Source organism: Apium graveolens, chromosome 3 (assembly GCF_009905375.1).
Source record: "Apium graveolens cultivar Ventura chromosome 3, ASM990537v1, whole genome shotgun sequence".
Classification (NCBI taxonomy): Eukaryota; Viridiplantae; Streptophyta; class Magnoliopsida; order Apiales; family Apiaceae; genus Apium; species Apium graveolens.
In genome coordinates, this window is record NC_133649.1 from 279,956,176 (window position 1) to 280,019,953 (window position 63,778).

At 34.1% G+C, this 63,778-nt stretch overlaps 4 protein-coding genes across 5 annotated transcripts in view; 2 read left to right on the forward strand and 2 right to left on the reverse strand.

Moving 5' to 3' along the window:
• LOC141713436 (5'-3' exoribonuclease 3) overlaps nt 1–3,979 on the forward strand; it is an 11,763-nt gene extending 7,784 nt beyond the window's left edge. Inside the window, exons 17-23 of one of the 2 annotated variants that reach the window (XM_074516863.1) lie at nt 1–12; nt 133–207; nt 327–484; nt 2,348–2,452; nt 2,550–2,625; nt 2,950–3,029; nt 3,152–3,979. The exon at nt 1–12 is cut by the window's left edge and continues 29 nt beyond it. In XM_074516863.1, the coding sequence (XP_074372964.1) occupies nt 1–12; nt 133–207; nt 327–484; nt 2,348–2,452; nt 2,550–2,625; nt 2,950–3,029; nt 3,152–3,719 (1,074 nt within the window). In that variant the 3' untranslated portion in view covers nt 3,720–3,979. Of the gene's footprint in view, nt 13–132; nt 208–326; nt 485–2,347; nt 2,453–2,549; nt 2,626–2,949; nt 3,030–3,121 lie in introns of both variants that reach the window. The other variant, XM_074516862.1, reaches the window with a different exon arrangement.
• A 269-nt stretch (nt 3,980–4,248) lies between these two features.
• Nucleotides 4,249–8,394, reverse strand: LOC141713437 (endoglucanase 10-like). The gene is made up of 6 exons (XM_074516864.1): nt 7,940–8,394; nt 7,321–7,604; nt 6,144–6,581; nt 5,490–5,631; nt 4,859–5,025; nt 4,249–4,755 (listed from the first exon to the last, which is right to left on the reverse strand). The coding sequence occupies exons 1-6, from the start codon at nt 8,148–8,150 to the stop codon at nt 4,423–4,425; spliced, it is 1,575 nt and encodes a 524-aa protein (XP_074372965.1). The 5' UTR covers nt 8,151–8,394; the 3' UTR covers nt 4,249–4,422.
• Nucleotides 8,395–40,372: 31,978 nt separating this feature from the next.
• Nucleotides 40,373–43,477, forward strand: LOC141713438 (putative HVA22-like protein g). The gene is made up of 7 exons (XM_074516865.1): nt 40,373–40,528; nt 41,228–41,267; nt 41,346–41,444; nt 41,551–41,607; nt 41,696–41,759; nt 41,866–42,072; nt 42,839–43,477. Exons 2-7 carry the CDS (start codon nt 41,236–41,238, stop codon nt 43,235–43,237), a joined length of 858 nt encoding a protein of 285 aa, XP_074372966.1. The 5' UTR covers nt 40,373–40,528; nt 41,228–41,235; the 3' UTR covers nt 43,238–43,477.
• Nucleotides 43,478–44,410: 933 nt separating this feature from the next.
• LOC141715074 (transcription factor E2FC-like) lies at nt 44,411–52,268 on the reverse strand. Its single transcript, XM_074518559.1, has 14 exons — nt 52,202–52,268; nt 50,048–50,346; nt 48,142–48,310; nt 48,001–48,054; nt 47,774–47,859; nt 46,543–46,631; nt 46,415–46,466; nt 45,761–45,813; nt 45,636–45,686; nt 45,503–45,551; nt 45,358–45,423; nt 45,207–45,280; nt 44,964–45,117; nt 44,411–44,881 (listed from the first exon to the last, which is right to left on the reverse strand). The coding sequence occupies exons 1-14, from the start codon at nt 52,266–52,268 to the stop codon at nt 44,807–44,809; spliced, it is 1,338 nt and encodes a 445-aa protein (XP_074374660.1). The 3' UTR covers nt 44,411–44,806.
• Nucleotides 52,269–63,778: the final 11,510 nt, after the last annotated feature.

A 63,778-nucleotide genomic window follows, 5' to 3' on the forward strand; every position in this document is an offset into this window, starting at 1 on the left:
TTTGCTTGGCAGGTATGATAACTGATATTATGTTTGCAGTGTTGATATGGACTAAATACCGTGGTTGCTTTTTTCCATGATTTTAAATGAGAGTTTTTTTGACATAGTTTTCTTCCGGATTTACTTTTTTAGGGTATCGCCAAATTGCCTTTCATTGATGAGGCCCGTCTTCTTGCAGAGGTTGCAAAAGTTGAAGATACATTAACGGTATGGAACCATTATGTTTCTTTAAACATTTCCAGTTATCAGACTGTTGTATATTTATAATCATCGTCATCATCACCACCACTTTTTGAACTAAATAAAATGTTATGTTGTTTGGGCAGGACGAAGAAGTTCGGAGAAACAGTAGAATGTATGACATGCTTTTTGTGGCACTATCTCATCCTATATCTCCTTACATATATTCTCTCGATGATCGTTGTAAGCAGTTGGATGAAAAAGAACGAACGCAAATAAAGGAGCAACTTGATCCAGGGGCCAGGTATACATATTGGTTTCTGTTACATTCTGTTATCCTTCCATTTGTGTGTACATACAAGTGAGATTCTCTAGTAATAAAAGGGTATTGTGTTTTCTGCAGAATAACTGTGTTAACTTCTTCTTATAAAGAGGTCTTTACAAAATCTTTTTTAATGTTTTCCTATAGTCCAAACTATTGAAGTAGACTAACATAGTAAATTGACATAATGGCATTAAGATCTTCTGTTCAACTAATGAGTAATGATTACCGAACAAGTGAACATTACTTGTATTCAGGCATGAAGGTCCATAAATTTGAACTTATATGTGGATTACTCCGTCTAAAGTTCAGTTTTTGTTAACTTTTTGATTCAGGGGTTTTCCAGTCTTAGTTACTCCATTAAAAGTTAGAGTAAATTGAAATGGAACTCTTGCCTTGGGCTTTATACACTTCTGTCATGAATAATATTGATTTTATTCTTGAGAATCATATAATTTATTGCTTAGTGATAAATCTTTGTTTGATTATTGCTTTTCAAATTTTGTCCTGCATCACTATTGTTCTGTAATTCTCCTTATAATTCCCTGCACCATGTGTACTAGAGATTAGTTCATGGGTCTGGTTGTGTTTCCAGTTAAAAAAAATTTGTGATGCGGACTATGGAATATAAATATTAATTTGTATTTATTATGTGTTATTGTTTATGAATAAGAGTAATTCTAATTTATTGTGATATTATATAGTCAAATAGGTTAATAAGAACGTTCTAGATTATCTTAGTAGAGTAAGACAAGAATTTGTTTCCTATATTACTGGTTTCCATGTTATTAGAATTTTACTTGATAGTTAGGTTTTAGGTATTTTTTTCCTATACACAGATGTAATATATTATAATTAGAAGACATTGATTGATAATTGATTAGTTGAATTGAGATTGTTCTCTTTCTTTTTATTGGTTACGATCCTAACAACCTCTTCCTTGTTCTTTTTATTGATCTTACTCTGGTTCTGCAGTTGGATCACCTTAGGATTTGTGGGTTTTCTGTGGTTATCAATTATATTTATTATTTTAATTGATTCATTGTTTGTACTGCATCACTTTGTGCCCCCCCACTTTTCACAGTAGAAAGAAAAAAAGAGGCTGGAACATGGATGCTTTTATTTTTGACTTTAGAGTTAATTGCACTTTGCAACCCCCACATTTCATTTAAGATCAAAACAGTATACCTACTTTGCAAAATACAGTTTGCAACCCTTAACTTTCAATATCAACTACAACATGCATCCCTTGCGGTTATAAAATTGAAATTGAGATGTTAATATTAATAATTAAAATTTCACATTAATTAAAAATATTTATTTTAATACATTTTTTACATGAAAAAAATTATAGCTATTTTTTATTAGTAATACTCTAAATTAATCATAATGCTAAATACTTAAAATATTTTATTAAGCAAAATATATGTTTATATATATAATCATAAAGTTTCTAAATATATCTATATTTTAAAATTTTAAAAATTATTCTGAGTAATAAAATAATTGACATTAATATTGTTTTTATAATTTGAAATTCTAAATTTTAGTTTAATTTAAAAAATTAAAATTATTATTTAAATATTTTGCTGAATTTCAATTTTACCATCCACAATATAAATATTTTTAACAAAATGATTAAAGGGATGCATATTGTATTTGATGTCTAAAGTTAGGGGTTGCAAACTGTATTTTTGAAAGTAAGTATATAGTTTTGTTATTCAATGAAAGGTAGGGGTTGCAAAATGCAATTTACTCTTGACTTTATATGGGGAATGTTTTTGCTGCTAGAATAACTACATAGATCTATTTGGATTTCTCTGATTGATTCAGTGCTACTTGCAGCGGCGGGATGAATGGTTATATATCTCTTTGCTGTGGGGAACCGTGCCCCCCAATTTTCAGATCACCAGTTGAGGGGATGGAGGATATTATGGACAATCAAGTGATGTGCGTTTTTTAAACAAGAAAGAAATGTCTGGGTTAATAACTTGGTTTCAAACAATTTATGCTTATTCTAAATATACCTCTTCTGGTTTGCTTTCAGATGTGCTATTTATAGGCTTCCTGATGATCATAATCATATTGCACATCCTCCTGAAGGAGTTAATTTCCCAAAGAAGGTACATTTTTACATTGACTAGTCAAAGCATTTTCGTTTGTGAATAAAATTTCTTCGTTTGTAGTCATGCTTCATTTTGTATTATTATTTCTGAGATTATGTTCCGTAAGCCTTCGCCTTCTGTAATCCATTAAAGCTTGATGAATTTTAAAAATTCTAATAGCTGGAGTGTGCTTGTTTTTTTTTGGGGGGGGGGGGGTAGGGATTGAACTTTATTAAACAGGACATCTATCGCTTTCTCCCTTTACGTGTTCTAGTGTAAGGCATATCTATTTTGATGCCATTTTGTGCTTCATCTATTTTGTGGCATCATTTTATTATGCAGACCGTCACGATCGGGGATCTGACGCCGGATCCTGCTCTGTGGCATGAAGATTCTGGGAGGAAGCCCTGGGAAAACAGAAGGTACTAGGACTTCACTTGTAATCTAGTGGTTGGTGTACTTGTTCATATTTATTTACTCTGAGTAGCTTCGTGGTCTGTATATAACCTCTCAGAAATAACCACCAAGGAGCCGTCTCTGGCAGGCAGCTAGGTGATGCTGCACATCGGCTTGTAGAAAATAGCTTACAGATGAAGACAGACAGAAATGCTAATGGAAATCACTATGCCCGTCCTCCATATGCCACTTCACATGGCCCAGCATTTCCTTCCAACCAAACTAATGGACGCCATGGCCAGGGACATAGGTATAAGCAACCATATGCTTCATCATCTACACGCCATCCTCACAATCAGCATCATCCTCAGTTGGATAGTAACAGGGGTTATCCGCCACAAGGATATTACCCTCAAGGATCACATCAAACTGGATATGCATATCAACCACGTGGCCCTCTCCAAGCAATCCGAGGACCGACACCAAATTCAGCTGGTGCCCCTTTCTATCAGCAAGGTGGATACAATAATCGTGGAAGCTATCAATCGCGTGGTGGCGGCAATTATAATCACCACCAGAGTGGTGGCCCTCCTACAGGAAACCCAAGAGGAGGCAGAGATTATGTACGTCCCCAACCTCATGGCAATAAGTTCTCAGCATTAGACAAAGGAACAAGTGGAAGGCCTCCATCGTCTGGGCCTGGCAGTCATTATTAACATGGGTGGTTCTGAGCAAGAGCCGTCATAGTCAGATTGTTGTAAAATTAAACTTATTATTCTTGGGTATTTGTAAACAAATTATAGTAGTTTTGAATGAATTCATTTATTCAATGTGTTAAAAACAATTATTGTAAATTAGTGTTGTAATCTACAAAGCATGTAAACGTTCTCTACGATAATAGTGCGATTGATGGGCGGATTGCTGATGTGAATTGCTTCGGCCGACTTCTTAATAAAAATATAGTTTAAAAATTTTAGCTTGTTTTATATGCTTGTTTCCTTGATTTTGTAAAACTAGTTGCAATCATATTTAAAGCCATTCTCAGTGACAACTTTTTTTGGTTTTTTTTTAAAAAATACGTTGTAACCTTAACTGTAACATTTGCAAGCTCTTATTGAAATTCGATTAATCTTCTGTGACTGTGATCGTATTTTTGTAAATAAGTTAAAAAACATGTGTATATTTGATAAATTCCCTTTTTAATCCTCTTTCCCTCTCTATTTTAGCTACGTAGAGGCGCAATACTTCTTGAAAGTATATATATTATATTAAAGACTTAAATCACTCGAGCACAATCTCTAATAAATGAGGTTTAATTGACCAGTTTATGCTTACAGAATACTCGAACCGTATAAACACAGACTGCATAAAAAACTAATTAAATAAAGGAGTATGAAAAAATTATGAATGACCAAAGCTTTATGTGAAGGATTGGACCACTGAAGAAGTGGCAACTAAACCAGACAAAAGTGCAACCATAACTGCACTGTTGTATGTGCTTGGTTCCACTTGCATTGTATTGTTCCTTGAATCCACAAAGGTTTCATTCCGGAAAGGTCCACCGACCACTGCTCCAACTGCAACGTTCGGATTGGGTTCTGTTGAGTCGAGCCACTTCCAGCCCTTGGAGCAACTTGGCGATTCATCAGCTGGAATTGAGGCTCCTCTATGATGTACATACTGTGGGAACTTATCCCCGTATCCCACAAGATAGCTCATCTTCAGTGGATTGTCCCCCAAGACATAATCAGCCTTGCAAGAACAGTTTCAGAGTTATGCTATGTTTTGGTTTAGTAAAAAATATTTTTATTCCTATGCACAAGTGTCTATGCATCTGTTGATGAAACAAACATACCTGTGACATTGCAAACTTCCGAAGATCTAAAGGTGAAAAGGAACGTCCATCGCAAGATATTTTTGGAGTCCGTGATGAAAGCATGTAATCACTGAAAACTAGAGCTAAGAATGCTGAAGCCACGGGATGCTGCAAAGCGTTCCATTCAGAAATCCATAATAAGCCACCTGTATTCACATTCCAAAACTTTGATGAGCGATGAGTGAAAAGCACTACTGACGTACTAGTAAACAAAAGTATGAACTCTCCTAGCATCATCCATTGTCGCTCAGAAAGGATAATTGGATGATACAGTAAAGTATATGTACGAAGTAAACAAGAATAGATTTATATGCATTCTAAGGTCTAATTGTATCAGACCATACTCGGTATTCTTGACTTTGTACAGTGGAGATACCCCTCTTTACCATCCCAGGTTCCAGGACATCTTATTCCACTTGTATATATATATATATCCATTGCCCAGAACAATTAAAATTTCATACACTTAAAATTTCATACACAAATATTCTGCATCAGCATGCATGTATGCGAGAAAATGAGAACGGAAATTTAAATGCAGCAGCTGTATAAGTAGAAAGGAAAAACAGGACAAATGGAACATGGAAAACAATCTTATAAGGAATCTTACTATCTGTTTTGCTGGATGTAACGCTTGGAGACTTTGGCAGGACGTTACACATAATGGCCTTGGCAGTTTTTCTGTAATTGTGGAGGTTTGCAGAGTCAGGGGTGCCTTTTAAAGGGAAAAAGTTTACCCTGGATAATAAAACCTGCACAAATTCAGAGGTCAGTCACCCTTACCCACTAAAGAATAGAGTTATAGTTTGCAAGTGTGCATCATTTTCGTATTTAAAAGTAGTAGCCTAATATTTTAGAGTCAATAGGCAACCCTAACCATGCAATAGCAACCGGCCTACTTAATAATGTCGAAAGGGAATCAATAAAGATTGTTTATTTCCCTCCAAGCTACGCAAGCAGGAACGTAGAGATTTGTAATACTTACATTAAAAAAACGCATAACAAAATTAGAAGCAGTTATACTTGGAATGCATCGTTAACCATGTCCTGCTGTTTCCTTAACAATCATAACAATGCTATCTTTTTGCAAGGGCTTCTGCTGTTGGCAATATAGAATTTTTTAAAAGCTGTACCTCATCAATAAATTATTTGCAATGCTAAATATTAATGAAATCAAAATATATAGTGGAGGGACAACTAATAATTTTAAGGAGGTAGCTGAAAAACTAATGAAAGCATTCTGACTAATAAGATAGAAATATACATGAACTCCAGGTAGTTTGTCATCCCAACTGAACCAGGTTGGATTTCCCCACCTAGCGAAGGATTCTCCATTCTCACCAGTCACATATTCAACATAAGATTTATCCCCTGTTGCATGATAGAGCCAACCAGCTGCCCACAAAAGCTCATCTCCATAACCCGTCGAATTGTAGTATGTTTGGACTTGGGGAATGCTCATGCTGTATAAACCTCGATTTTTATCCGCAAAATTGAATAGTTGTTGAGCATGCTTAAGAAGTGAGCTTGAATATGTGGAGTCACTCGATCTAAACACTAAAGATGCAGATGCCAGTGCAGCTGCAGTTTCTGCTGCAACATCTGATCCTGGGGCAGAAGAGTTCACCTGTGCAACAGGCCTTTTCTCTGTCATGTCTTCAGGCCTGTCCCAACATTTATGGTCTGCATCTGGATCTCCCACCTTCCAAAAGGTTAAAAGAGTCCATTAAAATAGAGAGGCATATACAAATAGTGAAGTAGGTGTATCCAGTATAAAGCCTAATATATAAAGCCTATGATTCATATCCTCAAGTGGTTATTCACGATATAAACCAAGATTTTGTTATTTGATATGTAGACAAAATGACAAATACAATAAAACAAATCCTTAGCAATCTGTACAGATTTTTAAAAAAAATTGTTTCAAATTAGTTGTCCACTTCAACTTTCAATGTAACTTTTTAAATGATTTTCAAACACTACCCTCTAGTTTATATTTCAAAAATCAACTCTTTTTCACATTTCTATAATTCATATTTTCAAGATCAACCCTCTCCCACATTATTTTCAATTAATACAATTAAAATTGATACAAATACAAATTCTTTATCAACATCCACCTTTCTTAACATGCTAATTTTTTAAAAGTAGACATGTATTTTCAACGTCAGGAGTACCAACTAACATTCCCAACCGACTACCAGCATATGCATTTTTGTGGATACTGACATCTTAAAGAATCAAGTCCCCAAGCACCAACTACAGTCTTGATTATGTACAAACACGCTAAGGTGATAATCTGTATACAAGTATAATTCAGTATGTGCATACTTTAAGAACAAAGAACCTATTGGTGGCAAGAACATTTAGTTTGACGTGTCCACTGGAACGACTTTCTTGTATAAAAATTTAATTAGTATATGTAGAATGATAAGACTAACCTGCACATATAGCACATCATCTGAAGCATGAGCATTCATTAGGTAGTCAGTGATCCACTTGAGTGAATCTTTAGCAGATTCCAGCATATCCACGGCTTTCATCTGGTCCCCATACTCAAGAATACTCCATGACAGAACTGTTGCAGTATATGCCATAGGAAATCCAAACTTCATATGATCCCCAGCATCATACATTCCTTTCGAGAGATCCACTCCTGCTTCCTTCCCATCAGTAAGACCCGAGTCTCCCCTCCACTTAATTTGATTATCAACCAACTTCCCCGCTGCAAAAACCAAAACATCAATATTAGAAATTCAGAATCCTGTCCATACAAGTATCCTCCAGTAAGGAAGCAACATTGTTATCAACAAGGAACTACAGGATTAGTCTCCTAATAAACGATCACAATTCACACAGTTAACAGAACATTAAAATAGGTTCTGCATTTATTAGGATCTTGAATTGAGCCTAGTTTTGGGAATGCAAATGCTAAGCACATAAAAACTCGATACGAAAACGATACAGATCTTCTTAATTGCAATCTAGACAACAATGTAACTCACAACAATAACATACATTAACAACAAATGAACCAAAAGAGAGAAAGAATCAACATACACTTCTGCACATCGAAAAACTGCAAAGCAACTTTAAGGGCATCAGAATATTTAGAATTAATAGCTCCAGGAGAATCTGGAACAGAAGGAACAGAATCAGAATGATTGGTCTTCTTTCGAACAGTTAACCAAATAGCAACACCAATCACAGCCAACACTATGAGCACAATGAACCACCCCACTAACCCTCTTGATTTCTTGCGCTCACCCATTAAATCAACACTTTAAAGACCTGAAAATACCTCAGATCTTCAAGATTTGAAAAACCCAGTTGGAAAAATACAAACTTTATAGCAAACAACAAGTAGAATGAATTTGCATCTACCAATGGCAGGCAAAATAGTACAAAAGATGATGATAAAAGTGAAGGGGGCTACTTCAATAACTCATGAATGGAGGGCCAGTGGTAAAAATGCAAGTATAGAAGTGCATAACTAGTCCTGTTTTGTGTTCTGTGGCAGTAATTTTAGTGAAATTGAATAGAAGAGAAAATGAACAAAATAAAATGGAACGCACCGACAGAAGCTTAGATGTGGTGAGATTTGTGTTAAAAAACGAAAAAGACATTTGTCACTTTTTGGTTTATGTTGTAAATTGTAATGAGGTTTGTTTTGTCTTTTTTAAGTTTTTAACCAGCTGTCCGCTTCACTGGAATTCCGGACCGGTTTAAATCCGAAAATTCAAAAAGAGCTAGCATAACATTTCACATACACAGACTCTTTCTTGAATTTAAGCATTTGTTTAAAATTGAATATTGAATGTTGGGTGATGATAAGTTCATAAAATTCTCGATCTCAACCCGCTGAATTAATCGAGGTGAGTTTTTCTCTTTTTAGTTTTGGTGGTGATGAATCCTTGGCTTGACATGAGAGTAAATTTGTGGGTGTCGGTGATCCAGTTGAGGTTTTTTACAAAAATAGCCTTTGTCAATTGTTAAGTGAGTGTTGGAGGGGGTATTACTATTGTAGTCGTGTATTAGTTGGAAAAGAGAGATAATTGAGGGGGTAACGTAAGAAGGATGAGCTGGTTACTGCGTAACTAAGCCAACCATTTGTGAAGGGAAAGGGCGGGTTGTTAAGAACCAAGACTCAGTCCCACACTGAAAACGACAAATCATCTTATATTATACACTAATCTCCTGCTTTATTAGTAGTAACTATGAAGATCCTGTGTCCCCCAGTTTGTTGTTACGAGGTCTTGCTATTTTTGGAAATCGTAACATGTCATGTCGATACTAATAAGAATAAGAGTGCACCACAAATAAGTTCAAAAAAACTAGTATTTTGTTATATATTTTATAAAAAATTTAAACACTTTTATTTTTTTGGAACAATAAATTCATTCAAAAGAGCTATTTTTGTTATACATTTTATAAAATTTTCAAACACTATTATACTATTATTTTTATCCACATAAGATAAACACCATATCTTATAGGTAGATATATTTGTCGAGCCCACAAACACTCCAATATATTTACACTTAGTTATACAAAATTTTGATATCATTTATAATATATGAGCAAAGAACCGTATACAAATCTATCAATACTTTTTTATTTTTAATCAATTATGCCATAAAATATGAAGTGTTTGAAAAAGAAATGTGCTTGAAGTTTGACACATCAACAACCTATCAGTACTTTTTATTTTTAATCAAAAGAGGCAATTAAATAAGACATAACAATTTCATCGATATATTTCTTATGTAAAAGGAAATCAGATGTTCAAATGACACCATTTGATTTACCATCACTTAATATTTTGGTTATGTATATTGTTGTCTTCTTTAATAATGAACAAAGATTAATACTGTTATTATGATAGCATCCTGAATGCTGATCAGTGTTTCCAGTAAAAGCATTGGAAAGCATATTGATCCTTGTTAACAAGTTAGTGCCTGTCCAGCATGTACCGAGTGTGATCCTATGCTAAATGGTACACAATTTCTTATCATAGTGCTGTACCTGCAGGCTGCAGATGGAAATATTAGTTGCCGAACAGCAACCTAAACCCCGGACAAGATAGATCAAGGACAAGGTGGCCAACATCTCTTGATCAAATTTTCGATGACCCTGTCGTTGAGCAGATTCAGCTGGGGAACAGAAATAACAATTTTTCTAATGAGAAAATTTATAATCACATACATGATGAGTTAGACTAACTAACCTTGGCTTTAACAACTGATTGAAGAATCAATTTCTATACATAGGTTACTACAAATTGATAACTTCAATCAATCAAAATTATGTTGTTCAATATGATTCATGTTGGAGCAGGTTTGATCGAACGGGTTACATCTCTTTCAGTTTACTGGAGTTAATATCCTTTCAGATGGGCATTTGGCTTCATATTGTTCTGATCACCACAAACAGGTTACATGTGCCACCTAAGCCTGACGCAACCAGGATTAAAGATCGTCCCATTTAAAGAAACTATGCATTTACTTGCAGACTCGAGGGCTGATGGCAAATATGCTCAACCAAGCCACCACAAGGAGTTGCACAGGTCATATCCAACAGACTTAGTGTCATATTTTGGAAAACAAAATACTTGGTATAGTAACTTCACTGAGAACCTGGCTCCAGAGAATAACTTTGGCAGAAATACTGCCAAATGCCAAGAAGAAGCTAAAGAAAGCGTCAGTAAGAGGAAGATAAGGGAAACATGCATGCTGGTGTTCAGCTTTCTATCTTTCCGACTGCAAACATGGTAATATAAATCATGTACAGCTAATAATCATTGTAACTTTAATATTGTAACAATTATAGAAATAAATACCGAGTGATCCACTTACGGAATTGTCTATATATATAAGATTCATAGAATTCTGGAATGCTAATCCAACAGTGCTATGATCAGTACAGACTACAAAGTCAAAGATGCAAGTTGCAACATAGAGCAAATATACAAAAGGCCATGTGTTCACAGATAAATAAGTAGCTTGAGACATTGCATGTATGGGCTTAGTTTGTAGTATGGCCTTGGTATGTCTTTGCATTCTGTTAGTATCGTCGTGTTTCACTGGACTTGCTATAAATCCCGGTGATGTACCAAACTTTGCAGTTTGTTGATTCAGTATCAAACTTTGCAACTACAATATTTCATCTTCTTCTTTGTGATACACTTACATTTATACACACAATTTGCTAACTGTGTTACTAGTGCAATTACTTGAACGAAAAAACCAGTCTTTCGACAAAATGTTGAAATTTTTGTTGTGTAAAAGTAAAATTATACAAAAAAAACAGGGAAGAATGATAACTGTGATTTGATCAAGATCAATGGCTCCGTTTAAATTTTGCGCTTGACAGATTATATTTAGATGGTCTCTTGGATTTATTTTTCAAGCAAAATGACAATAAACAATTAAGCAGAGCTGCAGAGGGCATTTCTTTTCATGCATTTTCGAATAGTTAACCGCTAGTAGCTAGTCCGGCCCAATACATTTGAATTTCATGTTGGCATTAACTTGGGCCCGAGTATATCTTTCGCTTATGATTTACAACTTCTTCAAAAAGGAAACTAAAAATGAAAAGAAGCCACCCAAACTTGGAAAAGCAAAATGTATGTAGTATGTACGGCCTGTTTCTGCACGTGCTTAGGACTATTTGTCGCACTTGTAAGTAGAATGTACAATTTATAAGCCGATAAGTTGAATATTAGCTTTTTTTATAGAAATAGACTGATTTTTCAAAAATCGCCGATAAATTACTCAAAAATCGGTCAAAATTATTTTTCCGATTTGACCGATTTCCGATAAATCGCTGATAAATTATCCGATTTTTTAAAAATCGTCCGATAAATCACAAATCAGTACATCAACCGAATAATTCCGATTTCCGAAATCTGTAACAGTGAATGTTAGTAACAACGTACTTTTTCTCAACTTATTTTGATTTTTCAATTTTTTACTAATTTTAGTTTTCAAATATATGTTTTTAAATGTTAAGTTAATTTAAAAGTCATGAACTAAGATAATAATATTTAAAAATTATTTATTTTAGTTCATTAAGTTAAAAAAAATCTGACTTATAAGTAAAATTAACCCAACACTTACATAAATTATAAGTATTCATCTATTTATCACTTTTAAGTTATTTATTGATTTTAAGTTAAAAGATATTTATTTTAAAATTTACCAAATCATCATGTAGTCTTTTAAAATTAAGCGTTTAAAATATCTTGACCTCAGGTAGGTAAGTTGAGTGAGAACAGCCTTTAATCAAGTTTTCTAATTAAAGAATTATGATGATAAAGTTTTGTTAGTTATCACTTTATAGTATACAATGTTAATGTTAATGATAAATAATTTTTTAATACAATTTTCTTAATTCTTGAATTTTAAATTATAAAAATATTTAAAAACATAAAATTTTAATATTACATTTATTAAAAAAAATAAAAAAATGAAAATAAGTTAATAAAAAATAGGTCGTTACTAACATTCAGCTTATCAACTTATAAATTATAAATTTGACTTATAAATTGGATCGACAAACAATCTCTATAAATTATTACGAGTCTAAGTTATAAGTTGGCTTATAAATAAGTCATCAGCCAAACAGACCCTTAATGCGGTACAAAAAGATTATGCATCAAAGGGTGACCAACCGTTATTAAAAGGGGATTATGGATGGGTGATGATTACGGTCACCTTTGGAGGATCACAATGATTCAAGATTGGTTTATTAAGCATATTTTATACAGTAGTAATCAATTGTTATCGTTTGTAGCATAGTGTTCGGCATGCATTTTAAGATGAATAAAAAGTATAATTTTAAATCTTTTTTAAAAAAAAATATTTTTCTGAATAAAAATAGAATGTTTAAATTTTTATTCAGAATAATAAAATCTTTAAAAAAAGGTAAAAAACTATAATTTTTCTTGATCTTAAAATACGTGTCGGATACTCTCCCAGAAACGATAACAATTGGGAGGGAGTACGTGTCAGACACTCTCCCATAAACGATAACAAGTGGGAGGGAGTATTATACAAGGATGGAGAGAAACACGAAAAGTGTAGGTACATAACAAAAGAAAGATCACACACCCAATGGTAGTTGATACATGACAAATAAACCAACAACAACCAAGGGAGGGAGGTGATGATGATTCATGTATTGTAAGCACATGCACATGGTGATGGTGGACATTCGATCGGACCATCTTCCCCTTTGTTCATTTCAACGCTGCTATCATGCATTCCTGGACTCTTGCCTGCCTAGTAGTGCCCTACTCTAGTCTAGTCTTAAGACCTCTTGTCCCCTGATTTAACTGCCTACTCTCTCCTTTGTGTAACGCAGGCCTACAGAATTTTGACCCATCAAATTGATTACGAAAAATTCCTATCATTTGAGTGGGTTAAAAAAAAAGTAATCGAATTAAATGGGTTAGTACGGATTCTAAATTTTTCCGGTTAATCCAACAGCATTAAACGTATGAGTTGCGTTAATATTTTAAATATGATACGATTTTCCCTACAATTGTTGAAAGGGATATAACTCCCGTAATTTTTCATTACGATAATACTTACTATTTGACATAATAAAATATTATGATAGCCCGTAAATGAATCTCAGTCAAGTTAACTGGGAGTAATTTACATCAATGATACCGGATGTTATTAAAATTATATTGTTATTAAATTTAAATATAAATACTATAATCGTTAGTCATATATATATATATTAATTTATTAGAATTTTTAAAATGAGGGACGATATCTAATATTAAAATTTTTATTTTTTAAATTTACCCAGACTACACGTAGGATTGACGGGGCTAAAAATTATTCTAACACGTTCGACAATAACTATTTCTAGCTAAAGTGCTAGTTTATGTAGGATTAACCCTAAAACGTTTATAATTATTTAAAGATAAAATTCTTATATGGTATATCAAAATTTAAAATTTTACAAAATACTGCCTAGCTGCATCCTTTTGCATTGTCCTTGATTAGGTAAAAATTTAGTCTGATATCTTAATACTGTTACACATGCAAAACTTTTAACACCTACGATAAATTAATGTTACCCTGTTTAAATAACAAAAAGAAAATTTCTCTTTAATATAAGTAATTATTACATAACTGTTTTCGCAAAAATAAGGCTTTCTTTCAAAATTTTACAAAAATTTTAATATTTTTTTAAAAAAATACAAAATGTTATCTTCGGAAAAAGAATTGCAACCATATTACAATGCAAACCAACCAAAATCATTACATTCCAAGTTGTACCGTCCCGAATGGTAGCGGCTGCGGGTTATTTATGATAAAAAAAAGTTGCACCGCTTAAATATAATTAAAACAACTTCTATTATTTTTTTAAAATGAAAAAGAAAATTGCATTTGATTGATTTTTATTGCAATTTTATTTACAAATATTTTCACAATATAATAAAATTAAAAAAGATAAAAAGAAAACATTTTGACAATTTACCTAATAAAATTTAATAACACCAAATAAATAAATAAATAAAAATCGAAGAAGACAACCTACCAAAGAAAAATTGAAAAGCGTTCTTCAGACAAGAAAGTGCAGTACTCCTCGTTTCTCGTGTCACTGACTAGCCGTTACGTTGAAAAAATACCTTATGCATTTTTTTTGTTAAAGTTGAGTTTTTTCATGATTTATTGGTTAAAATTGTGTGGTAAAAAGTGAAAATTTTGTATTAATGGATAAAACTATAGTCCATGACCGACACGGAAAACGAGAATCAATCGAAATGATTAATCAAAATTTACATTTATAATAATTTAAAATTTTGTAATTTATCGTTAAGTTCATGTATCCAGATTTAACTGAATAAAAATAATATATTTTTATGTATTTGTGAATTATATGAAGCACATATACAATTGCTAAATGTAAATTTATAATTGAGTTCATATATTTGGTTAACAAAAAGAATAAAAAACTAAAAAAATTAAGATTTCATATGTTTCATTTTTACGGAGGTTTGTTCATTATAATCTGTATTATTATTAATTAATTAATTTTCTGTTGAAAGATGATTTGTAGTGTTTTTATAGTAATACAATTGCAATTCGATTTTATAGGTCTATTTTTAAAAAATTGATGGCGAGATAAAACTTTTTCCTATAAAATTTTATAAATAATTGACAAATAAATGAATTTTTATTTTTTCAGGGACAAATAGATGATTTTGATTGATCGTTTATGATCATTTTTAAAAGTTTATATAAATTTATGTATGCTTGATCGATTGGATTTGAGCCCCATCAACCATTACACCAAGAACTAGGTCGTGAGGGTAAGTTGTTTATGTTAAGTCCTGAAAGCTATATCAAAATGTTATATGGCCAGGGTCCGTAAAGAGTACAATAATTGCATAAGGGCATAACTAGTATTTCATAATATTTAGTAAGGTCAAATTAGATATTACATGATAGAACATTCTGTTAGATTCTGTTACAGAGCATGATGTATAAACTCGGCAGTGTATTCTCATTTTATACATAATGAAATAAATTATTTGTTAAGTCTACTTCTCTCTAAATTTTGTGAGTCTCTACTATATAGTAGTGAAAGTCAATTTGATATTAGAGCCTTCTTCAACTATGCAACATATATCTACAGTTAAGTCTCAGATTAATGAGCTCTCTTTAGTGTGTGTTACCTGTCCTCTTGGCAAGTTTATTAAGCTGCCTTATTTTAACTGCATTTGAGCTGGTTCACTTGGATACATTGGGTCCTTATCGGGTTAGTACTCGAGATAACTATCGTTATTTTTTGACTCATGTGGATGACTGTACACGAATGTCTTGGTTCTTAATGGAGCATAAATCAGATTTTTAGAGCAAGTTCAAAACCTTTTATAAGTTTGTTCATACTAAGTTTCAAAAGTCCATTTAAGTGATCCGTTCGGACAATGCACCCGAGTTTGATGATCAGTATTGAAAACGTTTTTACTCTAAATACGGGATCAAACATCAAACCTCGTGTCCTCATAGGCCTTAACAAAATTCAAGGGTAAAACGGAAGCATCGTCAAATACCGGAAATTGCTCGGGCTTTAAAGTTTCAATCTAGTTTGGAAACCAGTTTCTGGGGGGAGTTTGTTATGACTGTTGTTTATATTATCAATAGGCTGTCTACTAGTGCTCTTGGTTTTAAAACGCCTTATGAGATATTGATGAATGAACCAGTAGACTATGATGAGTTAAAATCCTTTGGTTGTCTTACATTTGCTTCTCCCTCCACTCCCACCACTGATAAGTTTGCTCCACGGGCTGTTGCTGATGTCTTTGTGAGGTATGCTCCTACAAAGAAAGGTTACAGAGTTTTGGATTTATCTACACGACTTATTTTTGTGTCTCAAGATGCTCAGTTTCACGAGCATATTTTTCCCTTAAACTCTGCTTCTTTCCAAACATATAGCAAACTTCTACATGTGTCTCTATCTAATACATCTCATATACCTGTTGTTCTCGATGACGACACTATTTTTTCGTCTAGCCCAGTTACTGCTGATTATTCAGAACCTGTAGCTCCAGAAGACCAGGTTCATGAAACTTTGCCTCATCGTTCCTCCAGGCATAGTAAACCTCCAGTGTGGCTTACTGATTACAATGCTAATCTAACTCAATCTACATACATTGCTAATACTGCTAATGTTTTCACCTCGTCTGATTTTCGTTGCTTCCAAGCTGTCTTGAAAACTAGTCCAGATCCTGTATATTTTAAACCTGATGTTCAGCATTCTCACTGGGTCCAGGCTATGAATGATGAAATGTATGCCCTTGAACAGAATGGTACGTGGTACATAGTGCCCCTTCCACCGGGTAAAACTGCCATAGGTTGTAAATGACTTTACAAAACCAAGTATAAACTTGATAGTTCGGTTGAGAGATACAAGATCAGGCTGGTCATTCTTCGTTGCAAGCAACAATATGAGGTGAATTTTTCAGAGACATTCGCTCCTGTGGTAAAAATGTCAATTGTTCGTTCCTTGTTAGCTGTCTCATCCATATATGATTGGTTTGTGTTTCAAATGGACGTTACTAACGCCTATCTTCCTTCATGGGAATTTACTTGAATATGTCTATATGACTTTCCCTCAAGGTTGCAGTGGCTTTGACTCTCGAGTTAGTGTTAATTTTGATGGTCGTGTGCTCACCAATCTAGTCTGCAAAATTAAAAAATCGTTGTATGGTCTGCGTCAAGCTCCACGACAGTGGTTTAGTAAGCTGACTGAGAAACTGTTGGATGGTGGCTATATACAATCTAAGAGTGATTAAAGCTTGTCCACGTATACTTCTTCCCTTGCTATCACTATGATTTTGATCTATGTGGATGACCTATTGTTGGCTGGAAATTGCATCGATGATATCGCTAAACTCAAATCCATATTGTCTCATTCTTTCCACATGAAGGATCTGGGCAAAGTAAGTTACTTTCTGGGTTTAGAAATAACCAGGGATGCTTATGGGTTCTTTGTTTCCCAGAAGAAATATGTGATGGACTGATAAGTGGCATTTATATTCACTTAGAATGCTTCGTAAAGTCTCGAATTGGTATTTTGTACTCAAGTTATTTGTGTTTTTGATGTGTTTTTGTTGTATTTTTCATTTTAGGGCATATTCGAATGAAGGAATGGATTTTATATTGTTTATATGTTAAAAGAGTGTTAGGATGGAGCCTCGTTCGATTGCACGAAAGAAACCAGCAAGTGAAGTCAAGAAAACAGAAAAAAAATCAGTTTTTCCATAAGCTCAGGGCGACCGCGCTACTCTTGGGAGCGGCCGCACTCATTTAACAGAAACCCAGCAAGACGCTGGAAAGGTCTGGAAAGGTCGCAAGCCCTGAAATTCAGCAAGATGAAGAGTTTGAAAATTCTGCCCACAATATAGGTGCGTCTGCACCCTTGCCAATTTTAGAAAATGTGATTGTAGCTGAAAAAATTGTGCAGAAGGATGCCGAGGTGGAACCGAAGAAGAAAGTTGTTGAAAGAAATCCTCCTGAGGGTAATACAGGGGATAAACAGGTCTACCCACCTCCGTCATTTCCTAAACGGCTTCAAAAGTATAAGTTCGACAAGCAGTTTGCTAAATTTTTGGAGGTTTTCAAGAAGCTGCATATCAACATACCTTTTGCTGAAGCTCTAGAACAGATGCCGAGCTACGCTAAGTTCATGAAGGGTATTCTATCTCGGAAGCTAAAACTTGAGGAGTTGGAAACCTTTGCTCTAACGGAAGAGTGCAATGTTGTGCTGCAACAGAAACTACCTCCTTAACCTAAAGATCCAAGAAGCTTCACGATATCTTGTACCATCGGAAATCTGTCGTTCGACAAGTGTTTATATGACTTGGGAGCTAGCATCAATCTGATGCCCTTATCTGTATTCAAGAAACTTGGTTCGCCTGATCCAAAACCTGTGAACATGTCTTTGCAGTTGGCTGATCCACCATCACTTATCCACGAGGTATAGTGGAGGACATCTTGGTTATAGTGGATAAGCTCATATTCCTTGCTGATTTTTTAATTCTGGACTTTGAGGAAGATAAGAAGATTTTCATCATCTTGGGAAGACCATTCTTAGCTACAGGCTGAATTATGATTGATGTGCAAAAAGGAGAGCTTATGATGAAGGTTTAATATCAGAAGGTCACTTTAATTTGTTCAAGGCAATAAAGTTACCCGCAAATAAAGATCAGTGCTTTAAAGTAGAGCGGGTCGACTCTGTCGTGAATTCAGAGCTTGAGCAATTGCCAAAGTCAGATACCTTAGAGAGATCCTTAATAAGGGAATCAATTAGTGAATATGACGAAGGAGCAGAGCAACTGCAGGTTTTGTATGCACCTCCGTGGAAGAGGAAGTTGGATATGCCATTCGATTCTCTTGGGCTAGCAGAGCTGGAAATTTCTCAGGAGTGACTCGAGCCGTCTATTGAAGAAGCTCCCACACTTAAGCTCAACCCACTACCAAATCACTTGAGTTATGCATTCTTAGGCGCACCCCCTGACAAGTGGTTGAAATATATCTATGATAATCTAAAGGGTGATCGGTCGGTGTCTCCCGTGCCTATAGAGGGTTCCTATCGTGCATCACAGTCAGTTGATATATTTGGTCTTGGTGATGCGCAGTATAGAAGGTTGATTCGGTGTTTTGAGGCCATGCATAAAATCCACCAATATTTTGCTGAAGATTTGACACACACTTTTGGTACTGTTTTCCAAGACACTAGTGGCGAGGTTGATTAGCCACCTGATCCTCCACCCGCAAAGGGTGATGATTCTTTTTCTTCCGAGTAGGTATGTCTTGATTCCTTACTATTACCTTCACTGAGGACAATGAAATTTTTAAGTTTGGGGGTGATAGTCTAGGAATATTTGTGTGTGAGTCCATGTAGATGCATATTCATGATAGTTTAGTTCATATAGTTTGCATATTTATAATGTAGTTATTTGTTTTTGTTTTTATTTTGCGTATTTGTTATCATGTTAGTATGTGGCATATATTTGCATTGGAATTATATCATGAACTTAGGTTGCTTTTTCGATTAATTTGTGATGTTGATTCGAGTGTAGTAATGTCTTATAGAGGAATGTTAATTCCTAACGAATTGATTTGCATGCTAGAAACAAGAAAATTTTCACTAAGTCTTATAGGTTGCTTGAGTGCTAGATCATGATCATGACTTGTTTGTTTGTTGAGGTTTAATCACTTGCTTATGTCTAGAATTTATGATATTCTCTTAGTGACGAAATAACATGGATTTTTAAAATTGGAGAAAAAACTTGGATTTCAATGCTAGTTGTGGCTAGGCGTCAAATGGCTAGTAGCCGGATCATATTTATATGAGTAGTCTAGGGTTGAGCGAGATGGATCGAAACACACTCGTTAAGTTAAAGAAAAAAAAAGAGGAAAGAAAAAAAAGAAAAAAATATGTGTTATGCATAATTAATCACGAGTGGGCTCTTCAATACTCGAGTTATTAAGTTCTAGGGGATTTTGTGCCTAGTGACCTAAGGCTTTTATAGTCTAGGATCCGCTAACCTAACGCTCGCTACATGGGTATTATTGCATAAGTCTTGTGTGGACCTCGCTCATTGCACGATCAAATAAGCATGTTTGTGTTTTTTATATGTTATCAATAAAAGCTTGAGTCCTTGTATAACTCTGATAAAATTGAAGTGTTGTCAGTCATTTTGTGTTTATTGTTTATTCTGTTTATAACCTTGTGATTGTCTTGACGAGATGTGAGTTATGATTATCGATCTAGTTTCAAGAGTATATCTGTTAAGCAATTGCACACACACACATTTCTAGCTGTGAGTTGATTTGTGGGATTTGATTGAACTTTGTGCGAATAATTGAATTATTTGAGATGTTGCTTATTGTTTGGTTTAGTTATTCTGAGGGGATCATTGCATTCATGTTAGTTGCATTCATGCATTTTTATTTTTTATTTTTGAGCCTGTTTATGCTTGAGAACAAACATCGATTCAAGTTTGGGGGTGTGATAAGTGACATTTATCCACTTAGAACGCTTTGTAAAGGTTGGAATTGGTGTTTTGTACTCAAGTTGGTTGTGCTTTTGATGTGTTTTTATAGTGTTTTGCATTTCAGGGCATATTTGAAAGAAGGAATAGATTTTACATTGTTTAAATGTTAAAAGAGTGTTAGGATGGAGCCTCGGTCGATTGCGCGAAAGAAACCAGCAAGTGAAGTCAAGAAAACAGAAAAAAACAGTTTTTCCAGAAGCTCAGGACGGCCGCGCTACTCTTGGGAGCGGCCGCGCTCATTTAACAAAAACCCAGGGCGGCCGCGCGGAAACTCAGGGCGGCCGCGCCAGGTCAATTTTCCAGAATCCTGATTTGACTTGAATTCAAAGATTTTGAAGCCCGGTTCGATCCTGAAGTCTATTTATACCCTAAATAAGACGTTTTTAAGAACGAGGAGACCAGGGAGAGCAAAAAGAAGACCTAGAGAGCACAAGACGGATATGGAGAAGAAGACTTTCGTATTATTCAATATAGTTGATACTTTGGATGTTTGTTTTTTATTTATCTTTGAACCCTATTACTCTTATATTTTTTATTATCATATTTTCATTGGAACCCATGGTGACGATGATTTCGGTTATGAACTAATCGTCGTCGTGGGGTTCTAACGGATTTACTTATGGGTTTCTATAGTTAGTTGTTTTGATACCTAAGTGTGTGGTGATTGTATGATATCCTAATATTGGTTGTGCATATTCGTCTTATATGCGTAGCTAACATATAAGATAGCGTGTTAATCTCTATTGAAGCGACAATGAATATAGAGGTTTAGAACTTGCCATGCTAGCATAGGTTCATGTATAATTGTTATGCATGATTCGAAGGTAATTTTAACCATCTTACTTGCCCTATGTAATCACGATAAATAACTTATGCATTAAACCTTTATGTTGTCAAATTCTATAGACATATAGGGTCTCAACATAATTGGTGTCTATTCAGCTTCTATCTCTTTTGTGGATGTCTGGTAGTAGGGTATTCGTACAACGAAAGTTGGTGTTTACTAGTTTCGTGTTATTTGATTAGTTGTCATCACCATTGCATGCTAAGGTTAAGAACAACGACTTTAAATGAAGTATTTAATGAAGTTAGAATCCCATATTTATTCTGATATAAGTAATTCAATCACTTTTATTTTTAGTTAATTGCATTTTAGTTTAATCTTAGTTATAAACATCTCAACTTGTTATTATCTTAGCATTGAGCGATAGCCTACCATTGTTGCATAAGTGCATAATCTTAAGTTAACTAAAAAGAGTCTCTGTGGGAACGAATCTTATTTATATCTTATACTACTTGCGAACGCATATACTTGAGTGTAATTTTAGCGCGTGTTTTCGCCCTAACCTGGACGTGCTTAAGGAGTATCACCTTGAGAAAGCCACACCTCTAAAGATCCCACTGGAAATTTATTTGAAGCTGACTCCTCAAACAAGTGTCGTACTTGTTGATCCACAACCATACCAAAAATTGTTAGATAAGTTGATTTATCTCACAGTGACTCGTGCGGATATTACATTTGCAGTGCACATTCTAAGCCAATTTATGCATCATCTAACTAGGTCTCATATGCAAGCTGCCAAGAAATTTTTAAGGTATCTACGAGGCACAAATGATCAAGGTATCTTGATGGCTGCATCATCTACTGCTTAGTTGCGTGCATACTGCGATAGTGATTGGGCTAGTCACCCCATGTCACGACGTTCTACAACTAGTTTTTGTGTTCTATTGGGACAATCACCTATTACTTGGAAGAGTAAAAAATAACCAGTTGTTGTTCGGTCTACGACAGAAGCCGAATATCGAGCTATGGCCCTCACAGCGTGTGTAGTTACGTGGCTTGTTGCACTTCTTAAAAACATGGGTCGTAAGAACATGCCACCTACTGTATTGTATTGTGATAATCAGACTGCTATCTCTCTTGCTGCAAACCCTGTACTTCACGAACGTACTAAGTATATCGAGGTTGATTGTCAGACTTTACAGTTACAAACTTAACAGGTTTTAACTTTGGCTTTTGCTTAACAACAGGCTTAATTTCTTCAGTTCCTTTATCATTCTTATTTTCTCCATAACCTAAGCCCTCTTTCCAATTTTCACTACTTAGCAAATTTTGAGTTGTTCTGCTAGAGTTAGTCCAAGTCCTGATTATCTCTCTTTCCTTTTCTAACTCAGTTTTTAGAGATTCATTCATTTTTAGCACTTCATCCCTAACATAAAAAGCATCATCTCTATCCTTTTGAGTTTGATGGAATATAACTAACTCTTTTTCTAAGAAATCATTTCTTTTCTTAAAAACAAGATTTTCAGAAGTTAATCTTTCACATGTTAAGGTTTGATCTCTATAACTAACAAACATGATTTTAAGATATCTTCTCAACTCATTAATATCATCAGTATGAAAAGCATAAGTAGTCTGAGGTACCTTTGTTTCAGCAGCTTCAGAACTGCTCTCAGCACTTTCTTTATCAGCATTTACCATCAATGCATAGTTCTCCTCACTTTCAGAGTCTGAAGTGTCTGTCCAGCTTTTCTGCTTTGTGACAAGAGCCTTGCCTCTGTCACCCTTTACCTTCTTGCAGTCAGGAGATTTGTGGCCTTTCTCACCACAGTTATAGCATTTAACATTGGTGTAATCTCCTCTGTCAGACTTTCCTCCTCTGCCTTCAGATCTTCTGAAATTCTTCTTATCAGAACTTATGCTTTTCCTGGAAAACTTCTTTCCCTTCCTGAACTTCCTGTATGCAATCTTTGTGATTCCTTTCACCATAAGAGCACACAGTTTCATCATCTCCTCATCAGCATCAGTCTCAGGCAAGCTTTCAGAATCTGAGTCATCATCACTCTCAGAACTTGATGACTCAGTATCAGACTTTATGAAAAGAGCTTTACCCTTGTCTTTCTTTGAGGAAGCTGCTTTGGGGAATTCTTCTTCAGCCTTAAGAGCAACTGTCCTTGACTTTCCTCCTTTCCTCTTGCTTCTTTGTTCCATCTCCAGCTCGTGTGTCTTGAGCATTCCATAGATTTCGTCAAGAGTTGTTTCATCAAGATTGTAGTTGTCTCTTATTGTCGTTGCCTTCAAATCCCAGCATTCAGGAAGAGCTAACAGGAACTTAAGGTTTGAATCTTCAAGATCATACTCTTTATCAACCAATGACAAATCATTCAAAAGTTTGACAAATCTATCATATAAATCATTCAATGACTCATTAGTCTTTGAGTCAAAGTGTTCATACTCTTGAGTGAGTATTGTCTTCCTGTTCTTCTTAATTGTGTCAGTTCCCTGACATCTTATTTCCAGAGCATCCCATATCTTCTTAGCAGTCTTACAGTTGATTACCCTGTTTGACATTACATTATCAATGGCACTATGCAGTAAGTGTCGTACCTTAGCATCCTTAGCAATTGATGCTATGTCCTCAGCAGTATAATCACTCTTCTCCTTTGGTACGGTCATTGCTGCTTCACCTGCAACTGCAACAGCGAGTTTGGTTGGTTTGTGAGGACCTTCCTTGATTCTATCAAGGTATTCTGGATATGTTGCTTCCAGGAACATGGTCATCCTTACCTTCCATATGGGATATTCAGATGGTCTCAGTATGGGGACTCTGATGGTCTCATACCGACTCTGAATTTGTGTCTTCGGTGGTTCCTCAGTTTTAGTAGGCTTAGTTGGAGTTTCTGTGTCCGACATGATTGTGTTTGGATCTTTAACTGTATGTATGTTAACAGATAGGCTCTGATACCAATTGTTAGGTCACACACACACTGTAGAGGGGGTGAATACAGTGTATATGTTAGATATATTTGATAATGTCATGGCTAATATATTTTATGTTTAGATTTCAGATCTTATTTGAACAGAACAAATCAGTACTTAACTGATCAGTACTTATACTGGACGATAGAACTTAAGGGATATCAGTACTTATGTTATCAGGAGATAGATATCAGAACTTAAGTGCTGAAGGACGATCAGATAAGGACAGTAGCTGATTGAAGTTAAGAAGATCAAGATAAACATAAGAAGAGATATGCATGAAGAAGGAATTCCGTAAAGAATGGAATACTTGGAATAGAAGATATCTGATTGATATATATTAGGAAGCAGAATTATATTCCATATCAATTAGCGATTATCTTGTAACTGTGTAGTATATAAACACAGACATAGGGTTTACACTAGAAGTGTTATCATTATCGAGAATATTATTTACTATAACCCTAGCAGCTCTCGTGATATTTTGTTCATCACTGAGAGATAACAGTTCCAGATTGTAACAGAGTTTATTGTTTCAATAAAGTTTGTTTTCTGTTACATAAGTTCTTGAAGTTTGATTTGATTGTAATAAACACTGTATTCACCCCCTCTACAGTGAAAGTGTGACCTAACAAGTGGTATCAGAGCCTTCTGTTAACACACATACAGTTAAAGATCCAAACACAATCATGTCTGACACAGAAACTCCAACTAAGCCTACCAAAACTGAGGAATCATCAAAGACATCAACTCAGAGTCGATATGAGACTATCAGAGTTCCCATATTGAGACCATCTGAATATCCCATATGGAAGGTAAGGATGACCATGTTTCTGGAAGCAACAGATCCAGAATACCTTGATAGAATCAATGAAGGGCCTCACAAACCTACCAAGCTCGCTGTTGTAGTTGCAGGTGAAGCAGCAATGACCGTACCAAAGGAAAAGAGTGATTACACTGCTGAAGATATAGCATCTATTGCTAAGGATGCCAAGGTACGACACTTATTGCATAGTGCCATTGATAATATAATGTCAAACAGGGTAATCAACTGCAAGACTGCTAAGGAGATATGGGATGCACTGGAGACAAGGTGTCAAGGAACTGAAACAGTTAAGAAGAACAGGAAGACAATACTCACTCAAGAGTATGAACACTTTGACTCTAGGACTAATGAGTCATTGACTGATGTATATGATAGATTTGTCAAACTCTTGAATGACTTGTCATTAGTTAATAAGGAGTATGATCTTGAAGATACAAACCTTAAATTCCTGTTAGCTCTTCCTGAATGTTGGGATTTGAAGGCAACAACAATAAGAGACAACTACAATCTTGATGAAACAACTCTTGATGAAATCTATGGAATGCTCAAGACTCATGAACTTGAGATGGAACAAAGAAGCAAGAGGAAAGGAGGAAAGTCAAGGACAGTTGCTCTCAAGGCTGAAGAGGAATCCCCCAAACCACCTTCCTCAAAGAAAGACAAGGGTAAAGCTCTTATCATAAAGTCTGATTCTGAGTCATCAAGTTCTGAGAGTGATGATGACTCAGATTCTGAAAGCTTGCCTGAAACTGATGCTGATGAGGAGATGATGAAGCTGTGTGCTCTTATGGTGAAAGGAATCACAAAGATTGCATACAGGAAGTTCAGGAAGGGAAAGAAGTTTTCCAGAAAAGGCATAAGTTCTGATAAGAAGAATTTCAGAAAATCTGAAGGAAGAGGAGGAAAGTCTGACAGAGGAGATTACGCTAATGTTAAATGTTATAATTGTGGTGAGAAAGGCCACATATCTCCTGATTGCAAGAAGACCAAGAGTGACAAAGACAAAGCTCTTGTCACAAAGCAGAAAAGCTGGACAGACACCTCAGACTCTGAAAGTGAGGAGAACTATGCATAGATGGCAAATGCTGATAAATCAAGTTCTGAGAGCAGTTCTGAAGCTGCTGAAACAAAGGTACCTCAGACTACTTATGCTTTTCATACTGATGATATTAATGAGTTGAGAAGATATCTTAAAACCATGTTTGTTAGTTATAGAGATCAAACTTTAACATGTGAAAGATTAACTTCTGAAAATCTTGCTTTTAGGAAAAGAAATGATTTCTTAGAAAAAGAGTTAGTCATGTTCCATCAAACTCAGCAGGATAGAGATGATGTTTTTTATGTTAGGGATGAAGTGCTAAAAATGAATGAATCTCTAAAAACTGAGTTAGAAAAGGAGAGAGAGATTATCAGAACTTGGACTAACTCTGGCAAAACAACTCAAAATTTGCTAAGCAATGGAAACTGGAAAGAGGGCTTAGGTTATGGAGAAAATAAAAATGAAAAAGGAACTGTAGAAATTAAGCCTGTTGATAAGCAAAAGCCGAAGTTAAAACCTGTTAAGTTTGTAACTGAAAAATCTGAAAATGAGAAATCAGAAGTTAAAAAGGAATCAGCTTCTGACAAACTAAAACAGGAAAAGACAGCTGAAGTTAACATAGGCTTAATGACAAAGAAGCAGCTTAAGCATAAGCTGAAAGATGTTAAGAATGCAAACAAGGTAAAATCACCTAGGAAAAACAGGAATGGAAAGGAAGGTGTAAATAAAAGCAATAACTATAAATCTGTTCCTGATGCTCCTAGAAAAGCGTGTCATAACTGTGGAAGTTCTAACCATCTGGCTTCTTTTTGCAGGAAGAATAAGAATATTAACTCCTTATCTACAAAATCAGGAGTTAAGAGTCAGTCTGTTAGATACAAACCACAAGATCCTTGTTTTCATTGTGGTAGTTTATGGCATTCCATTTATACTTGTAAGAAATATCATAGTTTGTACTATGATTATTATCAAATAAAACCTTCTTTAAAGAAAGTTTCTGTTGTTCCTTCTAGTGTAAGTTCTGATTCAAAGTCTGGTAGTATAAGTTCTGATAAGAAAACTGTTAACATAAAATCTGATGCTAAATCCGCTGCAAATGTTAACAAACCTAAAAAGGCCAAAGGATCCAAGCAAGTCTGGGTCCTTAAAACTAATAATTAGTGGTCTTTTTGATTGCAGGGCAACAGGAAAAATATTTTAGTTCTGGACAGTGGATGTTCAGGACATATGACTGGAAATAAGGCCCTGCTATCAGACTTTGTGGAGAAAGCTGGCCCAAGTGTTTCTTATGGAGATGGCAACATTGGAAAAACTTTGGGATATGGCAATATCAATCTTGGGAATGTCATCATTAAAGATGTAGCTCTGGTCTCAGGACTTAAACACAACTTACTGAGTATAAGTCAAATCTGTGACAGAGGTTATCATGTTGATTTCTTTGCAGAACATTGTGAAATAGTTAGTAAATCTAAAGAAAAAATTGTTCTGAAGGGATTCAGGCGTGGTAACATTTATGAAGCTAAGCTTTCAACAAGTTCTGATGGTTCTGCAATCTGTTTAGTAAGTAGAGCCTCAACTGAAGAAAGCTGGAATTGGCACAAGAAACTCTCCCATTTAAACTTCAACAAGATAAATGAACTGATCAAGAAAGATCTTGTGAGAGGACTTCCAAAATCAGTGTTTGTTCCTGATGGTCTTTGTGACTCATGTCAGAAGGCTAAACAAAGAAAATCTTCGTTCAAGAGCAAGACTGAATCATCAATTCTTGAGCCTTATTATCTACTTCATGTTGATCTATTTGGTCCAGTGAATGTCATGTCTATTGCAAAGAAGAAATATGCGTTGGTCATAGTAGATGAGTTCACCAAATACACATGGGTGTATTTCTTGCACACAAAAAGTGAAACTGCATCTATCCTGATTGATCATGTCAAACATCTGGATAAATTGATCAAAGATTCTGTGAAAATTTTGAGGAGTGATAATGGCACTGAATTCAAGAATCTGATAATGGAAGAGTTCTGCAAAAATCATGGAATAAAGCAGGAATTTTCTGCTCCTGGAACTCCACAGCAAAATGGAGTTGTTGAAAGGAAGAATAGAACTCTCATTGAAGCTGCACGAACAATGCTTGAAGAAGCAAAGCTTCCAACCTATTTCTGGGCTGAAGCTGTGCAGACTGCTTGTTTTACTCAAAATGCAACACTCATTAACAAGCATGGAAAAACACCATATGAGATGGTGAAGAACAAGAAGCCAAATCTCAAATACTTTCATGTATTTGGATGTAAGTGTTTTGTTCTCAAGACTCATCCTGAACAGCTATCCAAGTTTGATCTAAAAGCTGATGAGGGAATCTTTGTTGGATATCCACTTTCTACAAAAGCCTTCAGAGTCTATAATTTGAGAACAAAAGTGGTCATGGAATCTATCAATGTCTCTTTTGACGACAAGAAGATCACTGGACTTGAAGATTGTATTGATCATGATAAGCTGAGATTTGAAAATGAAGATTCATATTCTGATACCTCAAGTCCTGACAGTCTAAGTCCTGATACTGTAAATTCTGATGGATTAAACTCTGATGTTATTGAAACTGTGGTGACTACGTCAAAGGAAGATGCACCAATGCAGGGGAAGCTATCCGTCAGCAAGAGCGAATCATTCGACTCGCTATCTTGTTTGTCGAAGATAGGAAGAGGAAGATGACTTAATCTCGTCTTCTTCCTGTTCTTCTTCATCCTCAGCTTTGTCAGGCTTCTTAGCTAGGACTAAAGCTGTTGACGTTAGGATTAGAAGCTTAGGGAAAATCTTGTATTGATGTAATTTCTATTTCATATATGTATTGACTTGATATATTAATGAAAACTGTTTTTACTTCAAGATTTTGTCTCTGAGTTATTTTATCTTGTGTTGTTAAATCCTGCTTGATATTCTGATGACCATTTAAATTTTGTCTTTATTAAAGTTCTGATTCTTTGTCAGCACTTATTCATCGAAATTATCTCGGTCATTTTTCACATGATTCATTTTCAGAATATTAATGTTGCAGTGAAAAATAATTCAATCAGTGCTAACGGTTTAAATTTTGAATTAAAACTGTGTCTCTTGATAAATGAAGCTGAGAAGGCAACTTCTCAGAAGGATTCTGCAATTGGGGGTTCTAGGCTTCTCAAGAGGCTTAGACGTATGACGGTTCCCGAAACTCCCAAGGAATCCAAATCAACAAGGAAGTACAAGAAACAGAGGGCACAAAGGCCAGTTTCAGATGATGAGGAGGAAGCAGCTAAGGAAGGGGATCAGGAATCTCTGATCTCACAAGACAAGGAATTTGCTCCAGTCACTTCTTCTCCATCAACTCCATCTCAGGAACCTGTATCTGACAAGGCTAATTCACCTTCTATGTCTCTTGTTGATCCAGGCACAAGTGCTGAAATTGATATTCAGAACCTGGTTGTGCCTGAAATACTTTTCTTAGAAGCTCCAACAGCAAATAATCCTTCCACAACACCTGTTACTGATGCTGTTCAAACTCCTGAGTTATCACTAACACCTTCTCTGCATCAAGATGATGATGATCAGATTTTAGGTGAGCATCAGGATATGGCTGTTGATCAGAACTTAGTATCAGATCAGCAATTAGAGGATGTTGAAGCCTCCATTGCTACTCACACAGTTGTCTTATCAGAAGATACTGATTCTCTAAGTTCTGATGCTGCAAATGTTGGAGATACTGGTGAGGCTGCTACAACTGTAGATGCTGATGAAGCAGGTCCTTCAGGACATACTCCTCCACTGACTCTTCCTAAGTCTGAACTGGTAAAGGAGTTTGTTATCAGGGATGCACCAGTACCTTGGAGTGAAACTCCTGCAGGTCAGGAGTGGACTAAGGAATGGAACTCAGTTTCATGTGTTCCAAATGCTTTACATCTTGCTGAGCACTTGACTAAAGCTGATGAAATGTTACATTCTGATGATTTTAAAACCCAGCTTAGAGTCACTGCATTGAGTACTAAACATCTACAAGGTCTTCATTCCAACACTCATGCAGAGCTACACAAGATTCAGGAGAACTTTATCAAACAGGAACAAGTTTGGAAAATTGATAAGAAAAAGTTCTTCCAACCTACCATTGATAGGGTTGCTTATATTGAGAAAACTCAAGAGAAGCAACAAGCTCAGATTGATCAAATTCTGACAAATTAAGCTTCTCAGCAATCGCAACTTACTGAAATCCAGACCTCAGTGGAACTACTTATCTCTCTTTTATTACCTGCTGATGCCAAAAAGGGGGAGAAGGTAATTAAGTCCAAATGCAAAACCAACAAGACACTACAAGGAAAAGATGATGGAAAAGATGACCAAGGAAACTCTGGAATGGGTAGTGGTCATAGTCAAGGTAGAAGGTTTACATCAAGACAAGCTAGTCACAGAACAAATTCTGATACTGGGAAAAGAATAAGTTCTGCTGCTGGTAAAAGGATAAGTTCTGATGAACTTCTAGATCTTGATGAGGAAATGTCAAGACAGTTATTTCTTCAAGAAAATCCAGGGATGGACTTGGAAAGTTTAAAGGAAGAAGAAGCCAGACTTAAATTAGAGAAAGTCACATCTAAATCTGAAGCTTCTGGTAAAAAGTTACTTCCAAAACCTAAAGGCATTGTGATCAAAGAAAGGATACATACTGAAGAAACTTTGGCTAGATCACAACCACAGATAGATCCAAGATCCAAGGGTAAAGAAAAGGTTGGTGAACCTATCAAGCCTTATGTACCTCCTGAGCAAGAAGACATTACTGATGGAAAAGATGATCTTGCTCTGACTTCAAGAAAAGTTCTTAAAACAACCTCTGACATGGCTCAAGTTGTTCAGAGTCAAGAAATTGTAAGTTCTGATATTCAGAAGAAGCAAGTAACCTCTGACAGTGCTCAAGTTAACTTGATATCAGAAAATAAATCTAAAACACTCCTACCAGGATTCACTAAAGCAAAACAGACTCAATCTTTGAAGGCTACTCCAAGTGGTTTTGAAGCAAGAGTAGTTACTGGAAAGGAAGCTAGAGATAAAACTGGATTGGGAAGTGCTGATGAAAGAAGAGTACACAACACTACCGATGATCCAACTTCCTTGAGTGAACCAGGTATTGGAGCAACTCCTGAGAGATTGAATCAACTAGAATCTGTACAGATGGTTTACCATACCTACTTGAAAGAATACATCATGTTGTATTTCATGACAGATGGTAGGGTTTATCATATAAGACAAAATGCCATTCCTTTGAAGTATTTTGAAGAATTGGAGCATGTACTTTTCTTACTTCAAGTGGATGACAGAATAACAGAGACTGCTGCAAACTACTTAAAAGAACAGATTCAGAGACAGAAAAGGCTTTATTCTGTTAAGTCTGACAGCAGATATGTTCCAAAGTACAGAGATCACAATGGGGATATTGTTGATATGAAGCCTAATACTGCACAGATCAGAACATATCTTGGTATTAAGGGGCTTGAATTCAATCTAGAGTCTAACAAAGCTTATGTTATAAGACTAGATCGGGAGTTGAGAAAAGCAAAGATTAATGATCTCAGAGCTGCAATATTTCAAACTGGTGAAGATACTGCAGAGCTTAAAGGTGTCAAACGGAGAATGATTGATGAACTCAGATATGCTGAGAAATGTTTGTTGAAGAATTATCTCAGAACAACTCCTGACATCAGAGAGATCAGAAAATGATGAAGCCAAGTCAAAGATCTACAACTACTTAAAATTCTGATGTGTATACAGACCAAAGTTGTTATCAAAAGTTGAATTGGTAAAAGCTTTAAGGACTGTAAGTTGTAGTTATCTTGTCTATTTCTCATGCATTTGTACTTAATGTTTTTGACATCATCAAATATCTGTTAAACTTGTATATTTTGCTAATTTACAAGTTGGGGGAGATTGTTAGATATATTTGATAATGTCATGGCTAATATGTTTTATGTTTAGATTTCAGATCTTATTTGAACAGAATAAATCAGTACTTAACTGATCAGTACTTATACTGGACGACAGAACTTAAGGGATATCAGTACTTATGTTATCAGGAGATAGATATCAGAACTTAAGTGCTGAAGGACGATCAGATAAGGACAGTAGCTGATTGAAGTTAAGAAGATCAAGATAAACATAAGAAGAGATATGCATGAAGAAGGAATTCCGTAAAGAATGGAATACTTGGAATAGAAGATATCTGATTGATATATATTAGGAAGCAGAATTATATTCCATATCAATTAGCGATTATCTTGTAACTGTGTAGTACATAAACACAGACATAGGGTTTACACTAGAAGTGTTATCATTATCGAGAATATTATTTACTATAACCCTAGCAGCTCTCGTGATATTTTGTTCATCACTGAGAGATAACAGTTCCAGATTGTAACAGAGTTTATTGTTTCAATAAAGTTTGTTTTCTGTTACATAAGTTCTTGAAGTTTGATTTGATTGTAATAAACACTGTATTCACCCCCTCTACAGTGAAAGTGTGACCTAACAGTATAGTACACTCAAATCGAACTTAAAGAACTTAAGTAACAGAAAACAAACTTTATTGAAACAATAAATTCTGTTACAATATGGAATTGTTACCTCTCAGTGATGAACAAATATCACGAGAGCTGCTAGGGTTATATAGAATAATAACTTCGATAATGATAACACTTATAGTGTAAACCCTATGTCTGTGTTTATATACTACACAGTTACAAGATAATCGCTAATTGATATGGAATATAATTCTGCTTCCTAAAATATATCAATCAGATATCTTCTATTCCAAGTATTCCATTCTTCACGGAATTCCTTCTTCATGCATATCTCTTCTTATGTTTATCTCGATCTTCTTTCCTTTAATCAGCTACTGTCCTTATCTGATTGTCCTTCAGCACTTAAGTTCTGATATCTATCTTCTGATGATTATCTCCTGATAATACAAGTACTGATATCCTTAAGTCATGACTTCCAGTATAAGTACTGATCAACAGTTAAGTACTGATCTATCCTGTTCACACAAGATCTGAAAGCTAAACATAAAACATATTAGCCATGACATTATCAAATATATCTAACATGCACCTCTTTAAGCTGTTTTTCCATCCCCTGATGTGAGACCACCTATTTGGGGACCTCCAATTGCTGATTCTGGTTCCACCGAACATTCAGCTGTGAGTGCATCTTTTCAGTTTACCCCACACTCTGTTTTATACCATCAGTTTGAGACCTGTCTAGTGGAGCAACATCACCTATGAGGGTATATTTGAGAGCTAAACATATGGTGAGTATTTGAGATATTGAGAAATATGAGAAGAAGTTTAGAGAGAGGATTCATGTGTCCTGGAGGATAACCGCCACTAGGTTATACAGAGCCATTAACGAGCATACCACCCATGATTATTTTATTGAATGGGTTAAATGGGTTTTAAAGAAGCTTGAGAAGATTGGAGATCCAGAGTTTGTTGGAGTTAGATGATGGTGTTATAATGAATGTGATATGTATAGTAGTAATGTGATGTGATATCAGCATACTTTGTTTTATATAATAGACTTGTTAACTATTGGATAAACCTATTGTACTTCACGATATCAAAAAAATGATGATGTGAGTATTACCGGTATGGAAACCTTGAAGTTAAGTTACGAATAAGATAATATGGAACGGTAGCTGAAGTTTTCGTCAACTAATGTAGGCAAAATGGACCCAATAAGGGGTAGAAGATAGATTGAAGTGAATGGATCCTTATGTGAATGTTTCTTTAATTTGGTACCTTATAGTGGTTAAAAAGGACAACAACCAATTCATATAGTAATGACGACCAGGTGTATGATTTTTAAAATTTTAAACTAGTTTTTAAAAGAGATTTTCTTAACAAAATTTCTAAAAGTTTTTTAAACAAAATAAGTTTTAAAAATTGGTTGTCAAATTACTACTTGAGTTTCTTGTTTGTTGTAAGACTCAGATTACCTAGAAGAATACTTGTTCCAGACTTAGTATTGTTAATTCAGAGGGCCAAATAGACCCGCTACTACAAACAAGTTTCGATTGTTCCCAACAGAAAAGTGCAAATCTTGTTTGATAATATTAATAACAGACTCAACGTGCGGAGAAATTTTTCATCCAATTCTTGAGACTATTGGACTTTAAAAGAATTTGTTGATTTAAAAGAAGCTTGAGTATGATCGAAGAAGGTTGAGCAGATTTCCAGACTTTTCTAAAGGAAGAATATTATTATTAGCATGGGAGTCTATATATTGAATGATCGGTGGTTATTCTAAGTTGTATAGACGAAATTTGAAGTTATGATTGCAAATCCCGTAAGAGCATAAATATGGTCAAATTATTAAAATATTAAACGTGGAGGTACGATGCTAAAGACACAAGACTTAATAAGTAGGAATCTATTATAGTGATCAATTTATGAAGGCGGCACATCGGGCGTTCTGAAGTTATTATATGACTTGGAATGGGGTCTATTGATCGAACAAGCTCTGAACGTGTATAAGTGAAATATGGATGGCGACCAACGATATCATTTTTTTACAATACTACAGTATATTCATCTTGATTCCTAAATAAGTATGAACTTATTTCATTATAAGTTCTATGAAGCGATAAGAAAAAGAAGATTGTTATATTCCTTTCGAAATCATTTTCCCCCACAAGTTTTGCTTTCTGATTGAGACAAGCAGTGTTATAATGAGACGATTTGTCCGAATGATAAAGAGTCGGGTCGAACACCACCTAATCATGTGTTGTTTGACATAGGATATGAAAGACTGACCATCTTAAGTACCAATGTGGTTGTCTCATTCATATTTAAGTCATTACTCCTTCTTTCTTTTTAAACTATAATTTATTGAATTATGGATCCTTCTAGTTATTTTGTTACACTATTGTTATTTACAAAAGTTTTCCAAACAAAAATCAACCTACCAAGAATCAAGCGGGCAAAGTTACAGCTATTGAATTTACATGTTTCAAGTGTGGGAAACCAAGTAGGGGCATACAGACGATCCGCTCAACCGCAACCAACCGCTCGCAACCGAACCGTATTTTGCGGATAATTGCGAAACGCGGGTTGGTTGTGGATTTAAATTTTAAAAACCGCTCATTCGCAGTTTGGATGCGGTTTTAAATTCTTGAAAATCGCAAAATTGCAACCGCAACTGGAAAAATATATTTATAATAAAATATATTTCCAAAAATGTAGTTGATATCATATAATTAATAAGTATACACATTTATTAACTAATCTTAGTTTAATATTAAGACTTCGTTTAGAAGATTCACAATCATTATAAGATATAACCAAACAAATGGAAAATGTAATCAACATGTAGTTTTTTTTATCCTTTTATTTTTTCTTTTCTCTCGCCTCCATATTTTTGTATGTTTTTAATATCATTGCTCCACACAGATCATTAGTTTGTATTTTATTTTTGAATGTAAATTTATCACGTAAGTTAAACTTGAATTTATTAATATTCCGAATATTTTTTTTTTGCAAATTATTAATTATTTTAAAATAAGTGGTTGAACCGCAAACCGATCCGCAATAACCGCAAATTCGCAACCGCAATTGACGTGGTTAACCGCAACCGCATTTGATGATAATTTTCTAAAACCGCTCTTCGCGGTTTGGTTCGACTTTTATCCCAAAACCGATCCAATCCGAACCGCGTACACCCCTAAAACTAGGGCATATGGCAAGGATTGTATATCACCATCCCCAGTCAATGGTGCGCTAATAATCGTGAGATCTACTCTGATAGTGAATGAGTCTCCAAGAGAAAAAGTTTGTGATATATCTGTGAAAGATGTTTGTGATGGCAAGAATGCTTACTGTGAATTCTTTATGTGCTAAAGTATTAGTGGATTTGGGAGCAACTCGACCATTATTTTTCAAGATTTTATTGATAAGTTGAAATGTTAAACAAGATCATGACTGTAGAACTAGGAAATTAAGAACGTGTATATGTTAACCAAGTGTGTATTAATTGTGAGATTAAAATTTCTGGAAATAAGTTTGTGCGGATTTGATACCGTTTAAGAGAGGAGAATTTGACGTTATTCTAGGAATGGAATGGCTATCTAAGTATGATGCTCAGATAGACTGTCGTGATAAAAAAAGATAATTATAAATACGCCGGATGAGAAAGTGGTGGTGTTTAGAGGTCAAAGGTAAGAAAAGAAGGTTTTTTTTTAACGAGGATTTAAGCTAAAAAGTTATTGTGGCAAAGATGTGAGCACTATATTGATTATGTGATAAATAGAAGTCAGGAGCCAACAAAACTTGAAGATTTTCTAGTAATCAATGAGTTTCTAGACGTGATTCCAGACAAGTTACCAGGAATTCCGCCAGATAGAGAACTTGAGTTTGCGATCGACTTAGTGCATGAAACATAATCTTATCTAAGGCCCCGTACAGAATGGCGCTAGTTGAAATGAAGGAGTTAGCAAAGCAATTGCAAGAGTTGTTAGACAAAGGAGTGATTAGACCCAGTGTGTCCCCATGGGATGCATCAGTGTTATTCGTTAAAAAGAATGACGGAGGCATGAGATTAAGTATCGACTATTGGGAGCTCAACAAACTTACTATTAAGAACAAGTATATGTTACCCTAAACCGATGAATTGTTGATCAGCTAAAAGGAGCAAAGTATCTTTCTAAAATTAATGTGTGCCTTGGATCCAGTTTATAGAGCAGAGTTGTGTGCCTTACTCGGAGTTAATGCGTAACTGATTAGCAGCCTAACCTTGGTTTTAAAATTTTAAAATGGATATCCAATTCTAATAATTTCTTAACAAGAAAATTGATTCCTCTGAATCATTTCAATTGATCATTGTTTAACCTCAGTTATTTCTATTATGAATTGCTGAGCTAGTTAACTCACTCTTGCGAATCTTCTATGTTATTCTACACTTAAAAAGAAAAATGGTTGGTAGCAAAGATTTTCCCAGTCCAGTATGCGAGTTAGAATTACAGGATGAGTTGGATCGAGCTAGCAGGAGCTTTATGTTTAGCTTTGAGTTATATGAGCTTGTAAGAATGCTTTCACTATCAGTTGTAAGTTAAACTAGTTGGGATTTGGTACGTTGTAATAAAAGTTAAGGCGGTGACTTATTTTCATACTTTAACATGTTGCGATCCATGGTTATGTAAGTTAGGGCCATTGTCTATATATTATTTCAATATTATGTGTGTGTTTGTTGTGAATCCCAAACTTCTGACACGGATTTGGAGGGCGTTAGAATTGAGACGGATTGTGTGGTGGTAGTGCAAACACTGCGAAACTCCGATTTTATGCCGTCTTACTTTGATGGAATAATTAAAGAGTGCAAACATGTGCCAAATGATTTAAGTATTAGAAATGTTGATGTCTATTTTGTAATAAACGGTAAACGGTCTGCAAGTGAAGTGGTCGATTTTTTAGCGAGATCTACATATTCTTATGCAGAGTGTATTTGGCGAGTGAGTGATAATCAACCAAGTTCATTAATATATTGATAAACGATTTGATTTAATGAAATAATTTCTTTCTTGGCAAAGGAAAAGATTGGAAGTACTATAAATTATATTTTTAGGAGCAAATATTTTTTTTTATTCTAAAAGACCATTAAAAAAATATTTTTATCGTTTGATTGTACTGACATAAACACCCATACAAATCTCATCTTTTATATTTCTTTTAATTTATTGTTGAGAAGCACCATACATTTTAGGTCTTGATTACACCCTTAGAAGAAGAATGAGAAATAGGTTTACTAATTCATAACCAAACTTGATACCTTCGTTGAAAATAAAAGTTAAGTATTGGAAAATAGGCTTGCACTTTTTACATAAAAAATCACAGATTTATTTGGTGCTAACTCTAAACAAAAGGAAAGTGGTGCCAAAAGTGATGGCGACGGAAAAGCAAAACGAAGGAAAGCACCTTGTCAAATAGATATAGATAATAGAGTGCTCATTAGGTGAGTTTAATTAGTTAAACTTAACGAACTTTTAAGGAAAAAGCAAGCATTTAAATACTATCCTTGATATTCGCATAATTAAGTGAGAATTTTATGTAATTTTATATTACGGAGTTACAAATGGGATTTACTACCATTCTTTGCCCCTTATCCATTGCAACACAGATCAGGTACAGTCCCTGATACCTTGCTCAATAAAATACTCTTCCGGCTTTTGTCATAACTACGCATACAAACTCGGCATTACGCATACACCACCCCTACCCTATGCCTATCATCACCCTTATGTGCTACCCTTCTGTAGTATAGAGTTACCCATTTATGAATAGTTAAAATTAGTTAAAATCGGACATTAATCGGAATAAAATTGAATTTATTGTAATATTAAATTATATTAGTAGGATATCAGTAATTTATAACAAATATATATTTATTATAATATAGTTTATATAATTAATCATATTTAATTTGAATATTGTACTTTAATTTTAATAAATAATTATATATACTTACATAAATAAAGTTTTGTACGAATTAATCGGATTTCTAAAATCGAACAGGCGAGATACCATGTAGGGAATTAATCGATTAACTTGGAGATTTTTAGAACACCTATCCTGTCCAAATAATGTTTTATTTGTATTTTAAATATAAATTAAATATATTTAAATTAAATCTTAATCGTATATTTGTTACCTATAAATGGAACCGAATTAAATTTAATATATTGTTTCGATTATACACATTAATATTTGTACAAAATCTATTATTTGTATCCTTGAGTGTATTTCATTTAAAATAGTATTTTAACTTTTTTGTTTAGAGAAATATTATTAGAATCATCAATGCATCAAGTAAATATTATTAGCATATTATTGTTTAGAAATATTAAGTAATTGTAAAAATTCTTTTTACTCATACAATACACTAAAAGAAATGGATTTTTGAATAAGATGAAGAGGACAGTAAACTTTACTTTTCTTGTAATAGTATTTTTGAATCCTGTGAATTACTAAATTAGATATTATTTGCGAGAAGGGGAAAAAGTGGCTTATTAAAGAAAGAAAGGTGAAATGAAAATCTTACCCATCAGTAGATTCACTACGTTAAAAGCTACTCCCTTAACGGTAAGCGATTCAATACTAATTTCCATCTAATCTATAAAAGTAAATATAGTTGAGTGATATTGTTGGATTTGTATTTATGAATATTTTAATACAGTTAAATTTTTATATTTAATACTACTACAAAATTAAAGATATTAACAATTAAAAGTGTGCATTGCTAAATATGTCCAACACAAATGAAAAATGTTTTTAGGCACGGAGGAAGTAGTAAAGTAACAGAGCTACTAGCACTGTGGGAGATACAATACAAATTACAAAAGCTCGCTTTATTCGGCATCTGACAGAGTTATATAGCAAGCATCGTTTTAAAGAGGTTAACTTTTTAGACTTATCATTAATTTTTTTAAAGATAATTATTAAAATTATTAGATCATTGAATTTTGTAATATACATAAGTTTGGATTTTTAAAAATATTTACCATCATTTATTCTCTTTACCACTTTTACTAAAAAAAGTAGTTTAAATTATATTTTGGGAAACTTGTTTAGCATATTTTATAAATAAATTATAAGTAGTCATATTAAAACATTTTATGCAAACATATCTGATCACAAAAATAATCATACCTATTGTTACATCAATTTTTTCAAAAATTATCAATAAATTAGTAAAAAATATGTGATCAATCTGATAACTCGTCTAAATTATTCATTTTTTTAAAAATTGCTATAAATTAGTATCTCAACAAATTATTTTCAATTTTAGAAATATGTAACTTTAGTAAGAAATTGAATTGTCCCGAAAAAAATAATTATCTTAACTCGGTATCTCTTTTGAGTTTGCAATTCAAAGGTTGTGCTTTATATACAAATAATAACGCTGCGTTCTCTAGTTTTTTAGATGAAAAATATAAAAAGATTAAAATTTGCAGAAAAATATATTTGATGAATAACTATCTTTTTTTATATTTTCAAATTTTTGAAAAAAGAGTGAAAAATTTATTTTTCTTAAAATATTCAATATCATTATCATTGCAATTTGCAACTAATCTTTCACTGAATCAACCATATATAATCTCATATTCTATTTTTTTGTTCTTTTCAAAAATCTTTATAATATGTTAGAAAAACAAATAAGCACATGTATTTCTGTTTGTCCTTAAATTTAAAGTGGGATAGGAGTACATTTTTAAATGTATTGAGGAAGGGGGCAGAGGCAGAAGTAAATAAATTGAGAATTCGAAAACGACATCTCTCTCTCTCTCTCTCTCTCTCTCTCTCTTTCTACATAAGCAACGGTTCGCCGGAGCTAACGCCGTCGCCGACTTCTCCCACAGCCTCCACTTTCATCTCTCCGAGGTTCTCTTTGACTTCACTAGCAATTAAATTCACTCTATTGTCGCTTGTTTTCTCTTCGTTTCTGTTCAATTTTTGAAGCTATATTATTCACACAATTCATAATTATCCGTCTGTTAATTTTATCTTATTTAATTTAATCCAGCTGAGTATGTTTAATCATCGCTCGTTTAATTGCATTTAAACATGAATTGTTTTTTTATGTCTTAACAATACTTGCAATCCTTGATTTTGCCTTCATTTCGAAGTATTTTTGATAATTTCTTCTCGAATTAGTTTTCGGTGATTGAATTGCGTAATCGATGATTTAGTGCTCTATTTTTTGTAAAATTATTTTGTATTTTTACTTTTTAGTAGTTCACACCTAAAGGAGCATTTGATTTTCGAGTTATTGATATCGATTTATGTTGCTGCCTAAGCGGAATGTGACTTTGGAAGAATGTAGCTAAGCTGAATTTTTGAATTTTGATTGCGGCATTAACTACTAGGTGCTATTTTGATTGTGCATCTTCGTTTAGAGACGGAGGAATTGTTTTTTTTTTAATTTGAGCTAATAGTTTTACATTTACCTTAGCAGATTTTAGTTTTGGTCATTTGTAGTGGTTTAGCACTTGTGGAGTTTTTTGCGTCTGTTGTTTTCATGCTACTCTTGTTAGGAGATGCAGTAATCTGTCCTAATAATTGTTTTTTTGAATGTGCTAGGATATAGGATGATCGGATCATTACTTACCAGAGGACTTGTGTATGTTGACCAAACCTCCTCTTAACTGGTTGATGTCCTACGGTTTATTGGATAATCTGATCTTTCCTTGTTCTGCAGGATGGTCCTTGGTTATGCGTATCCTGCTTACGAGTGTTATAAAACTGTGGAACAAAATAAGCCTGATGTTGAACAACTTCGGTTTTGGTGTCAATACTGGTAATACCAATTTTTTTTTACGCTAACTAGAAGAAATAAATTAATTGGATTTTAGAACTTTCTATGCTAAAGGAGTGTTTGATCAATTTTTCTTCTTTCGTTTCAGGATCTTAGTTGCCATGTTGACAGTCATGGAGAGGGTAGGGGATACTTTTGTTTCATGGTAAGCCAATTAATCTCGTCATTATCAATAAAGATCTTTAGCGCTTTTGTGGCTGATACATGTGTGCTATACTTTTCTCCTTGTTTAGGGTTCCAATGTACAGTGAAGCAAAGCTGTTCTTTTATATATACTTGTGGTACCCTAAAACAAAGGTAAGGTTCTGCTGGAATTTATTTTGTTCAAGTGTAAAATATTGTTTTATCTTTCTTGTCTTTCTAATATATGCTCCTCGTCTTCTTTTTCTCCCAATACTCTCAGGGAACATCATATGTTTATGACTCCTTCTTTAGACCATACATTGCAAAGCACGAGACAGATATTGACCGTAATTTGATAGAACTAAGGACCAGGGCTGGAGATTATGCGGTTTTATACTGGCAAAGAGCTGCGAGCTATGGTCAAACCAGAGTTTTGGACATTCTTCAATACATTGCATTGCAATCAACCCCTAGACCCTCTACTCAGGCATGTATTTACCAAAAAATAGTCATGTATCAATATTAATATTTTTGTCACTTTGATTACCTTTATGTCTTTTACAGCTGTTGCTTAGAGTTTGTTTCTGTACTTTTCTTGTTATGATTTTGGGAAATATGCGATATTAAGTGAAACTGTACTATAATGTTGGAAAACTTGGCTTCCATGATGGAAGATTTAATGGACAATAACAGCATTGTTGTTAGGAGTTTATGTCTGACATGTTCTAGGGCCTTAATCTCTGCTATTAAATAGATGACAGGCGTATACGGTTCATTCCACAAAAACATGATGAAGCTACTTTGAGTTTGGTGTTTTGAACTTTATTTTGGATTTGAATTGATGATCGAGTGCAAGAGAATTTAGGGTTGTTTGATTAAGGCCTTCTACGTTGTCATATATGTCAAAAATTCGTTGCGAAAAGTACTCTATAGCTACCTTTTCTGTGTTGTTAGTCATAGAAAGCTTAGCGAAACAGACTTAAGATTCTGTCATGTTTAATTTCCTGATTCTTTCAGAATAGAATGTTAATATGTGTGGCTGGTCATGTTTGTGTATTTACATCAAGGAGGGCATATATTGCATCTTTTTCATCACATCAGTACATAAATTATTGCAACATGATTTTTTTGTTTGATTATGTCTTTCTAGGATCCAAGACGTAATAACAAAAAAATTGAGGAATGTAGCTTGTGAAGTGGATTATTTCCTACTTAATTGTATGATTAAATGTGGTCTTGACTTTTATTTGCAGCCACAGCCAGCTACTAGAGTTCGCAGACCCCCAGCAGCACAAAATCACCAAGCGACTGTTACAGCACAAACTCAGGTTGATGAACCGGCTTCTCCTGCTACAAGTACATCTTCGGGTGAGGTCCAAGAAGAGATGGTTGAAGAGAAAGACCCTCCAGAAGTTCCTGCATCACCTACCCCTGTTGCTGCCATGAATGCACAAAAATCAACTGCAACACAGTCTATCAGTGGTTCATCCAAACCCACGACCTCAAATGAAGAAGCATTGGCTATTGAAACAGCGTCTTCTCCAGCAAAAGAAGAGGCAAAAAACGCTCCAGGACAAGATGCAGCTCTGGAAGAAAGCATTCGAGTTACACGTGGCAGATTGAGGCGGACACGTGTTACATCAATTCGTTGAATGATGCTGCATGGAGAAGAAGCCACATTATGTATATAGTAGCTCAATTACCAATTACCAAAGTTGTGGTCTTCTTCTAATTTCTGCATGAAGTTCTTCTCTGGATTTGGCAATAGCTATACCTTGATTTTATCTATTTGTTGTCCTAGACATGTTCTTAATATTAGAAGTCATTCAGGGTTGCTTGCCTAAAAGGCTACATCTCTATTTCATATTATGCAATTATTCGTGACATTTTCATTTATCTGATTTTAAAAGGGAAAAGCATGGCCGTTAAAATATGCAATTCATTTGTGACATTTTCATAATTAAGGGGAAATTTGTCAATTTGTCAACTCTCTTGTAAAATACCCACATCTTATATTTTTTCATTGGTAAATCAGAATATCACTAACTTTTTTTAAATTTGCAAATCAACGGATTTTCAAAATTTTAACATAAATGTGAATATTTTGTATATCTATCCAAAATCAGTTAAATTATTGTCGTCGAAATCAGTGAAACAGAGTAGCTTGTTTTTTCTTTGGAGAAAACTTAAGAGTAGTTTGTTCGCACCCAAATTGGATGAGCTTTATGTTATTATTACAATATAATAATTATTCCCAATCTAGCTAATTTCACTACAATATGAATTTTTAGGGCTAATTATTGCTGTCTTTTTTTATATTTTAGAAAAGCACTAATATGTAGTTTATTTATAAATTATAATTTTGCTCAAACAATATTGTTTCTTTAAAGATTTTTGTAGAAATAACAGGTAGCTAATAATTTTAATGTTATTATTAATTAGCTTACAAATATATCCAAGTATTTTAGTTACATATTTAAAAAAAAACTATATTAGTTACACCATAGATTCTTTCAAGTGCGATAATACAAAATTTCATCTTGGTTTGGACTAATAATTTGTTTACGATTTTAAGCCCTTGGCTAAATATGTTCTTGTTAGAGTATCTTCAATGGTTGAAATGATTGGTTAAATGATATAAGATATTGATTATCTAAAAAATTTAGCAGAAAAGAGTTGAGTTCCAAATGTATTAAAGCCTTGAAACAAAGTCTAGAATTCCTCAATTTCCTCGATAGTCTAAGTTTTTTAAAACTTTAGCAAAAAAAGAAAAAATGTTTAAAATTGATGTCCCATATTCAAAATTTACTAACTTTTAACCCCAGTAAACAAAATGAACATTGTACATATGATGTATAAGATTAATTCACAACAGAAAGATATCTTAATTTCAAGTGTACACATAGAACTTGGACAGAAAGATCTACATCTTTTTAATTTTCAAATATCCAATTCTAAGTATCTAACTAGCAAAATATGGATTTTTTTTTAAAAAAGTTCCAATCTTGGCATTTACAATGGCTCTTTATCGCACTGCCGTTGGCAATACACTAGCCCTTGTTGCATCTACTATGCCATCTAATTGTGGCTTGGATTTATTCCTACATTGTAACAGTATATTCTCGCGACAATAGTATTCTGATATGTATATTTCAGTTTGGAATTTTCGAAGAAGCTCATATTGCATGTTGAGTTCAGAAGCTCCAGTACACTCGTGGCAATTAAGTATGTGACGTACCCCACATATCAGATGCAGTGACACTATCATCTGAGCGGAGCCAATAATCATCATCAATCTACAATGAGAAGGGAACTTGTTTAATACCAAGTAAGCTGTAAGAAAATAAAATAAATTTCCAGCATCTGAAAAGATCTTACATTGCTGTCCGAGGGTACTATTTTGTGAAGCTTATACAAGTTTGACTTCTCCGAATGGAAGTTATTAACATTCTGGCATCTTCCACCATTCCTAACTGATGCATTAAATGATTTCATGTCCATAGCATCATCCTCACACCCTCCCTCATGCTTGCTAACATATGATGAACCAGAAGCAAATAAGAGTGATGATCGATGAGCTTCGAAAAGAGGCATCCTCATATTGTGAATAAGTTTAAATACCTTAAAAGATACAAATTGATTGGCCCTGTTGTACTTCGAACCAAAAGTCTATACTCCTTCCTTGCAAAAGCCCCCTGGTCATATACATAGCCACATCAGCATGAGATTGTTGAAGTGGCCCTTGTTATTCACACATATTAACATTACCAACCTCATCAGGATCAGGAACTTCAACATAACTAGCATGTGGAGCTTTTATCACCATTACAGTCTGATTCTACACGAGATACAAAAAAATTATTAAACATTGACATCAAATATGTGAAAGACAGATTCAAGTTCACTGCAAAATGAACCTTAAGTTGTGGAAGGCTCATGATGTCTTTCTCCGTCACAAACAGATACCTAATAGCACAATTAATCAAGTAAATTTAGAACAGTAATGAAGTCCAACATATATTAGAAAGATAATGAGAAACCAGAATATACTTTTGGGAACTTTGATCACATTTCAGGTCATTTAGCCGCTCTTTTGCTTTCCTGAGAATAAGGACCAGATTTTAGCCTGATAAATTGCAAAAGACAGCTATTCCCTTATAAAGTAGTAAGCAAACCTTATGCGATCCTCCACTCTGTTGTCTTCTGCATATAGACTTTCAATCTCAGCCTGTCATCAAAAGAAAGATATTGACTTTGAGTTCCGAGCACAATTTTCTTGTCCAAAAAATCTGAACCTTAAATCATAGCACCAATTAAGATGGTAATTATTAATACAATTTATGTCATCATGAGCCTATTACAATGAAGAAATTTACTACCAACCTAAGTACCCAACTACACATCTTGTTCCTCGAAAAATTAAAACAGAAATTTGTTATTTTGCTCTGAAACACAAAAAAAAAGTATCACACAGTAGTAAATATGCAAGACACAAGAATGTCCTTAATTTTAATTTACAACTTACTTCCAATAAAATTTTATATTGTCAGAACCTTTTTCTGACAAAATAATGTTGGAACCTGTTTACCAAAAAATGGCAACTCAGACTCTTCCTGTAACATTCTGAATCATATAGACTGTCATATTATAATAACATTCTCTTAATTCTAAATTCTGTCAGCACATAACTATTTGATGTATTCAGCTAGTCCCTAGACATCTAAAACTGTATTATTCTAATAATTAGAAAATCTACCAGGTAGATCATCATTTACAAAAAAAACTATACTAATAATTATATTATCGAAGCATTAACATATTTTGTGTACCATCAGTTGAGCTGCTTGAAATTCTGATTCTCTGGTCTTCGTATCGAATTCCCTGTTGGTAAAGCTCAATTAATCATCAAAAAGTACTACAATACAAGATAACACCTAACCAAAAATTTACAACTTACTTCCAACGGATGTGATTTTTTGCTGTTTTCTCAATTAACCCTATTCCTTCAAGAACATTGGTTATATCATAGATTCTCCTCTTTCTCACCTACAAAAGTTATGGAAGAAGTCAAATATTACTCTTGCTTTAAGAAAAACTGTGACTTTAACGTACCTGTGTTACTGTGTGCATAATGAATAAGTTAACTAACTTCTAGTAAATACTGTTAGAAGCACCTAACTTTCATAATGGTACCTAGATTCAAAAACATCCTAATATAGTAACTGCACTGATTACTGAAACTGTTTTTAGGTTGTGGTCGATTACAGGAATTCAAATATTCATGCACACATGAGTGTACGGAGGCTTGAATCCTCGACCTCTCATTAACAAGAGGAGAGGGGGTACCGCCTAGGCCTCGCCTTGCGGATCTGAAAAAAATGCTCTCTTCCGTGCAAACGAATTTCCCTTCCAAAAGCTGTTGGTAAAAAATGTCGCCAATGTGGAATTTGGCTACAGAGAATATCTATGACTATATGTATCTGCGAGGGCAAAGTCATTTTATCTTTGCAAGTATTTTTATAGCCATATCACTTTATTTTTTTACTACAGTGAATTGTGTCAATAAAAATGAAAACTGTGAATCCTCCTCCAACACAAATCTACAAAGCGGATATATAAAATAGCTAAATATAAAAGGATGGATTTAACCTCTATGAAAGAAATTATGGAGGGACAAATATTAGTTTCCCCATAATGACTCAGTGTTGTGTTGCACCGATACATCCTCCTGAAATGGTTAAACTTTCCTATCGCCCAATGAAGGTCGCAATAATCCATCAATTAAATAACAAGAGGTAGTGATTTCTGTAGATATGAATGCTGCTAAGAGGTATGATTACTCATATATAAATTTCATAAGAAACAGCCAACTAGGCTTTCCACCAAAATTGTGCATCAGCATTTAAATACATTTATTGCTACATTAGCATGACCCATCATACATGAAGATGTAGCATTTTGCTTCAAATTTGTAGAAAAATGAAGCAAGTAAACATTAGAAGTTTTCCCAGTTGACGGATTGTCATTAAAATATAGAGTACCAAAGTAACCAAACTGAAGTAAGACCCTAGTACAGTTACCCAAAGTTAATTTAATATTCACAAGATACTACCCTGCCATGTAGAATTCAGACCATCGAAGAAAAACTCAGACTCCATGAGAAATTTTAGAATAGATCCAAACCATACCTCTAACACATCTGCAGTCTTGTTCAGATCAAGTGTTCCATCTCTGGCCTCATGTATCAAGCTAATAAATTTCTTTGTCAACAAACCTGCAACCACATTAAGCATCCACAGTCTTAAATCTCAATAGCTATAGCGAGATTATCTAAAGATCCTATATAGATTTTTATGCAACGGATTTAAACACACATTTACTTGAATAACGTCAGTACTTTACATATTGTTCATACCTAAAGAACTGTCATATCGACAAGCAGTAGCTATATTTATATTTTCAGCATGCTCTGCAAATAAAAGATCAATGGAAAGTTTAGATCCAGCCACGACTGAGCATAGTACAAGTAGATTAGCAAAATTTATGACAAATTTACCTGCATATGATTCTTGTGGCTCAGATTTGACATTTATGGAAACCTTTGGTTTTCTGATTACCTTCCCATGTGTGGAATGCTCTACTCCAGCTGTGTGTTTGTTGCTATTACCGTTAATAGTTTCTATTTCATTACTCTTGCCCTTGTCCTTTCCAACTATATTTGCTGGCTAAACAAATTGGAGAAGAGTAGAGAAACACATAAGGAATATATCTATATACTGCATATGCATGAAAGAAGAGGTATAAAGGCGAAGACAGAAGCTAATGGAAGGCATACATGAGCTTTTTTTCTGTAACAATATATTTACACAGTAAAAAACTAATATCTCTGATATCAGAAGTAAGATGAGCGACCAAAGTAAGGTAGCCTACCTGTTCAGAATGCATGTTTTGTAAACCGCACACATTTTTCAAGTATAAATTACCAATACCTATTAGTTTTTTTTTTGTCGAAATGAATTCACAATTTTAAATGTTTGGACTCAATTGTAAAAAAACAGATATACCTACAAATCTTCTTTATACTTTTCAAATTACTTGCAAAATTTCACACAGCAAGGATCTCCAGTGGTATGTCATGTCTTGCAAGTTCTTGTTCATCTAAAATAGTTTTTCTCATGAGTTCTAGGAAAAAATATGAAGTTATTTCCGTCATTAATTTGGCTTGAGGGAATATCTATAAGTTATTGTGACAATATATAAACATGTAAAAAGACTATGCATTTTGCTTGATCGAAAAAATAGCATGAGGCAGGGACAGAAAGAATTAATTGTAAGGAAAATAAAAGGTGGACAAAATGATGATAGAGAAAAGAAATTTGGAGTGTGCACATTTTCTTATAATAATGTTTGTGAATCATTCGAGGCAGAAGAAATAAATTTCAAAAAATTGGATTGGTGGAACTGATTTCTTGTGTAAATTCTCATATCACTTAACAAAAAGAGAGAGACAAATGTTTCGATAAATTTCCACGAGGTTAAACAAATTTCATCCATTGGACCTCATTTTCTCCCTCCAACCAAACGGAGTGTATTGTGTTATGCGAATATGAGACTCTGTAAAACTTTCGCCATTAAGACGAAAGATACAAAAACACATAGATTATGATACTAAGAAAAGGCTTAAAAATTTATTTTGTTGAAGTCTTATCTTAAACTATTATTAGTTATTTACTCACATTGGACAAAATAACATAGATAAAGACGTGTGCAAGCCCTTTACCGAAGAGTTGGAATGAAACCTAACAGAATAATTTTACCGTCATACAATTTTGTCTTTTATACACGAGATGCACAATCTTCTTTTTTAGCTTGAAAAAAATAGCATAGCAAATACCTTCCATCAAGAGAACTCCATCATGATGGATGAAGAAGCTAAAATTCTAATAAATTGCTACAAGTTGTTCTCCATATAGAAACACACATCTCCAACACAGCATACATTGCCTAAAAAGCTTAACTAGCAATAACGGGACTTTGTTTGAAATATTGACAAGCTGACAACAACACTAAACCAGAACAGTTGCATTTGATGGTTTGTTTACGTTACCAAGAATGCATCACAAATATGGTAGACAATAACTAATTATATCCCCAAAAAGACAAGTAAAATAAACTTCAAAAATCAAAACAAGTAAAACAAACCTAAGTTATTATCGCGAATTCAAAGAGAAAAACTCGAAAAAAATCAAACAAAACATATACAACCCAAATTGATCACGAAAATCAAGCAGACAGCCAGGAAATTTGATTACTAAATAAGAATTAACAAAATTAACAATATCAACATACAAAAAAATTAATTAAATTAAAAAGGGTTTATGAATTGGAGCAATACAAGAAAGAACAAATGTGTGTAGTTACATGTAATATAAAACAAAAATAGATACAAAATACATACAGACCTGAAGAGTGGAGGCAGGAGGAGAGGGGGAAATGAAGGGGTTTCGATACTGAAAGTTCCTTTTTCTAGGCTTCTTCTTATTATTATTATTAATATTAATTTTAGTATCAGAATTGAAATTATTATTATTAATAATAATAGTATTATTATGTTTGTAGAGTAATAATGGTGGTGCTGATGAAGGTGAATTGCAGAGAGGTGTCGCCCGAGCTCTTCTCCGCCACCGCCGTCTGCCGCCGAGCTTGCCATCACCAACTTTCGCAGCTGCCTGCCTGCTTATATTTTGTATCGTCGTATGTACTAGTAATATATATTACCCTAAAATTAAAAATGTTTATTAGTAGTCGTATGTCACTTTTTTTAATTTTTAATTTTTATAAATTAACAGCGGGAACTCGAACTGGAACTCCAAAGTCTTTGAGTTCAGAAATAAGACGGGCCCCGCTTGACATTTGTTCTTCTTCTCACCAATTGGACCTTTACAATTTACTACTTTTGACATCCTTCCCTATTTTGTTTTGCTTGGGATCAGGTCCATTAGGATTGTTTGGCCTGTCCAAGTCATTTTAGGATTGTAACAATATAAGCCCCGTCGACCCTAAGCCCGAGTAGGAGTTAACCGGATTTGACCAGAGAGGACCGGGTCACATTTTTGGGCCCAGATTTTTTGTGTATCCGTAGGATTGTTTAACCTGTTCAAGTTATTTTGGTTCATTTATTTGTAACCGAATAAATCTGAACAAATTATATTGGACAGATTCTTTCATTAATTACTTTGTGTTTGTTGGGCTGACTTATTCTTTCTAAATTCTATCTAATTGATTAAAAAGTATAAAGTAATTTGTTTGTTTTTTGAATAAAATTGACTTTCATTACTAAAATCTCGCATCATACATCACTGAATCTAGGGGTGTACACGGATCGGATTGGGCGGGTTGGGAGAATTTAGCAACCCAACCCAATTAATTCGGGTTTTCAAATTTCAACGCAACCCAAACCGTTTAAATTTGTAACCCAAACCAATTTGTATACTTCGGTTTGGTTCGGTTTGGATCGGTTTGATCGGTTTATTAAATATACAAAATTAATATAAAAATTATAATAAAACATAAGGTTTCAAAGTTTTAAAACACTTGAAAATAATTCAAAACAATATTACAATCCTCCATATTGAATAGTCTTAAGCATCTAATTTTCGACATCAAAAGTACTAATAATATTGCTTACGCTTTAAATATTACAATGAATCATAAATGCAAAAAATATAACACTAATCAAACATCTATTGTTGTTACGAAATGAACTATGAACACGAAGGTTATAAGTTACATTTAAAGTTAGAGATATATGGATCTATGTAAATGGCCTAAACATAATTTTGGATTAACTTATTAGCATGTACCTATATATTTTAATCGGGTTGGGTTGGATTGGTTTAAAATTATCGAAAACCATATCCAACCCAATTAAACCGGGTTGACATTTTTTCAACCCAACTATATATCGGGTTGAAAAAAAATCGGTTTGGTTCGGCCGAAATAGGGTCGGTTCGGTTTGGATTGGTCGGGTTGGCCAAACCGTGTACCACCCCTAACTGAATCTAACATAGAACATGGAAAAAACGTAAAGTTCCCAAAATAATTTAGCTCACAAGGGATATGAGCCATCGAATGCTCTAGCTAATTTTCCAACATGTCTTACTATAATATCATTTTTAAAAACTAGTCTTAATCTACAAGTTTCAATGGTATGACCAATCTCCAGCCGGTAACTAGCATTTCTGTTTATCATCTGCACAACTAGTAGCGAATTAGCTCAACAAGCACATCTTTTTCCCCTCTTGACATAATTATTACTTTCCCCTGCTCTGGTAGAACCCATCTCGTTCGATATTTTGATCACTAGTTATATTTAGATGTCGTGTGCTCATGTTCTTAGCAGTCGTAGACTTTCAATCTTGTAGCTGTTTGAAACAACATTTTACAATAAATTGAGAAGTAATCACTCTATTTTTCCAAACCTTTTTTGTTAAGTAAAAACCAAATACCCTATAATGTCATAGCTATTTTGGCAAGGTGATCGTACCCCACAGATGTCAGCCTATCCAGCAACCATTTGGAGCAACATCAACCTCTCACATATTGAACGACCATACCACATGCTGCCAACATCGCGCAGTAAAAAAGGCGGTGTAAGAGATGTTCGACATTGGGTGTGCACATAGCCGAATAAGTGAGGCTGCAGTGCTTCTTCCTTGTAATACAACACACACAGGAAAATTGTTCCTACAAAAACGCTACAAGAAAAACTACCTTAAATGGGGACCTGTAGCTTCTAGAGTTTTTTTTTTCATCCATTAGAACTCCCACTAGGCAATTGAATACTAATATTTTCCTGCCACACCTGGTACTTAGATCTGGTACCTAGATTTAACCGTATAATATCCTTAAGGTGACATTGCGGCAAAACAGCTTGTTGGCTCCAAAAATCAATTCCCTCTCTACGAGTAGTATTGTACAATGGGGACACAATTGATTCTGTTCAAAAACACTAATCTACAGCTGCATGTGTGGTTTTTGATAAAGTATATAGAGAAGAGAGAAAAGTGAGGTTTTATTATTATAAGACTTGTTCTTGATTACAATAGAAGAGGGGCTTATAGCGAACAACCATACATAATAAACGAAAATATCTTAACAAGGAAACTATTATCATAATGAAACTATCCAATATTATAATATTATTATATATGTTAACATCCCCCCTCAAACTCACGATGTTGAATCGGGAGTTTGCCAACCAAGAGACGGAGCCACGTAACCAAATAAATTCAAAGCTGCATCACCAGATTCAAGAGCATCCAAACAAATCCAAAAACAGAGTTACGAATTCAAACAAACCAAAAACTTCCAAACGAATCCAAAGACGTAACAACAGAAGAGAACGCAGCAACAAAAGAGAAATCGTCCAAAAACGCAACAACCCAAAAGAAATCAAAGCAACCAAATCACCAAAGTAACAAATCTGTAACCATCGAAAATAATACCAAAATTGTATGCGAAACTGAATCCTAATCCAAAACCAAACTCCATAATCAACCCAATACAAACTCAAAAAAAAAACTGAATCCAAGTCAACAAACTGCATCCAATCCTTTAAAAGTTGTATGCCAATTCAAATTGTATCCAAAACTAATCAAATTGTATCCAAAACTAATCAAATCCCGTGAAGGGCCAATGTGTCTAAAGTACCAGATAAACTAAACCAATTCCTCAAAAGGGCAATGTGCCTAAAGCACCAAATAAACTAAACAATCCCTCGTAGGGCCAATGTGCCCAAAGCACCAAATAAACTAAACAATCCCTCGTACGGCCAATGTGCCTAGAGCACCAAATAAAACAAAACAAAAGGCGTAGAAATATACAGATGTGCCTAGGGCTACCCCTATCATCAACACGAGAAAAAGAAAGGAAGATGAGTGTGAAAGAAGAAAAAAAATATCATCAAGGATCCAATATCATCAAAGCGAGACCGAGTGTGTGTATTAGAGTCCCAACCAAAACTAGCAGAAAAATTGTATCAGAGTTCCAACCAAAATCAGCAGAAAAGTTGTATGAGAGTCCCAACCAAAACCAGCAGAAAAAAAAATCAACCAAAATCAATTTTATTTACCCATGAGAAATCCAACCAAATCGGAAAAAACGATGATCATGATTAAAACTCAAAATCATTCAAGAAAAAATAACTGATTTGAATAAGAAGAAGACAAAAAGAAACAATAATCATAACACATGTTTTGAACCCAATATGTGAAACCCAACCCGATATAACTCATCATCAACCTATCCCGGATCGAACCATAGCTCTGATACCATAATCATTACGCCAAAAATGGCTTTCTACAACATTGTAAATAAGTTTCCAAAGGCCCAATAAATGTTGCAAAAGCTTAAAAAAAATTAACGGCAACACTTTTCTGATGTTAGTATTTTTGATGTTGCCTTAGGGTTCAAAGGCAACATTTTCTTATTTAGGGCAACACCAAGAATTATGTTGCCAAACACTATGAATTTGCAAAAAAAAGGGCCCACGTGACATGTGGAATGTCACGTGGACTGCCACTAAGCGTGACACGTGGCATTTTGCCACATGGCATTTTACCATATGGCATTTTGCCACGTGGCATGTGGGTCCCACTGACAGTTGGGGCCCACTGACAGGTGGGGGCCCCTGACAAGTGGGGCCCAGTGAGTGGGTCTCACTAACAGGACCCTCCCTGTTCTCATGCTCTTTTATAACATTTTTTTTAAAGATAATTGCAATATTTTTAATACCTATTGCAACACTTACACAATGGTTAATTTTGAAATATCCTTTCAGCATATCAATGCCCAGTTCCATATGGAACTCTTTTCCCAATCAAAGTCATCAGAAACACAATACAATATCACCAGTACTGATGAACTACATCATTTAGACAATTTCCAAGTACCAAAAGATCACATTTAGACAATCGATTTCCCCATAAGAACTATTGCTAATAACAATACCGTAAATGTAAATTACTAATTGACATTAAAATTAAACCACCATTGATCCACTGCCTCCCTAACGCCACTAAACAACTTTTCTGAACAAAACTATCAGCTAGACATTTTAACACAAACACCTTCCGGATAATCCATCAAACAATCCTTGTGCCAATGCCTTGCGGTGCCAAGTTCAACTTGCAAGGACTAAATTTATTGCTGCAGAACTGAAATTGCACCCATGCAACCATAAACTGGATCTCTTAACCTAACATTAGCCTAATGAAGAAAGGATAATTAGTTATAGATAAAGGATCATTAGTCTAATGAACATAAGAAGATAAAAATATTGTAGTAGTTACCTGCATAATTATGTTAGAGTTGTCGACAACTCCTCAGACCAACCTTAGTTCTATATCAAATTGAGTACTGATTGAAGTGATTTTCTTTTCTGGATATTTGGAGACAGTTTCTGAATCAAATCCTGGGAGACAGTTTCTGAATCAAATCCTGAGAAAGCATCACTGTATATAAAATGAGTGTGAGAGAGCTATAAGTTGCCAAGTAAATGATTTTTGCATGATGTATATTTATTACTTAAACTCAAAATTCCCTCATTTATGTCTTCTTTTTAGGACTGAAGTCTATTCTGACTGCTTTGACTGCTATATTATCTCACAAAATAAATAAATAAAATCCTAATAATGATGGCACACCCCTAAAATCGATGGTTCCTAACATCTGTATGGACGGATAGTCAAAATTTTAATTTAAAAGAATCGATACTTCATTCGGGACAGTAGTTCATACAGGGCATAGTCTATTCTGACTGCTTTGACTGCTACATTCTCTCACAAAATAAATATATAAATAAACTCATAACCGTTCTTGCAATTTACATGGATAAACACTACTACATTATAAGGAACCAACTGTTTACATTCAAATTGTTCTAAACTGATTCTAACTTATCATGTATAAGTTAAATAAACAATTATTACAATACAGTTTGAATAAGTCAACAATGTGTACCTTTCATACCTGAGTGATGTGTGTGAGTGTGTAAATATAAATACACTTCTTTTGCATTTTGTTTGTGCACTGTGTGAGTTTTTGAGAAATGAACTTGTTAATCTGCAAAATGATTAGTATACACAGTTGCTAATCCATATATATTCTTTGAACTAGTGGACTGAATACAACTGGTTAGTAGACTAGTCAGATTTAAACAAAGCAGTTGTAGTTCTAGGATATCAAACTGTTTAACTATCTCAATTATCAGCAAACTGAAATCATTTCCTTAGTTTATCAGTACAACCGTTTAGTATATTGACAACAGTACCTGTAGATGCATATTAGTGATTCATAAAGGCATAAATACAGTACTGCAAGGGAATGTAACATAATGCAAATTTTATATTCACAAAAGCCAAAAATGTTCCTTTTCAATCAGTGTGGTTCACTGATTAAAAGAACAAACATTTGCACCTGTCTTAACATTACAAAGCAAAAAGAGTGCATACACTCCAGAGAATTACAAGTTCAACATCTAGTTCCATCATTACAAACAAGTTAAAGATACAAAAGTTAACATCAGATCAGCAGAGTTAAGTAGCACAGAATCAAACACCACTTCAAGTTCAGCAAACACAGATCATCCAACCACATTTCCATCCACATCACAAACATGAATCAGATCAGGTAAGAGTTCAATGGGGGGTCCTCTAGCATCCAACATATCCTCTAATTCCTGAACCATATCTAAGTCATTAGAGACTGGAACTTGGAATGAGTTCACAATCTCTAGGTCAGTCAAACTAGGTTCCCCTAGGTTTGATCCAGCTAGGTTCTCTAAATAGGAAATCCTATTCTTACAGGATATAGTTACACTTTCTAGGTAAGCCACCTTGTCCTTAATCTCCTTATTTTCTGTTTTAACCTTTTTAAGTTCAGTTTTAAGCTCACTAATCATGACTCTCACAGACTCATAATTTGAGAGGAAGATGTCTTCTTCTCTAAGTACTGGAGGAAGTACAGTAGGTTCAACCTCTTGAGGTTCACAGGTTGTAAGGGAGATCTGAGGTCTTATATGGTCTTTGGTGATATGAGAATCACCCAAGTTAGCAAATTTTTCAGGAAGGTGAACATTACACATCAGAAAGAAACATGTAATGAGAAGACCATAGGGCATGTATCCTACCAGATTAGCATTTATCATGTTTAACAAGATTACATAGGATATACTGAAGTTTATCTTGTTATTATAAAGGAGGTAAATGAGTTTTACATCATAAAAGTCAAAATACTTGCTTTGATTAGGTTAGGTAACACATTGGCCCTAATTATTAAAGCTAAGTGTTGAAATACCCCTTTAAAATGCTTAAAATGGATACCACAGTTAACATCACACAACCCAAAGGCACATCAGACTCACAGAGGACACCCAACATTAACTCATACTCAGCTTTGTTAAACACAAACAAGGAATAAATATCATGACAAGGAAGTTCACACAAGTGTAAAGGTAAATGCAAAGCTCTGTTTAGACTCTTGTTATCAATGCAAATAACCTTCTTGTTCACAGTGGTAGTAAAATGCAGCACACCATCTACTCCCTTTATGATATTCATGTTGCAATAGAATTCACCCATCAAATGTATGAAGTACTGTCTACACAAATGAAAGACTAACCCATCCCATTTAGCAGTTCTGATTACCTTCTCAACTTCACCAGTCAGATTCACACAAATGCCAGGCTGGACATTTTGGATAAGGTCTAGGTATTTCTTTGAGTTGGAAGGGTTTGCAAGGTCTGGAGGAGGGGGTTTGGAACTGTTTGTGTTTGGTTATTTCTGAGGTTTGATTTCCTAGTGTATACCCTAGCTTGAAAAGGCTTAGAGGGTCTAGGGTTTTGAGCATTTGGGATTTGGAATTTTCTGCTTTGATAGAATGGAATGGTGTGATTTCTAAATCCTTTTCTAGGGTTCTTACAAGGCTCTTTGGTTAGGGTTTCTGGACTGGGAAGTGTTTACAGTTTTGAAGGCAGAATTTTTTGGTGGATAAACTATTTCTTTTCCATATCTTGAAGTAGATATGGATTGGTTATGGCTGGTCTTGGTCTAGGGTAATATGGCATTGCATTTGGATTCAGACTTGTAAAGTAGAGAAGATAAGCTTTTCTAAGTGTGTGTGAATGCAGCAAGTAACAGTATATATGCATGCACATTGCACAAAATCCAAGATCAGTTTAGAAAATAATTTCATTTTAAAGTCACTTTTACTGTTCATGAATAATGTTTATCATTAAGTGCAGTTTGCCAAAGCATGTTGTGTCACATAAGTCCAAATCCTAGGTATTTACTTAGTTATTCTAGGACATGATATATTTATAGCAGTTATAGGCAAATAGTGACATGAAGTGCCTAATTATACTATTTTAAAACTGTTTTAAGTACATAGTGCACAGATTTTGGGAAACTGTGTGACATAAAGGTGAAGTGCAGCATACCCTAACACATAGACTCTAGTAAGATGACAAATTGTGCATTTAAGAATGTTCAGTTTGCTGTCTTGAATATGCAGAAAGTGTAACACCTTTTCAAAGATATTAATGGAATAACCTTTTTGTTTTAACACAGAATAATGCATTTATATCTATAGGTAGCTTATGTTAAATGATAAGGAATAAATGAGAATAATATCATATTTAACACAACTGATGCATTTATATTACATGTGCAATTCCATTTAATTCAGATAGCAATTAATATCACACAATCACACAGAATAAACAATAAGTCAGATTTAAACACAATTTCTTCATGGCATTTTAGAGTTTTTTCCTAAGATCTCTAAGTGGCCATTAATCACAGCAGTGATCCAGATACAGAGGTGCTCATGGCTCCCCTGCCAGGTCTTTCTGTGAGGGCAGTGTGTGCTTGTGTTTTAATTACTTGCTTTAAGCCTTTGAATTCATATATTAACTCTACATTAAATCATCAGTATAATCAATCATAGTGTACAAGAGTACATATATCACAGAAAGATAAGATTGAAGTACACAGAAGTTCAATGAATCAAGAAGTATATCACATTTTGAATTCAAATAAATCTGACAAAGCAAACAATGCACATATTTCAAAAGATCACAAGCACATACACATTGTAGATTGATTCAAGTAGATACTGATAAGATACAATGAGTCCAGATACATGATACACTGTTAAGCACATAATTCTCATAAACATTAACACAGCCTGGATCAGTATGCATTCCTAAATAACTTACACACTTTTGTACTTATTTCAAGATACACAGGTGATTAAAGTAGTGTTTAGTGATTAAGTTACTCTAATCAATTTCAGTTTGTAGTTACATTCAAGAGATTCTACACATATAATTGATTTAACCATGGATTATCATTTATATCTTGCTAAGTAGTTATGGTGAGAGCAAATTATAGTTAATTACAAGTTGATCAGTTAACATAACTTTATCAAATTATTGAGTATAACCAAGCCTGAGTTATTTTGATTAAGTGAACAAAAGATCAGTTTTAATAAGAGCACATAGATTCTTTAGATCATACAATATTAAGTATTATCTATGCATCTTACACACTGAGTTAGATTATATCAAGAAAAGTTCACACTTAATCAGTTTATACCAAATCAGTTCATATCTAAAGGCAGTTCATATTTTGAATTAAATCAATTGTATATATGTCTACCTAATCACAGAGCACTTGGTTATATCAAATTAACATGATTATCTTAATTAAGATACATTGCATTTAAAACAATGTTTACAGATCACAAGTATTCAGATTAACCATAATTATCATTATCCATTTTTTTCAATTCATTCAGATAAATCAATCATACCATTGAGTTCAAATTCTGGATTTCATTCAAGTGATAGTGCTCAATTACTGCATATAGTCACTCAGCATACATGACAAACACATAAACCACATATTGACTTAATCTTAGTTTAGTTTGATTCATTCAGGACTGTTATACCCAGAATAGCAGTTAACTCAAGTCAAGATACATTTTGCACAAGAATTTACTAACAATTCACATATATATATCAATTTTGATCACAACTAGCACATAATCAACTGTAGTCTTGATTTTACCTAATAAATCACACTGGAGTTTTATTTTAATCAAATCAGTGACACATACCAAAAAATATTACACACAGCACATATCTATATCAAGTTATGATCACATATGTTTAAACACTTACACTCAACTTGATTTTCCCAGATAACACAAAAAAGAGTCAATTTTTGGATCAAAACAAAGTTGTATCTCAATCAAAAGTTCACATACAAGTTACATACATCAATTTTGATCAATCAGTCATGTTTGACTTAATTTTATCAAAAATTATCATACATAAAGTTTTGTTCATATCAATCCAGAGACATATTCAAGAAATTCCTCAACTAACATATATATCTCAATTTATGATCTCGTATAAGCAATTAATTATATTTGAATTCGATTTTCTCAAATATTTCATAAACCAAGTCTATTTTGAAAAGAAACAAGCATATTTTCAAGTAGTCTCCACAAATAGCACATATACTTCAATAATTTTCAATCACAGATGCTTCAAATCTTCAATTTCACAAAACTAAATCATAACACACATTTAGGGTTAGATGTTCATACCTGAGCCTGTAGCCTGGCCTGGCTTACAGGTCTTACCTGGTTGACTCAGTCGCGGACTGAGTCAACTTCCAAAACTCTGCATGCATCCATTTTTCTTTATCCGATTGATTTTAGCCTTGATTCCGTTCTTCTCCTGCATATTATCTCAATAAAATGGTTAGGGTTTTATCAAATCAGTTATAATCGAATCAAATCGAAAGTATATATGTATATAAACATGATTCGAATGTTCGATTTGATGATTCTCGATGGATTCATATAAGAATCATCGATTTTTATCATCAAAATCATTCGTTTTTCCAACCCAAACATGATTAACCCTCAATCATATGTTACGAATGATGAGATATGAGTAATAAGCACAATATTGTGTATATTCATCGAGTTTTTGAAAGAAAACGATGAACTTGATCTAGGGTTTACAGAGAGAAGGAAGAGGCGAAAAAGAAATGAGAGAAGAGGCTAGGGTTAGGAATGAAAATGAGTGCACTGTGCAAACAGTGTATTCAGTTTTATATTAACCAAATGGATGGCTTAGATTGATCTAAACAAATGATCAATGGCCTAGATTAAAACGTTTTAATTTTTGGGTTTTTTTTAAAATGGGCTGAATAGAATGATTTTGGGTTTGTTATATATATATATGTATATATTGATATGTTTTTGGGTCTTATAATGACTTTGGGCCTTACTATTGTTTGGGCTGGATTTAAAAAGAATATATTTAATCCAAAAATTATTTATTTGTATATATTTCGAAAATAGATTTTTTATAAACCCAAATAATATATATATATAATTACTAATAATAAGATATAATTTTTATCTTAAAAATAGTATATATATATGTATTTAGCCTTTATAAATCTCAATTGTAATTTAAATAATTACTTGAACAGTTTATTTTCCCGGTTAATCAAAGCTATACAAGATCTCACTAAATCCGATCAATAAATTCTTTATTGACAAATCTGAATTTACGAGACTTAATAACTTGATCGAGAAAATATCCTTTTTATGAGATAGGCTTAAATATCCCAAAAGATAGATAAGAATTCCATTGTCTATCTATTTTATTGATTCCAACATTCCTAAATCCAAGCGGAGTTTAGTGAATCTTTCGGAATTCAATGGTTTTGTGAATATGTCAGCGAGATTGAACTCAATATCTATATGAGTCATTTTTATGTCGCCTTTATTGACATGATCACGTAAGAAGTGATGTCTCACATCTATATGTTTGGATCTTGAGTGTAATACGGGATTTTTGCTAAATCAATAGCACTCGTTTATCACATAATATTGAGATCACTTCAAATTTTATATTATAGTCAGCAAGTGTTTGCTTCATCCATAATATTTGAGCACAATACTTTGCAGCTGCTATATATTCAGCTTCTGTAGTCGAGATGGATACAGGTTTTGTTTCTTTGAAAACCAAGAAACTAGGCATCCACCGAGAAACTGACACGTACCACTAGTACTTTTTCTGTCAACTAAATGCCCGGCATAGTCCGAATCAGAAAAATACTAAGTCAAATGGTATACCCTTAGGATACCAAAGACCAACATCAGTGGTTCCTTTAAGATATCTCAATATCCTTTTTACCGCTGATAAATGAGATTCTTTTGGTGCGACTTGAAATCTAGCACACTTACAAACACTATATTGAATATCGGGACGACTTGCAGTGATATAGAGCAAGCTACCTATCATTCCTCGATATTTCTTTGTGTCTACAGGAATTCCTTTTGGATCTTCCGTTAATTTATCGGATGTAGACATAGAGTAGAGATGGGTTTGGCATTTTCCATTTCGAACTTTTTCAACATCTCTTTACAATATTTTGATTGAGAGATATGGATGCCTTCATCTGATTGCCTTATTTGCAAATCCTAAAAAGAAGTTTAATTCTCCCATCATACTCATCTCGAATTCTTTACTCATATTTTCCGAGAATTCTTTACATAGTGCATCATTTGTTGAACCAAAGATGATGTCATCTACATATATTTGTACGAGCAATATATCATCATTTTCTTGCCTCGTAAATAAGGTTATCGGCCGTTCCCATTCTAAATTTATTTTCTAAGAGGAACTTGCTAACCTTTCATACCAATCTCTTGGAGCTTGTTTTAACCGTATAGGGCCTTATATAATTATAGACGTAATCTGGATGGTTTGCATCTTCAAAACCGGGAGGTTGTTTGACATATACTTCTTCTTTAATATCCCGTTTAAGAACAGATTTCACATCGATTTGGTATACTTTGATATTTTTATGACATGCATAGGCTAGTAGCATTCTTATTGCTTCTATTATTGCTACCGGCGCATATGTTTCATCAAAGTCTATACCTTCCATTTGGGTATATCCTTGTGCGACTAATCTCACTTTATTTTGAACTACCGTTCCATTTTCATCTAATTTATTTCGAAATACCCATTTGGTGCCAATATAGAGGTATCACGAGGCTTTGGGACAAGTTCCCAAACTTTACTTCGAGTAAATTGGAGTAGTTCCTCTTGCATTGCAGAGATCCAATCCTCATCTAATAAAGTCTCTTTAGCGGTCTTAGGTTCTATTTGAGATAAAAAGCTAGATGATTGACAACGTTTTGAACTTGTGACCGCGTTTGAACTCCCTTCCTTAAGTCTCCAAGAACATTTTCAAGTGGATGACTTCTTATAGTAGGAATGGCTTTGGGCAGTTCATCCTATTTTTCGTCTATTTCTAATGATTCTTATTGACGGGACTCCGAGATCCATATTTTCAAATTGTCGAATGATAATTTCAATATCATATTTCTCGACATTTTCTTGATCAACAAGATCTTTATATTTGCATGTGGTTTACTTTCATCAAATGCTACATTCATTGATTCTTCCACCACAAGCGAATTTAGATTAAACACTCGGTAAACTTTACTATTATTCGAGTATCCAAGAAATGTACCTTCATCCGACTTAGGATCAAATTTTGTAAGGTATTATTTTGAATTTAATATGAAGCATTTGCTTGAATACTCGAAAGTAGCTTAACTTTGGAGTTTTGCCAAAATAGAGCTCGTAAGGAGTCTTTAGTTTTATTGGTCGTAGCAAAACCCGATTAAGAATATGACAAGCCGTCGACATGGCCTCGGCCCAAAAATATTTTGGTCGACGATATTCATTTAGCATTGTGCTAGCCATTTCTTGGAGTGTTCTATTTTTCCTTTCAACAACTCCATTTGATTGTGAGGTAATTGGAGCATAAAATTATGTGTGATGCCATGTTCATCACAAAAGTTGGTAAAACTGGAATTCTCAAATTCTTTACCATGATCGGTTCTTATATAGACTATGGTCGTATTTTGTTGATTTTGAATCCTTTTGCATAGAGAGGAATAGGATTCAAAAGCATCGCTTTTGGCTTTGAGAAATTTCGTCCACGTAAATCGTGAATAATCATCTACGATTACTATATGAAAACCTAAGTATGAACAACCGCCAGACTTTGTATAGGAACCGGACCAAT

Bases quoted from the DNA above. Each gene is read 5' to 3' on its own strand.
- LOC141713437 (XM_074516864.1), bottom strand. From the start codon at position 8,150: ATGGGTGAGCGCAAGAAATCAAGAGGGTTAGTGGGGTGGTTCATTGTG. The intron at 7,605-7,939 runs GTATGTTGATTC...TGGTTTTTGCAG, and splicing joins GTTTTTCGATGTGCAGAAGT to CGGGGAAGTTGGTTGATAAT. The intron at 4,756-4,858 runs GTATGTTTGTTT...TGTTCTTGCAAG, and splicing joins GGAAGTTTGCAATGTCACAG to GCTGATTATGTCTTGGGGGA.
- LOC141713438 (XM_074516865.1), top strand. From the start codon at position 41,236: ATGATCGGATCATTACTTACCAGAGGACTTGT. The intron at 41,268-41,345 runs GTATGTTGACCA...CTTGTTCTGCAG, and splicing joins TTACTTACCAGAGGACTTGT to GATGGTCCTTGGTTATGCGT. The intron at 41,608-41,695 runs GTAAGCCAATTA...CTCCTTGTTTAG, and splicing joins GGGGATACTTTTGTTTCATG to GGTTCCAATGTACAGTGAAG.
- LOC141715074 (XM_074518559.1), bottom strand. From the start codon at position 52,268: ATGTGCACACCCAATGTCGAACATCTCTTACACCGCCTTTTTTACTGC. The intron at 45,281-45,357 runs GTTGGTAATGTT...GTATATGACCAG, and splicing joins AAGTTCCTGATCCTGATGAG to GGGGCTTTTGCAAGGAAGGA. The intron at 45,118-45,206 runs GTATTTAAACTT...ATCATATGTTAG, and splicing joins ATCAATTTGTATCTTTTAAG to CAAGCATGAGGGAGGGTGTG.